The following is a 72,089-nucleotide window of genomic DNA, read 5'->3' as shown; positions in this document are numbered from 1 at the left end:
GCACGAAAAATGCATCCTACACCCCTGAAAGGTCAGAAAATGTTGGCAGCTCAAGAAAAGGCCTTAAAACACATCTTAGGCCTGCAAAAATATTGAAAACTTTGGAGACCCAAAAAAGGGGTTCACAGGCATCCTAGACCCCCTAAAGTCCAGAAAATGTTGTTGGACCAAAATCGGTGTCAGAGAGCTCTGAATGTCCCAAAAACATGTGCAACCTGAAAGGGGCATTAACCCGCATCCTAGACCACTGAAATTCCCAAAAATATTTTGGCACTAAAAATGCATCCTACACCCCTGAACGTTCATAAAATGTTGGCAGCTCAAGAAAAGGCCTTAAAATGCATGTTAGGCCTGCAAAAATGTTGAAAACTTTGGAGGCGCCAAATAGGGGTTTACAGGCATCCTAGACCTCCTAAAGTCCAGAAAATGTTGTTGGATCAAAAACGGTGTCAGAGAGCTCTGAATGTCCCAAAAACATTTGCATCCTGAAAGGGGCATTAACCCGCATCCTAGACCTCTAAAATTCCCAAAAATATTTTGTGCACGAAAAATTCATACTACACCCCTGAAAGTTCAGAATATGTTAGCAGCCCAAAAAAGGCATTAAAATGCATTTTAGGCCTGCAAAAATTTAGAAAACTTTGGAGGCCCAAAAAAGGGGTTTACAGGCATCCTAGACCCCCTAAAGTCCAGAAAATGTTGTTGGACCAAAAATGGTGTCAGAGATCTCTGAATGTCCCAAAAACATTTGCAGCCTGAAAGGGGCATTAACCCGCATCCTAGACCTCTGAAATTCCCAAAAATATTTTGTGCACGAAAAATGCATCCTTTATCCCTGAAAGCTCAGAATATGTTAGCAGCCCAAAGAAGGCCTTAAAATGCATTTTAGGCATACAAAAATGTTGAAAACTTTGGAGACCCAAAAAAGGGGTTTACAGGCATCCTAGACCCCCTAAAGTCCAGAAAATGTTGTTGGACCAAAATCGGTGTCAGAGAGCTCCGAATGTCCCAAAAACATGTGCAACCTGAAAGGGGCATTAACCCGCATCCTAGACCACTGAAATTCCCAAAAATATTTTGGCACTAAAAATGCATCCTACACCCCTGAACGTTCATAAAATGTTGGCAGCTCAAGAAAAGGCCTTAAAATGCATGTTAGGCCTGCAAAAATGTTGAAAACTTTGGAGGCGCAAAATAGGGGTTTACAGGCATCCTAGACCTCCTAAAGTCCAGAAAATGTTGTTGGATCAAAAATGGTGTCAGAGAGCTCTGAATGTCCCAAAAACATTTGCATCCTGAAAGGGGCATTAACCCGCATTCTAGACCTCTAAAATTCCCAAAAATATTTTGTGCACGAAAAATTCATACTACACCCCTGAAAGTTCAGAATATGTTAGCAGCCCAAAAAAGGCATTAAAATGCATTTTAGGCCTGCAAAAATTTAGAAAACTTTGGAGGCCCAAAAAAGGGGTTTACAGGCATCCTAGACCCCCTAAAGTCCAGAAAATGTTGTGGGACCAAAAATGGTGTCAGAGAGCTCTGAATGTCCCAAAAACATTTGCAGCCTGAAAGGGGCATTAACCGGCATCCTAGACCTCTGAAATTCCCAAAAATATTTTGTGCACGAAAAATGTATACTACCCCTAAAAGTTCAGAATATGTTAGAAGCCCAAAAAATGCATTCAAATGCATTTTAGGCCTGCAAAAATTTAGAAAACTTTGGAGGCCCAAAAAAGGGGGTTACAGGCATCCTAGACCCCCTAAAGTCCAGAAAATGTTGGTGGATCAAAAAACGGTGTCAGAGAGCTCCGAATGTCCCAAAAACATGTGCAACCTGAAAGGGGCATTAACCCGCATCCTAGACCACTAAAATTCCCAAAAATATTTTTGGCAATAAAAATGCATCCTACACCCCTGAAAGTTCAGAAAATGTTGGCAGCTCAAGAAAAGGCCTTAAAATGCATGTTAGGCCTTCAAAAATGTTGAAAACTTTGGAGGCACAAAATAGGGGTTTACAGGCATCCTAGACCTCCTAAAGTCCAGAAAATGTTGTTGGATCAAAAACGGTGTCAGAGAGCTCTGAATGTCCCAAAAACATTTGCAGCCTGAAAGGGGCATTAACCCACATCCTAGACCTCTGAAATTCCCAAAAATATTTTGTGCACGAAAAATTCATACTACACCCTTGAAAGTTCAGAATATGTTAGCAGCCCAAAAAAGGCATTAAAATGCATTTTAGGCCTGCAAAAATTTAGAAAACTTTGGATGCCCAAAAAAGGGGTTTACAGGCATCCTAGACCCCCTAAAGTCCAGAAAATGTTGTTGGACCAAAAATGGTGTAGAGAGCTCTGAATGTCCCAAAAACATTTGCAGCCTGAAAGGGGCATTAACCCGCATCCTAGACCACTGAAATTCCCAAAAATATTTTTGGCAATAAAAAATGCATCCTACACCCCTGAAAGTTCAGAAAATGTTGGCAGCTCAAGAAAAGGCCTTAAAATGCATGTTAAGCCTTCAAAAATGTTGAAAACTTTGGAGGCACAAAATCAGGGTTTACAGGCATCCTAGACCTCCTAAAGTCCAGAAAATGTTGTTGTATCAAAAACGGTGTCAGAGAGCTCTGAATGTCCCAAAAACATTTGCAGCCTGAAAGGGGCATTAACACGCATCCTAGACCACTGAAATTTCCCAAAATATTTTTGCCATGAAAAATGCATGCTACACCCCTGAAAGTTCAGAAAACACCCCAGAAATGTTGCCAGGTCAAAAAAGGCCTTGAAATGCATCTTAGGCCTGCAAAAATGTTGAAAACTTTGGAGACCCAAAAAAGGGGTTTACAGGCATCCTAGACCCCCTAAAGTCTAGAAAATGTTGTTGGACCAAAAATGGTGTCAGAGAGCTCTGAATGTCCCAAAAACATTTGCAGCCTAAAAGGGGCATTAACCCGCATCCTAGACCTCTGAAATTCCAAAAAATATTTTGTGCACGAAAAATGTATCCTATACCCCTGAAACTCAGAATATGTTAGCAGCCCAAAGAAGGCCTTAAAATGCATTTTAGGCCTACAAAAATTTAGAAAACTTTGGAGGCCCAAAAAAGGCGTTTACAGGCATCTTAGACCCCCTAAAGTCCAGAAAATGTTGTGGGACCAAAAATGGTGTCAGAGAGCTCTGAATGTCCCAAAAACATTTGCAGCCTGAAAGGGGCATTAACCGGCATCCTAGACCTCTGAAATTCCCAAAAATATTTTGTGCACGAAAAATGTATACTACCCCTAAAAGTTCAGAATATGTTAGAAGCCCAAAAAATGCATTCAAATGCATTTTAGGCCTGCAAAAATTTAGAAAACTTTGGAGGCCCAAAAAAGGGGTTTACAGGCATCCTAGACCCCCTAAAGTCCAGAAAATGTTGTTGGATCAAAAACGGTGTCAGAGAGCTCTGAATGTCCCAAAAACATTTGCAGCCTGAAAGGGGCATTAACCCGCATCCTAGACCACTGAAATTCCCAAAAATATTTTTGCCACTAAAAATGCATCCTACACCCCTGAAAGTTCAGAAAATGTTGGCAGCTCAAGAAAACGCCTTAAAATGCATGTTAGGCCTGCAAAAATTTAGAAAACTTTGGAGGCCCAAAAAAGGGGTTTACAGGCATCCTAGTCCCCGTAAGGTCCAGAAAATGTTGTTGGACCAAAAACGGTGTCAGAGAGCTCTGAATGTCCCAAAAACATGTGCAGCCTGAAAGGGGCATTAACCCGCATCCTAGACCACTGAAATTTCCCAAAATATTTTTGCCATGAAAAAAGCATGCTACACCCCTGAAAGTTCAGAAAACACCACAGAAATGTTGCCAGCTCAAAAAAGGCCTTAAAATGCATCTTAGGCCTGCAAAAATGTTGAAAACTTTGGAGACCCAAAAAAAGGGGTTTACAGGCATCCTAGACCCCCTAAAGTCCAGAAAATGTTGTTGGACCAAAATCGGTGTCAGAGAGCTCTGAAAGGGGCATTAACCCGCATCCTAGACCACGGAAATTCCCAAAAATATTTTTGGCACGGAAAATGCATCCTACACCCCTGAAAGGTCAGAAAATGTTGGCAGCTCAAGAAAAGGCCTTAAAACACATCTTAGGCCTGCAAAAATATTGAAAACTTTGGAGACCCAAAAAAGGGGTTCACAGGCATCCTAGACCCCCTAAAGTCCAGAAAATGTTGTTGGACCAAAAATGGTGTCAGAGAGCTCTGAATGTCCCAAAAACATTTGCAGCCTGAAAGGGGCATTAACCCGCATCCCAGACCTCTGAAATTCCCAAAAATATTTTGTGCACGAAAAATTCATACTACACCCCTGAAAGTTCCAAATATGTTAGCAGCCCAAAAAGGCTTTAAAATCCATTTTAGGCCTGCAAAAATTTAGAAAACTTTGGAGGCCCAAAAAAGGGGTTTACAGGCATCCTAGACCCCCTAAATTCCAGAAAATGTTGTTGGACCAAAAATGGTGTCAGAGATCTCTGAATGTCCCAAAAACATTTGCAGCCTGAAAGGGGCATTAACCCGCATCCTAGACCTCTGAAATTCCCAAAAATATTTTGTGCACGAAAAATGCATCCTTTATCCCTGAAAGCTCAGAATATGTTAGCAGCCCAAAGAAGGCCTTAAAATGCATTTTAGGGATACAAAAATGTTGAAAACTTTGGAGACCCAAAAAAGGGGTTTACAGGCATCCTAGACCCCCTAAAGTCCAGAAAATGTTGTTGGACCAAAATCGGTGTCAGAGAGCTCCGAATGTCCCAAAAACATGTGCAACCTGAAAGGGGCATTAACCCGCATCCTAGACCACTGAAATTCCCAAAAATATTTTGGCACTAAAAATGCATCCTACACCCCTGAACGTTCATAAAATGTTGGCAGCTCAAGAAAAGGCCTTAAAATGCATGTTAGGCCTTCAAAAATGTTGAAAAGTTTGGAGGCGCAAAATAGGGGTTTACAGGCATCCTAGACCTCCTAAAGTCCAGAAAATGTTGTTGGATCAAAAACGGTGTCAGAGAGCTCTGAATGTCCCAAAAACATTTGCAGCCTGAAAGGGGCATTAACCCGCATCCTAGACCTCTAAAATTCCCAAAAATATTTTGTGCACGAAAAATTCATACTACACCCCTGAAAGTTCAGAATATGTTAGCAGCCCAAAAAAGGCATTAAAATGCATTTTAGGCCTGCAAAAATTTAGAAAACTTTGGAGGCCCAAAAAAGGGGTTTACAGGCATCCTAGACCCCCTAAAGTCCAGAAAATGTTGTTGGACCAAAAATGGTGTCAGAGAGCTCTGAATGTCCCAAAAATATTTGCAGCCTGAAAGGGGCATTAACCCGCATCCTAGACCTCTGAAATTCCCAAAAATATTTTGTGCACGAAAAATTCATACTACACCCCTGAAAGTTCAGAATATGTTAGCAGCCCAAAGAAGGCCTCAAAATGCATTTTAGGCCTACAATAATTTAGAAAACTTTGGAGGCCCAAAAAAGGCGTTTACAGGCATCCTAGACCCCCTAAAGTCCAGAAAATGTTGTGGGACCAAAAATGGTGTCAGAGAGCTCTGAATGTCCCAAAAACATTTGCAGCCTGAAAGGGGCATTAACCGGCATCCTAGACCTCTGAAATTCCCAAAAATATTTTGTGCACGAAAAATGTATACTACCCCTAAAAGTTCAGAATATGTTAGAAGCCCAAAAAATGCATTCAAATGCATTTTAGGCCTGCAAAAATTTAGAAAACTTTGGAGGCCCAAAAAAGGGGTTTACAGGCATCCTAGACCCCCTAAAGTCCAGAAAATGTTGTGGGATCAAAAACGGTGTCAGAGAGCTCCGAATGTCCCAAAAACATGTGCAACCTGAAAGGGGCATTAACCCGCATCCTAGACCACTGAAATTCCCAAAAATATTTTTGGCAATAAAAATGCATCCTACACCCCTGAAAGTTCAGAAAATGTTGGCAGCTCAAGAAAAGGCCTTAAAATGCATGTTAGGCCTTCAAAAATGTTGAAAACTTTGGAGGCACAAAATAGGGGTTTACAGGCATCCTAGACCTCCTAAAGTCCAGAAAATGTTGTTGGATCAAAAACGGTGTCAGAGAGCTCTGAATGTCCCAAAAACATTTGCAGCCTGAAAGGGGCATTAACCCACATCCTAGACCTCTGAAATTCCCAAAAATATTTTGTGCACGAAAAATTCATACTACACCCTTGAAAGTTCAGAATATGTTAGCAGCCCAAAGAAGGCCTTAAAATGCATTTTAGGCCTACAAAAATTTAGAAAACTTTGGAGCCCAAAAAAGGGGTTTACAGGCATCCTAGACCTCTAAAGTCCAGAAAATGTTGTTGGACCAAAAATGGTGTCAGAGAGCTCTGAATGTCCCAAAAACATTTGCAGCCACTGAAATTCCCAAAAATATTTTTGGCACGAAAAATGCATCCTACACCCCTGAAAGTTGAGAAAATGTTGGCAGCTCAAGAAAAGGCTTTAAAAGGCATGTTAGGCCTTCAAAAATGTTGAAAACTTTGGAGGCCCAAAAAAGGGATTTACAGGCATCCTAGACAACCTGAAGTCCAGAAAATGTTGTTGGATCAAAAACGGTGTCAGAGAGCTCTGAATGTCCCAAAAACATTTGCAGCCTGAAAGGGGCATTAACCGGCATCCTAGACCTCTGAAATTCCCAAAAATATTTTGTGCACGAAAAATGTATACTACCCCTAAAAGTTCAGAATATGTTAGAAGCCCAAAAAATGCATTCAAATGCATTTTAGGCCTGCAAAAATTTAGAAAACTTTGGAGGCCCAAAAAAGGGGTTTACAGGCATCCTAGACCCCCTAAAGTCCAGAAAATGTTGGTGGATCAAAAACGGTGTCAGAGAGCTCCGAATGTCCCAAAAACATGTGCAACCTGAAAGGGGCATTAACCCGCATCCTAGACCACTGAAATTCCCAAAAATATTTTTGGCAATAAAAATGCATCCTACACCCCTGAAAGTTCAGAAAATGTTGGCAGCTCAAGAAAAGGCCTTAAAATGCATGTTAGGCCTTCAAAAATGTTGAAAACTTTGGAGGCACAAAATAGGGGTTTACAGTCATCCTAGACCTCATAAAGTCCAGAAAATGTTGTTGTATCAGAAACGGTGTCAGAGAGCTCTGAATGTCCCAAAAACATTTGCAGCCTGAAAGGGGCATTAACACGCATCCTAGACCACTGAAATTTCCCAAAATATTTTTGCCATGAAAAATGCATGCTACACCCCTGAAAGTTCAGAAAACACCCCAGAAATGTTGCCAGGTCAAAAAAGGCCTTGAAATGCATCTTAGGCCTGCAAAAATTTAGAAAACTTTGGAGGCCCATAAAAGGGGTTTACAGGCATCCTAGACCCCCTAAAGTCCAGAAAATGTTGTTGGACCAAAAATGGTGTCAGAAAGCTCTGAATGTCCCAAAAACATTTGCAGCCTGAAAGGGGCATTAACCCGCATCCTAGACCACTGAAATTTCCCAAAATATTTTTGCCATGAAAAATGCATGCTACACCCCTGAAAGTTCAGAAAACACCACAGAAATGTTGGCAGCTCAAAAAAGGCCTTAAAATGCATCTTAGGCCTACAAAAATTTAGAAAACCTTGGAGGCCCAAAAAAGGGGTTTACAGGCATCCTAGACCCCCTAAAGTCCAGAAAATGTTGTTGGACCAAAAATGGTGTCAGAGAGCTCTGAATGTCCCAAAAACATTTGCAGCCACTGAAATTCCCAAAAATATTTTTGGCACGAAAAATGCATCCTACACCCCTGAAAGTTGAGAACATTTTGGCAGCTCTAGAAAAGGCCTTAAAACGCATGTTAGGCCTTCAAAAATGTTGAAAACTTTGGAGGCCCAAAAAAGGGGTTTACAGGCATCCTAGACCCCCTAAAGTCCAGAAAATGTTGTTGGACCAAAATCGGTGTCAGAGAGCTCCGAATGTCCCAAAAACATGTGCAACCTGAAAGGGGCATTAACCCGCATCCTAGACCACTGAAATTCCCAAAAATATTTTTGGCATGAAAAATGCATCCTACACCCCTGCAAGTTCCGAAAATGTTGGTAACTCTAAAAAAGGCCTTAAAATGCATGTTAGGCCTTCAAAAATGTTGAAAACTTTGGAGGCCCAAAAAAGGGATTTACAGGCATCCTAGACCTCCTAAAGTCCAGAAAATGTTGTTGGATCAAAAACGGTGTCAGAGAGCTCTGAATGTCCCAAAAACATTTGCAGCCACTGAAATACCCAAAAATATTTTTGGCACGAAAAATGCATCCTACACCCCTGAAAGTTGAGAAAATGTTGGCAGCTCAAGAAAAGGCCTTAAAATGCATGTTAGGCCTTCAAAAATGTTGAAAACTTTGGAGGCCCAAAAAAGGGGTTTACAGGCATTCTAGACCCCGTAAGGTCCAGAAAATGTTGTTGGACCAAAAACGGTGTCAGAGACAGAGAGCTCTGAATGTCCCAAAAACATGTGCAGCCTGAAAGGGGCATTAACCCGCATCCTAGACCACTGAAATTTCCCAAAATATTTTTGCCATGAAAAATGCATGCTACACCCCTGAAAGTTCAGAAAACACCACAGAAATGTTGGCAGCTCAAAAAAGGCCTTAAAATGCATCTTAGGCCTGCAAAAATGTTGAAAACTTTGGAGACCCAAAAAAGGGGTTTACAGGCATCCTACACCCCCTAAAGTCCAGAAAATGTTGTTGGACCAAAATCGGTGTCAGAGAGCTCTGAAAGGGGCATTAACCCGCATCCTAGACCACGGAAATTCCCAAAAATATTTTTGGCACGAAAAATGCATCCTACACCCCTGAAAGGTCAGAAAATGTTGGCAGCTCAAGAAAAGGCCTTAAAACACATCTTAGGCCTGCAAAAATGTTGAAAACTTTGGAGACCCAAAAAAGGGGTTCACAGGCATCCTAGACCCCCTAAAGTCCAGAAAATGTTGTTGGACCAAAAATGGTGTCAGAGAGCTCTGAATGTCCCAAAAACATTTGCAGCCTGAAAGGGGCATTAACCTGCATCCCAGACCTCTGAAATTCCCAAAAATATTTTGTGCACGAAAAATTCATACTACACCTCTGAAAGTTCCAAATATGTTAGCAGCCCAAAAAGGCATTAAAATCCATTTTAGGCATGCAAAAATTTAGAAAACTTTGGAGGCCCAAAAAAGGGGTTTACAGGAATCCTAGACCCCCTAAAGTCCAGAAAATGTTGTTGGACCAAAAATGGTGTCAGAGATCTCTGAATGTCCCAAAAACATTTGCAGCCTGAAAGGGGCATTAACCCGCATCCTAGACCTCTGAAATTCCCAAAAATATTTTTGGCATGAAAAATGCATCCTACACCCCTGCAAGTTCCGAAAATGTTGGTAACTCTAAAAAAGGCCTTAAAATGCATGTTAGGCCTTCAAAAATGTTGAAAACTTTGGAGGCCCAAAAAAGGGATTTACAGGCATCCTAGACCTCCTAAAGTCCAGAAAATGTTGTTGGATCAAAAACGGTGTCAGAGAGCTCTGAATGTCCCAAAAACATTTGCAGCCACTGAAATACCCAAAAATATTTTTGGCACGAAAAATGCATCCTACACCCCTGAAAGTTGAGAAAATGTTGGCAGCTCAAGAAAAGGCCTTAAAATGCATGTTAGGCCTTCAAAAATGTTGAAAACTTTGGAGGCCCAAAAAAGGGGTTTACAGGCATTCTAGACCCCGTAAGGTCCAGAAAATGTTGTTGGACCAAAAACGGTGTCAGAGACAGAGAGCTCTGAATGTCCCAAAAACATGTGCAGCCTGAAAGGGGCATTAACCCGCATCCTAGACCACTGAAATTTCCCAAAATATTTTTGCCATGAAAAATGCATGCTACACCCCTGAAAGTTCAGAAAACACCACAGAAATGTTGGCAGCTCAAAAAAGGCCTTAAAATGCATCTTAGGCCTGCAAAAATGTTGAAAACTTTGGAGACCCAAAAAAGGGGTTTACAGGCATCCTACACCCCCTAAAGTCCAGAAAATGTTGTTGGACCAAAATCGGTGTCAGAGAGCTCTGAAAGGGGCATTAACCCGCATCCTAGACCACGGAAATTCCCAAAAATATTTTTGGCACGAAAAATGCATCCTACACCCCTGAAAGGTCAGAAAATGTTGGCAGCTCAAGAAAAGGCCTTAAAACACATCTTAGGCCTGCAAAAATGTTGAAAACTTTGGAGACCCAAAAAAGGGGTTCACAGGCATCCTAGACCCCCTAAAGTCCAGAAAATGTTGTTGGACCAAAAATGGTGTCAGAGAGCTCTGAATGTCCCAAAAACATTTGCAGCCTGAAAGGGGCATTAACCTGCATCCCAGACCTCTGAAATTCCCAAAAATATTTTGTGCACGAAAAATTCATACTACACCCCTGAAAGTTCCAAATATGTTAGCAGCCCAAAAAGGCATTAAAATCCATTTTAGGCATGCAAAAATTTAGAAAACTTTGGAGGCCCAAAAAAGGGGTTTACAGGAATCCTAGACCCCCTAAAGTCCAGAAAATGTTGTTGGACCAAAAATGGTGTCAGAGATCTCTGAATGTCCCAAAAACATTTGCAGCCTGAAAGGGGCATTAACCCGCATCCTAGACCTCTGAAATTCCCAAAAATATTTTGTGCACGAAAAATGCATCCTTTATCCCTGAAACTCAGAATATGTTAGCAGCCCAAAGAAGGCCTTAAAATGCATTTTAGGCATACAAAAATGTTGAAAACTTTGGAGGCCCAAAAAAGGGGTTTATAGGCATTCTAGACCCCCTAAAGTCCAGAAAATGTTGGTGGACCAAAAACTGTGTCAGGGAGCTCTGAATGTCCCAAAAACATTTGCAGCCTGAAAGGGGCATTAACTCGCATCCTAGACCACTGAAATATCCCAAAATATTTTTGGCAGGAAAAATGCATCCCATATCCCTGAAAGCTCAGAATATGTTAGCAGCCCAAAGAAGGCCTTAAAATGCATTTTAGGCATACAAAAATGTTGAAAACTTTGGAGACCCAAAAAAGGGGTTTACAGGCATCCTAGACCCCCTAAAGTCCAGAAAATGTTGTGGGACCAAAAATGGTGTCAGGGAGCTCTGAAAGGGGCATTAACCTGCATCCTAGACCACTGAAATTCCCAAAAATATTTTTGGCAATAAAAATGCATCCTACACCCCTGAAAGTTCAGAAAATGTTGGCAGCTCAAGAAAAGGCCTTAAAATGCATGTTAGGCCTTCAAAAATGTTGAAAACTTTGGAGGCACAAAATAGGGGTTTACAGGCATCCTAGACCTCCTAAAGTCCAGAAAATGTTGTTGGATCAAAAACGGTGTCAGAGAGCTCTGAATGTCCCAAAAACATTTGCAGCCTGAAAGGGGCATTAACCCACATCCTAGACCTCTGAAATTCCCAAAAATATTTTGTGCACGAAAAATTCATACTACACCCTTGAAAGTTCAGAATATGTTAGCAGCCCAAAAAAGGCATTAAAATGCATTTTAGGCCTGCAAAAATTTAGAAAACTTTGGAGGCCCAAAAAAGGGGTTTACAGGCATCCTAGACCCCTTCAGGTCCAGAAAATGTTGTTGGATCAAAAACGGTGTCAGAGAGCTCTGAATGTCCCAAAAACATTTGCAACCTGAAAGGGGCATTAACCCGCATCCTAGACCACTGAAATTTCCCAAAATATTTTTGCCATGAAAAATGCATGCTACACCCCTGAAAGTTCAGAAAACACCCCAGAAATGTTGGCAGCTCAAGTAAAGGCCTTAAAATGCATGTTAGGCCTTCAAAAATGTTGAAAACTTTGGAGGCCCAAAAAAGGGGTTTACAGGCATCCTAGACCCCCTAAAGTCCAGAAAATGTTGTTGGACCAAAATCGGTGTCAGAGAGCTCTGATTGTCCCCAAAACATTTGCAGCCTGAAAGGGGCATTAACCCGCATCCTAGACCACTGAAATTCCCAAAAATATTTTTGGCATGAAAAATGCATCCTACACCCCTGCAAGTTAAGAAAATGTTGGTAACTGTAAAAAAGGCCTTAAAATGCATGTTAGGCCTTCAAAAATGTTGAAAACTTTGGAGGCCCAAAAATAGGGTTTACAGGCATCCTAGACCTCCTAAAGTCCAGAAAATGTTGTTGGATCAAAAACGGTGTCAGAGAGCTTTGAATGTCCCAAAAACATTTGCAGCCTGAAAGGGGCATTAACCCACATCCTAGACCTCTGAAATTCCAAAAAATATTTTGTGCACGAAAAATTCATACTACACCCCTGAAAGTTCAGAATATGTTAGCAGCCCAAAAAAGACATTAAAATGCATTTTAGGCCTGCAAAAATTTGGAAAACTTTGGAGGCCCAAAAAAGGGGTTTACGGGCATCCTAGGCCCCCTAAAGTCCAGAAAATGTTGTGGGACCAAAAATGGTGTCAGAGAGCTCTGAATGTCCCAAAAACATTTGCAGCCTGAAAGGGGCATTAACCGGCATCCTAGACCTCTGAAATTCCCAAAAATATTTTGTGCAAGAAAAATGTATACTACCCATAAAAGTTCAGAATATGTTAGAAGCCCAAAAAATGCATTCAAATGCATTTTAGGCCTGCAAAAATTTAGAAAACTTTGGAGGCCCAAAAAAGGGGTTTACAGGCATCCTAGACCCCCTAAAGTCCAGAAAATGTTGGTGGACCAAAAATGGTGTCAGAGAGCTCTGAATGTCCCAAAAACATTTGCAGCCTGAAAGGGGCATTAACCCGCATCCTAGACCTCTGAAATTCCAAAAAATATTTTGTGCACGAAAAATGTATCCTATACCCCTGAAACTCAGAATATGTTAGCAGCCCAAAGAAGGCCTTAAAATGCATTTTAAGCCTACAAAAATTTAGAAAACTTTGGAGGCCCAAAAAAGGCGTTTACAGGCATCCTAGACCCCCTAAAGTCCAGAAAATGTTGTGGGACCAAAAATGGTGTCAGAGAGCTCTGAATGTCCCAAAAACATTTGCAGCCTGAAAGGGGCATTAACCGGCATCCTAGACCTCTGAAATTCCCAAAAATATTTTGTGCACGAAAAATGTATACTACCCCTAAAAGTTCAGAATATGTTAGAAGCCCAAAAAATGCATTCAAATGCATTTTAGGCCTGCAAAAATTTAGAAAACTTTGGAGGCCCAAAAAAGGGGTTTACAGGCATCCTAGACCCCCTAAAGTCCAGAAAATGTTGGTGGACCAAAAATGGTGTCAGAGAGCTCTGAATGTCCCAAAAACATGTGCAGCCTGAAAGGGGCATTAACCCGCATCCTAGACCTCTGAAATTCCAAAAAATATTTTGTGCACGAAAAATGTATCCTATACCCCTGAAACTCAGAATATGTTAGCAGCCCAAAGAAGGCCTTAAAATGCATTTTAGGCCTACAAAAATTTAGAAAACTTTGGAGGCCCAAAAAAGGCGTTTACAGGCATCCTAGACCCCCTAAAGTCCAGAAAATGTTGTGGGACCAAAAATGGTGTCAGAGAGCTCTGAATGTCCCAAAAACATTTGCAGCCTGAAAGGGGCATTAACCGGCATCCTAGACCTCTGAAATTCCCAAAAATATTTTGTGCACGAAAAATGTATACTACCCCTAAAAGTTCAGAATATGTTAGAAGCCCAAAAAATGCATTCAAATGCACTTTAGGCCTGCAAAAATTTAGAAAACTTTGGAGGCCCAAAAAAGGGGTTTACAGGCATCCTAGACCCCCTAAAGTCCAGAAAATGTTGTTGGACCAAAAATGGTGTCAGAGAGCTCTGAATGTCCCAAAAACATTTGCAGCCACTGAAATTCCCAAAAATATTTTTGGCACGAAAAATGCATCCTACACCCCTGAAAGTTGAGAAAACGTTGGCAGCTCAAGAAAAGGCCTTAAAATGCATGTTAGGCCTTCAAAAATGTTGAAAACTTTGGAGGCCCAAAAAAGGGGTTTACAGGCATTCTAGACCCCGTAAGGTCCAGAAAATGTTGTTGGACCAAAAACGGTGTCAGAGAGCTCTGAATGTCCCAAAAACATGTGCAGCCTGAAAGGGGCATTAACCCGCATCCTAGACCACTGAAATTTCCCAAAATATTTTTGCCATGAAAAAAGCATGCTACACCCCTGAAAGTTCAGAAAACACCACAGAAATGTTGCCAGCTCAAAAAAGGCCTTAAAATGCATCTTAGGCCTGCAAAAATGTTGAAAACTTTGGAGACCCAAAAAAGGGGTTTACAGGCATCCTAGACCCCCTAAAGTCCAGAAAATGTTGTTGGACCAAAATCGGTGTCAGAGAGCTCTGAAAGGGGCATTAACCCGCATCCTAGACCACGGAAATTCCCAAAAATATTTTTGGCACGAAAAATGCATCCTACACCCCTGAAAGGTCAGAAAATGTTGGCAGCTCAAGAAAAGGCCTTAAAACACATCTTAGGCCTGCAAAAATATTGAAAACTTTGGAGACCCAAAAAAGGGGTTTACAGGCATCCTAGACCCCCTAAAGTCCAGAAAATGTTGTTGGACCAAAATCGGTGTCAGAGAGCTCTGAAAGGGGCATTAACCCGCATCCTAGACCACTGAAATTCCCAAAAATATTTTGGCACTAAAAATGCATCCTACACCCCTGAACGTTCATAAAATGTTGGCAGCTCAAGAAAAGGCCTTAAAATGCATGTTAGGCCTGCAAAAATGTTGAAAACTTTGGAGGCGCCAAATAGGGGTTTACAGGCATCCTAGACCTCCTAAAGTCCAGAAAATGTTGTTGGATCAAAAACGGTGTCAGAGAGCTCTGAATGTCCCAAAAACATTTGCATCCTGAAAGGGGCATTAACCCGCATCCTAGACCTCTAAAATTCCCAAAAATATTTTGTGCACGAAAAATTCATACTACACCCCTGAAAGTTCAGAATATGTTAGCAGCCCAAAGAAGGCCTTAAAATGCATTTTAGGCCTACAAAAATTTAGAAAACTTTGGAGGCCCAAAAAAGGCGTTTACGGGCATCCTAGACCCCCTAAAGACCAGAAAATGTTGGTGGATCAAAAATGGTGTCAGAGAGCTCCGAATGTCCCAAAAACATGTGCAACCTGAAAGGGGCATTAACCCGCATCCTAGACCACTGAAATTCCCAAAAACATTTTGCCACTAAAAATGCATCCTACACCCCTGAACGTTCATAAAATGTTAGCAGCCCAAAAAAGGCATTAAAATGCATTTTAGGCCTGCAAAAATTTAGAAAACTTTTGAGGCCCAAAAAAGGCGTTTACAGGCATCCTAGACCCCCTAAAGTCCAGAAAATGTTGTGGGACTAAAAATGGTGTCAGAGAGCTCCGAATGTCCCAAAAACATGTGCAACCTGAAAGGGGCATTAACCCGCATCCTAGACCACTGAAATTCCCAAAAATATTTTGCCACTAAAAATGCATCCTACACCCCGGAACGTTCATAAAATGTTAGCAGCCCAAAAAAGGCATTAAAATGCATTTTAGGCCTGCAAAAATTTAGAAAACTTTGGAGGCCCAGAAAAGGGGTTTACAAGCATCCTAGACCCCCTAAAGACCAGAAAATGTTGGTGGATCAAAAACGGTGTCAGAGAGCTCCGAATGTCCCAAAAACATGTGCAACCTGAAAGGGGCATTAACCCACATCCTAGACCTCTGAAATTCCCAAAAATATTTTGTGCACGAAAAATTCATACTACACCCTTGAAAGTTCAGAATATGTTAGCAGCCCAAAAAAGGCATTAAAATGCATTTTAGGCCTGCAAAAATTTAGAAAACTTTGGAGGCCCAAAAAGGGGTTTACAGGCATCCTAGACCCCCTAAAGTCCAGAAAATGTTGTTGGACCAAAAATGGTGTCAGAGAGCTCTGAATGTCCCAAAAACATTTGCAGCCTGAAAGGGGCATTAACCCGCATCCTAGACCTCTGAAATTCCAAAAAATATTTTGTGCACAAAAAATGTATACTATACCCCTGAAACTCAGAATATGTTAGCAGCCCAAAGAAGGCCTTAAAATGCATTTTAGGCCTACAAAAATTTAGAAAACTTTGGAGGCCCAAAAAAGGCGTTTACAGGCATCCTAGACCCCCTAAAGTCCAGAAAATGTTGTGGGACTAAAAATGGTGTCAGAGAGCTCCGAATGTCCCAAAAACATGTGCAACCTGAAAGGGGCATTAACCCGCATCCTAGACCACTGAAATTCCCAAAAATATTTTGCCACTAAAAATGCATCCTACACCCCTGAACGTTCATAAAATGTTAGCAGCCCAAAAAAGGCATTAAAATGCATTTTAGGCCTGCAAAAATTTAGAAAACTTTGGAGGCCCAAAAAAGGGGTTTACAGGCATCCTAGACCCCCTAAAGTCCAGAAAATGTTGTTGGACCAAAAATGGTGTCAGAGAGCTCTGAATGTCCCAAAAACATCTGCAGCCTGAAAGGGGCATTAACCCGCATCCTAGACCTCTGAAATTCCTAAAAATATTTTGTGCACGAAAAATCCATCCTATACCCCTGAAACTCAGAATATGTTAGTAGCCCAAAGAAGGCCTTAAAATGCATTTTAGGCCTACAAAAATTTAGAACACTTTGGAGGCCCAAAAAAGGGGTTTACAGGCATCCTAGACCCCCTAAAGTCCAGAAAATGTTGTGGGACCAAAAATGGTGTCAGGGAGCTCTGAAAGGGGCATTAACCTGCATCCTAGACCACTGAAATTCACAAAAATATTTTTGGCACGAAAAATGCATCCTACACCCCTGAAAGTTCAGAAAATGTTGGCAGCTCAAGAAAAGGCCTTAAAATGCATGTTAGGCCTTCAAAAATGTTGAAAACTTTGGAGGCCCAAAAAAGGGGTTTACAGGCATCCTAGACCCCCTAAAGTCCAGAAAATGTTGTTGGACCAATATCGGTGTCAGAGAGCTATGAATGTCCCAAAAACATTTGCAGCCTGAAAGGGGCATTAACCCGCATCCTAGACCACTGAAATTTCCCAAAATATTTTTGGCATGAAAAATGCATGCTACACCCCTGAAAGTTCAGAAAACACCCCAGAAATGTTGCCAGCTCAAAAAAGGCCTTAAAATGCATCTTAGACCTGCAAAAATGTTGAAAACTTTGAAGACCCAAAAAAGGGGTTTACAGGCATCCTAGACCCCCTAAAGTCCAGAAAATGTTGTTGGACCAAAAATGGTGTCAGAGATCTCTGAATGTCCCAAAAACATTTGCAGCCTGAAAGGGGCATTAACCCGCATCCTAGACCTCTGAAATTCCCAAAAATATTTTGTGCACGAAAAATGCATCCTTTATCCCTGAAACTCAGAATATGTTAGCAGCCCAAAGAAGGCCTTAAAATGCATTTTAGGCATACAAAAATGTTGAAAACTTTGGAGGCCCAAAAAAGGGGTTTATAGGCATTCTAGACCCCCTAAAGTCCAGAAAATGTTGGTGGACCAAAAACTGTGTCAGGGAGCTCTGAATGTCCCAAAAACATTTGCAGCCTGAAAGGGGCATTAACTCGCATCCTAGACCACTGAAATATCCCAAAATATTTTTGGCAGGAAAAATGCATCCCATATCCCTGAAAGCTCAGAATATGTTAGCAGCCCAAAGAAGGCCTTAAAATGCATTTTAGGCATACAAAAATGTTGAAAACTTTGGAGACCCAAAAAAGGGGTTTACAGGCATCCTAGACCCCCTAAAGTCCAGAAAATGTTGTGGGACCAAAAATGGTGTCAGGGAGCTCTGAAAGGGGCATTAACCTGCATCCTAGACCACTGAAATTCCCAAAAATATTTTTGGCAATAAAAATGCATCCTACACCCCTGAAAGTTCAGAAAATGTTGGCAGCTCAAGAAAAGGCCTTAAAATGCATGTTAGGCCTTCAAAAATGTTGAAAACTTTGGAGGCACAAAATAGGGGTTTACAGGCATCCTAGACCTCCTAAAGTCCAGAAAATGTTGTTGGATCAAAAACGGTGTCAGAGAGCTCTGAATGTCCCAAAAACATTTGCAGCCTGAAAGGGGCATTAACCCACATCCTAGACCTCTGAAATTCCCAAAAATATTTTGTGCACGAAAAATTCATACTACACCCTTGAAAGTTCAGAATATGTTAGCAGCCCAAAAAAGGCATTAAAATGCATTTTAGGCCTGCAAAAATTTAGAAAACTTTGGAGGCCCAAAAAAGGGGTTTACAGGCATCCTAGACCCCTTCAGGTCCAGAAAATGTTGTTGGATCAAAAACGGTGTCAGAGAGCTCTGAATGTCCCAAAAACATTTGCAACCTGAAAGGGGCATTAACCCGCATCCTAGACCACTGAAATTTCCCAAAATATTTTTGCCATGAAAAATGCATGCTACACCCCTGAAAGTTCAGAAAACACCCCAGAAATGTTGGCAGCTCAAGTAAAGGCCTTAAAATGCATGTTAGGCCTTCAAAAATGTTGAAAACTTTGGAGGCCCAAAAAAGGGGTTTACAGGCATCCTAGACCCCCTAAAGTCCAGAAAATGTTGTTGGACCAAAATCGGTGTCAGAGAGCTCTGATTGTCCCCAAAACATTTGCAGCCTGAAAGGGGCATTAACCCGCATCCTAGACCACTGAAATTCCCAAAAATATTTTTGGCATGAAAAATGCATCCTACACCCCTGCAAGTTAAGAAAATGTTGGTAACTGTAAAAAAGGCCTTAAAATGCATGTTAGGCCTTCAAAAATGTTGAAAACTTTGGAGGCCCAAAAATAGGGTTTACAGGCATCCTAGACCTCCTAAAGTCCAGAAAATGTTGTTGGATCAAAAACGGTGTCAGAGAGCTTTGAATGTCCCAAAAACATTTGCAGCCTGAAAGGGGCATTAACCCACATCCTAGACCTCTGAAATTCCAAAAAATATTTTGTGCACGAAAAATTCATACTACACCCCTGAAAGTTCAGAATATGTTAGCAGCCCAAAAAAGACATTAAAATGCATTTTAGGCCTGCAAAAATTTGGAAAACTTTGGAGGCCCAAAAAAGGGGTTTACGGGCATCCTAGGCCCCCTAAAGTCCAGAAAATGTTGTGGGACCAAAAATGGTGTCAGAGAGCTCTGAATGTCCCAAAAACATTTGCAGCCTGAAAGGGGCATTAACCGGCATCCTAGACCTCTGAAATTCCCAAAAATATTTTGTGCAAGAAAAATGTATACTACCCATAAAAGTTCAGAATATGTTAGAAGCCCAAAAAATGCATTCAAATGCATTTTAGGCCTGCAAAAATTTAGAAAACTTTGGAGGCCCAAAAAAGGGGTTTACAGGCATCCTAGACCCCCTAAAGTCCAGAAAATGTTGGTGGACCAAAAATGGTGTCAGAGAGCTCTGAATGTCCCAAAAACATTTGCAGCCTGAAAGGGGCATTAACCCGCATCCTAGACCTCTGAAATTCCAAAAAATATTTTGTGCACGAAAAATGTATCCTATACCCCTGAAACTCAGAATATGTTAGCAGCCCAAAGAAGGCCTTAAAATGCATTTTAAGCCTACAAAAATTTAGAAAACTTTGGAGGCCCAAAAAAGGCGTTTACAGGCATCCTAGACCCCCTAAAGTCCAGAACATGTTGTGGGACCAAACATGGTGTCAGAGAGCTCTGAATGTCCCAAAAACATTTGCAGCCTGAAAGGGGAATTAACCGGCATCCTAGACCTCTGAAATTCCCAAAAATATTTTGTGCACGAAAAATGTATACTACCCCTAAAAGTTCAGAATATGTTAGAAGCCCAAAAAATGCATTCAAATGCATTTTAGGCCTGCAAAAATTTAGAAAACTTTGGAGGCCCAAAAAAGGGGTTTACAGGCATCCTAGACCCCCTAAAGTCCAGAAAATGTTGGTGGACCAAAAATGGTGTCAGAGAGCTCTGAATGTCCCAAAAACATGTGCAGCCTGAAAGGGGCATTAACCCGCATCCTAGACCTCTGAAATTCCAAAAAATATTTTGTGCACGAAAAATGTATCCTATACCCCTGAAACTCAGAATATGTTAGCAGCCCAAAGAAGGCCTTAAAATGCATTTTAGGCCTACAAAAATTTAGAAAACTTTGGAGGCCCAAAAAAGGCGTTTACAGGCATCCTAGACCCCCTAAAGTCCAGAAAATGTTGTGGGACCAAAAATGGTGTCAGAGAGCTCTGAATGTCCCAAAAACATTTGCAGCCTGAAAGGGGCATTAACCGGCATCCTAGACCTCTGAAATTCCCAAAAATATTTTGTGCACGAAAAATGTATACTACCCCTAAAAGTTCAGAATATGTTAGAAGCCCAAAAAATGCATTCAAATGCACTTTAGGCCTGCAAAAATTTAGAAAACTTTGGAGGCCCAAAAAAGGGGTTTACAGGCATCCTAGACCCCCTATAGTCCAGAAAATGTTGTTGGATCAAAAACGGTGTCAGAGAGCTCTGAATGTCCCAAAAACATTTGCAGCCTGAAAGGGGCATTAACCCGCATCCTAGACCACTGAAATTCCCAAAAATATTTTTGCCACTAAAAATGCATCCTACACCCCTGAAAGTTCAGAAAATGTTGGCAGCTCAAGAAAACGCCTTAAAATGCATGTTAGGCCTGCAAAAATTTAGAAAACTTTGGAGGCCGAAAAAAGGGGTTTACAGGCATCCTAGACCCCCTAAAGTCCAGAAAATGTTGTTGGACCAAAAATGGTGTCAGAGAGCTCTGAATGTCCCAAAAACATTTGCAGCCACTGAAATTCCCAAAAATATTTTTGGCACGAAAAATGCATCCTACACCCCTGAAAGTTGAGAAAACGTTGGCAGCTCAAGAAAAGGCCTTAAAATGCATGTTAGGCCTTCAAAAATGTTGAAAACTTTGGAGGCCCAAAAAAGGGGTTTACAGGCATTCTAGACCCCGTAAGGTCCAGAAAATGTTGTTGGACCAAAAACGGTGTCAGAGAGCTCTGAATGTCCCAAAAACATGTGCAGCCTGAAAGGGGCATTAACCCGCATCCTAGACCACTGAAATTTCCCAAAATATTTTTGCCATGAAAAAAGCATGCTACACCCCTGAAAGTTCAGAAAACACCACAGAAATGTTGCCAGCTCAAAAAAGGCCTTAAAATGCATCTTAGGCCTGCAAAAATGTTGAAAACTTTGGAGACCCAAAAAAGGGGTTTACAGGCATCCTAGACCCCCTAAAGTCCAGAAAATGTTGTTGGACCAAAATCGGTGTCAGAGAGCTCTGAAAGGGGCATTAACCCGCATCCTAGACCACGGAAATTCCCAAAAATATTTTTGGCACGAAAAATGCATCCTACACCCCTGAAAGGTCAGAAAATGTTGGCAGCTCAAGAAAAGGCCTTAAAACACATCTTAGGCCTGCAAAAATATTGAAAACTTTGGAGACCCAAAAAAGGGGTTTACAGGCATCCTAGACCCCCTAAAGTCCAGAAAATGTTGTTGGACCAAAATCGGTGTCAGAGAGCTCTGAAAGGGGCATTAACCCGCATCCTAGACCACTGAAATTCCCAAAAATATTTTGGCACTAAAAATGCATCCTACACCCCTGAACGTTCATAAAATGTTGGCAGCTCAAGAAAAGGCCTTAAAATGCATGTTAGGCCTGCAAAAATGTTGAAAACTTTGGAGGCGCCAAATAGGGGTTTACAGGCATCCTAGACCTCCTAAAGTCCAGAAAATGTTGTTGGATCAAAAACGGTGTCAGAGAGCTCTGAATGTCCCAAAAACATTTGCATCCTGAAAGGGGCATTAACCCGCATCCTAGACCTCTAAAATTCCCAAAAATATTTTGTGCACGAAAAATTCATACTACACCCCTGAAAGTTCAGAATATGTTAGCAGCCCAAAGAAGGCCTTAAAATGCATTTTAGGCCTACAAAAATTTAGAAAACTTTGGAGGCCCAAAAAAGGCGTTTACGGGCATCCTAGACCCCCTAAAGACCAGAAAATGTTGGTGGATCAAAAATGGTGTCAGAGAGCTCTGAATGTCCCAAAAACATGTGCAACCTGAAAGGGGCATTAACCCGCATCCTAGACCACTGAAATTCCCAAAAACATTTTGCCACTAAAAATGCATCCTACACCCCTGAACGTTCATAAAATGTTAGCAGCCCAAAAAAGGCATTAAAATGCATTTTAGGCCTGCAAAAATTTAGAAAACTTTTGAGGCCCAAAAAAGGCGTTTACAGGCATCCTAGACCCCCTAAAGTCCAGAAAATGTTGTGGGACTAAAAATGGTGTCAGAGAGCTCCGAATGTCCCAAAAACATGTGCAACCTGAAAGGGGCATTAACCCGCATCCTAGACCACTGAAATTCCCAAAAATATTTTGCCACTAAAAATGCATCCTACACCCCGGAACGTTCATAAAATGTTAGCAGCCCAAAAAAGGCATTAAAATGCATTTTAGGCCTGCAAAAATTTAGAAAACTTTGGAGGCCCAGAAAAGGGGTTTACAAGCATCCTAGACCCCCTAAAGACCAGAAAATGTTGGTGGATCAAAAACGGTGTCAGAGAGCTCCGAATGTCCCAAAAACATGTGCAACCTGAAAGGGGCATTAACCCACATCCTAGACCTCTGAAATTCCCAAAAATATTTTGTGCACGAAAAATTCATACTACACCCTTGAAAGTTCAGAATATGTTAGCAGCCCAAAAAAGGCATTAAAATGCATTTTAGGCCTGCAAAAATTTAGAAAACTTTGGAGGCCCAAAAAGGGGTTTACAGGCATCCTAGACCCCCTAAAGTCCAGAAAATGTTGTTGGACCAAAAATGGTGTCAGAGAGCTCTGAATGTCCCAAAAACATTTGCAGCCTGAAAGGGGCATTAACCCGCATCCTAGACCTCTGAAATTCCAAAAAATATTTTGTGCACAAAAAATGTATACTATACCCCTGAAACTCAGAATATGTTAGCAGCCCAAAGAAGGCCTTAAAATGCATTTTAGGCCTACAAAAATTTAGAAAACTTTGGAGGCCCAAAAAAGGCGTTTACAGGCATCCTAGACCCCCTAAAGTCCAGAAAATGTTGTGGGACTAAAAATGGTGTCAGAGAGCTCCGAATGTCCCAAAAACATGTGCAACCTGAAAGGGGCATTAACCCGCATCCTAGACCACTGAAATTCCCAAAAATATTTTGCCACTAAAAATGCATCCTACACCCCTGAACGTTCATAAAATGTTAGCAGCCCAAAAAAGGCATTAAAATGCATTTTAGGCCTGCAAAAATTTAGAAAACTTTGGAGGCCCAAAAAAGGGGTTTACAGGCATCCTAGACCCCCTAAAGTCCAGAAAATGTTGTTGGACCAAAAATGGTGTCAGAGAGCTCTGAATGTCCCAAAAACATCTGCAGCCTGAAAGGGGCATTAACCCGCATCCTAGACCTCTGAAATTCCTAAAAATATTTTGTGCACGAAAAATCCATCCTATACCCCTGAAACTCAGAATATGTTAGTAGCCCAAAGAAGGCCTTAAAATGCATTTTAGGCCTACAAAAATTTAGAACACTTTGGAGGCCCAAAAAAGGGGTTTACAGGCATCCTAGACCCCCTAAAGTCCAGAAAATGTTGTGGGACCAAAAATGGTGTCAGGGAGCTCTGAAAGGGGCATTAACCTGCATCCTAGACCACTGAAATTCACAAAAATATTTTTGGCACGAAAAATGCATCCTACACCCCTGAAAGTTCAGAAAATGTTGGCAGCTCAAGAAAAGGCCTTAAAATGCATGTTAGGCCTTCAAAAATGTTGAAAACTTTGGAGGCCCAAAAAAGGGGTTTACAGGCATCCTAGACCCCCTAAAGTCCAGAAAATGTTGTTGGACCAATATCGGTGTCAGAGAGCTATGAATGTCCCAAAAACATTTGCAGCCTGAAAGGGGCATTAACCCGCATCCTAGACCACTGAAATTTCCCAAAATATTTTTGGCATGAAAAATGCATGCTACACCCCTGAAAGTTCAGAAAACACCCCAGAAATGTTGCCAGCTCAAAAAAGGCCTTAAAATGCATCTTAGACCTGCAAAAATGTTGAAAACTTTGAAGACCCAAAAAAGGGGTTTACAGGCATCCTAGACCCCCTAAAGTCCAGAAAATGTTGTTGGACCAAAAATGGTGTCAGAGATCTCTGAATGTCCCAAAAACATTTGCAGCCTGAAAGGGGCATTAACCCGCATCCTAGACCTCTGAAATTCCCAAAAATATTTTGTGCACGAAAAATGCATCCTTTATCCCTGAAACTCAGAATATGTTAGCAGCCCAAAGAAGGCCTTAAAATGCATTTTAGGCATACAAAAATGTTGAAAACTTTGGAGGCCCAAAAAAGGGGTTTATAGGCATTCTAGACCCCCTAAAGTCCAGAAAATGTTGGTGGACCAAAAACTGTGTCAGGGAGCTCTGAATGTCCCAAAAACATTTGCAGCCTGAAAGGGGCATTAACTCGCATCCTAGACCACTGAAATATCCCAAAATATTTTTGGCAGGAAAAATGCATCCCATATCCCTGAAAGCTCAGAATATGTTAGCAGCCCAAAGAAGGCCTTAAAATGCATTTTAGGCATACAAAAATGTTGAAAACTTTGGAGACCCAAAAAAGGGGTTTACAGGCATCCTAGACCCCCTAAAGTCCAGAAAATGTTGTTGGACCAAAATCGGTGTCAGAGAGCTCCGAATGTCCCAAAAACATGTGCAACCTGAAAGGGGCATTAACCCGCATCCTAGACCACTGAAATTCCCAAAAATATTTTTGGCAATAAAAATGCATCCTACACCCCTGAAAGTTCAGAAAATGTTGGCAGCTCAAGAAAAGGCCTTAAAATGCATGTTAGGCCTTCAAAAATGTTGAAAACTTTGGAGGCACAAAATAGGGGTTTACAGGCATCCTAGACCTCCTAAAGTCCAGAAAATGTTGTTGGATTAAAAACGGTGTCAGAGAGCTCTGAATGTCCCAAAAACATTTGCAGCCTGAAAGGGGCATTAACCCACATCCTAGACCTCTGAAATTCCCAAAAATATTTTGTGCACGAAAAATGTATACTACCCCTTAAAGTTCAGAATATGTTAGAATCCCAAAAAATGCATTCAAATGCATTTTAGGCCTGCAAAAATTTAGAAAACTTTGGATGCCCAAAAAAGGGGTTTACAGGCATCCTAGACCCCCTAAAGTCCAGAAAATGTTGTTAGATCAAAAACGGTGTCAGAGAGCTCTGAATGTCCCAAAAACATTTGCAGCCTGAAAGGGGCATTAACCCGCATCCTAGACCTCTGAAATTCCCAAAAATATTTTGTGCACAAAGAATGCATCCTATACCCCTGAAAGCTCAAGAATATGTTAGCAGCCCAAAGAAGGCCTTAAAATGCATTTTAGGCCTACAAAAATTTAGAAAACTTTGGAGCCCAAAAAAGGGGTTTACAGGCATCCTAGACCTCCTAAAGTCCAGAAAATGTTGTTGGACCAAAAATGGTGTCAGAGAGCTCTGAATGTCCCAAAAACATTTGCAGCCACTGAAATTCCCAAAAATATTTTGGGCACGAAAAATGCATCCTACACCCCTGAAAGTTGAGAAAATGTTGGCAGCTCAAGAAAAGGCCTTAAAACGCATGTTAGGCCTTCAAAAATGTTGAAAACTTTGGAGGCCCAAAAAAGGGATTTACAGGCATCCTAGACCCCCTGAAGTCCAGAAAAAGTTGTTGGATCAAAAACGGTGTCAGAGAGCTCTGAATGTCCCAAAAACATTTGCAGCCTGAAAGGGGCATTAACCGGCATCCTAGACCTCTGAAATTCCCAAAAATATTTTGTGCACGAAAAATGTATACTACCCCTAAAAGTTCAGAATATGTTAGAAGCCCAAAAAATGCATTCAAATGCATTTTAGGCTTGCAAAAATTTAGAAAACTTTGGAGGCCCAAAAAAGGAGTTTACAGGCATCCTAGACCCCCTAAAGTCCAGAAAATGTTGGTGGATCAAAAACGGTGTCAGAGAGCTCCGAATGTCCCAAAAACATGTGCAACCTGAAAGGGGCATTAACCCGCATCCTAGACCACTGAAATTCCCAAAAATATTTTTGGCAATAAAAATGCATCCTACACCCCTGAAAGTTCAGAAAATGTTGGCAGCTCAAGAAAAGGCCTTAAAATGCATGTTAGGCCTTCAAAAATGTTGAAAACTTTGGAGGCACAAAATAGGGGTTTACAGGCATCCTAGACCTCCTAAAGTCCAGAAAATGTTGTTGTATCAAAAACGGTGTCAGAGAGCTCTGAATGTCCCAAAAACATTTGCAGCCTGAAAGGGGCATTAACACGCATCCTAGACCACTGAAATTTCCCAAAATATTTTTGCCATGAAAAATGCATGCTACACCCCTGAAAGTTCAGAAAACACCCCAGAAATGTTGCCAGGTCAAAAAAGGCCTTGAAATGCATCTTAGGCCTGCAAAAATTTAGAAAACTTTGGAGGCCCATAAAAGGGGTTTACAGGCATCCTAGACCCCCTAAAGTCCAGAAAATGTTGTTGGACCAAAAATGGTGTCAGAGAGCTCTGAATGTCCCAAAAACATTTGCAGCCTGAAAGGGGCATTAACCCGCATCCTAGACCACTGAAATTTCCCAAAATATTTTTGCCATGAAAAATGCATGCCACACCCCTGAAAGTTCAGAAAACACCCCAGAAATGTTGGCAGCTCAAAAAAGGCCTTAAAATGCATCTTAGGCCTACAAAAATTTAGAAAACCTTGGAGGCCCAAAAAAGGGGTTTACAGGCATCCTAGACCCCCTAAAGTCCAGAAAATGTTGTTGGACCAAAAATGGTGTCAGAGAGCTCTGAATGTCCCAAAAACATTTGCAGCCACTGAAATTCCCAAAAATATTTTTGGCACGAAAAATGCATCCTACACCCCTGAAAGTTGAGAACATTTTGGCAGCTCTAGAAAAGGCCTTAAAACGCATGTTAGGCCTTCAAAAATGTTGAAAACTTTGGAGGCCCAAAAAAGGGGTTTACAGGCATCCTAGACCCCCTAAAGTCCAGAAAATGTTGTTGGACCAAAATCGGTGTCAGAGAGCTCTGATTGTCCCCAAAACATTTGCAGCCTGAAAGGGGCATTAACCCGCATCCTATACCACTGAAATTCCCAAAAATATTTTTGGCATGAAAAATGCATCCTACACCCCTGAAAGTTGAGAAAATGTTGGCAGCTCAAGAAAAGGCCTTAAAATGCATGTTAGGCCTTCAAAAATGTTGAAAACTTTGGAGGCCCAAAAAAGGGGTTTACAGGCACTCTAGACCCCGTAAGGTCCAGAAAATGTTGTTGGACCAAAAACGGTGTCAGAGACAGAGAGCTCTGAATGTCCCAAAAACATGTGCAGCCTGAAAGGGGCATTAACCTGCATCCTAGACCACTGAAATTTCCCAAAATATTTTTGCCATGAAAAATGCATGCTACACCCCTGAAAGTTCAGAAAACACCACAGAAATGTTGGCAGCTCAAAAAAGGCCTTAAAATGCATCTTAGGCCTGCAAAAATGTTGAAAACTTTGGAGACCCAAAAAAGGGGTTTAGAGGCATCCTACACCCCCTAAAGTCCAGAAAATGTTGTTGGACCAAAATCGGTGTCAGAGAGCTCTGAAAGGGGCATTAACCCGCATCCTAGACCACGGAAATTCCCAAAAATATTTTTGGCACGAAAAATGCATCCTACACCCCTGAAAGGTCAGAAAATGTTGGCAGCTCAAGAAAAGGCCTTAAAACACATCTTAGGCCTGCAAAAATGTTGAAAACTTTGGAGACCCAAAAAAGGGGTTCACAGGCATCCTAGACCCCCTAAAGTCCAGAAAATGTTGTTGGACCAAAAATGGTGTCAGAGAGCTCTGAATGTCCCAAAAACATTTGCAGCCTGAAAGGGGCATTAACCTGCATCCCAGACCTCTGAAATTCCCAAAAATATTTTGTGCACGAAAAATTCATACTACACCCCTGAAAGTTCCAAATATGTTAGCAGCCCAAAAAGGCATTAAAATCCATTTTAGGCCTGCAAAAATTTAGAAAACTTTGGAGGCCCAAAAAAGGGGTTTACAGGCATCCTAGACCCCCTAAAGTCCAGAAAATGTTGTTGGACCAAAAATGGTGTCAGAGATCTCTGAATGTCCCAAAAACATTTGCAGCCTGAAAGGGGCATTAACCCGCATCCTAGACCTCTGAAATTCCCAAAAATATTTTGTGCACGAAAAATGCATCCTTTATCCATGAAACTCAGAATATGTTAGCAGCCCAAAGAAGGCCTTAAAATGCATTTTAGGCATACAAAAATGTTGAAAACTTTGGAGGCCCAAAAAAGGGGTTTATAGGCATTCTAGACCCCCTAAAGTCCAGAAAATGTTGGTGGACCAAAAACTGTGTCAGGGAGCTCTGAATGTCCCAAAAACATTTGCAGCCTGAAAGGGGCATTAACTCGCATCCTAGACCACTGAAATTTCCCAAAATATTTTTGGCAGGAAAAATGCATCCCATATCCCTGAAAGCTCAGAATATGTTAGCAGCCCAAAGAAGGCCTTAAAATGCATTTTAGGCATACAAAAATGTGGAAAACTTTGGAGACCCAAAAAAGGGGTTTACAGGCATCCTAGACCCCCTAAAGTCCAGAAAATGTTGTTGGACCAAAAATGGTGTCAGAGAGCTCTGAATGTCCCAAAAACATTTGCAGCCTGAAAGGGGCATTAACCCGCATCCTAGACCACTGAAATTTCCCAAAATATTTTTGCCATGAAAAATGCATGCCACACCCCTGAAAGTTCAGAAAACACCCCAGAAATGTTGGCAGCTCAAAAAAGGCCTTAAAATGCATCTTAGGCCTACAAAAATTTAGAAAACCTTGGAGGCCCAAAAAAGGGGTTTACAGGCATCCTAGACCCCCTAAAGTCCAGAAAATGTTGTTGGACCAAAAATGGTGTCAGAGAGCTCTGAATGTCCCAAAAACATTTGCAGCCACTGAAATTCCCAAAAATATTTTTGGCACGAAAAATGCATCCTACACCCCTGAAAGTTGAGAACATTTTGGCAGCTCTAGAAAAGGCCTTAAAACGCATGTTAGGCCTTCAAAAATGTTGAAAACTTTGGAGGCCCAAAAAAGGGGTTTACAGGCATCCTAGACCCCCTAAAGTCCAGAAAATGTTGTTGGACCAAAATCGGTGTCAGAGAGCTCTGATTGTCCCCAAAACATTTGCAGCCTGAAAGGGGCATTAACCCGCATCCTATACCACTGAAATTCCCAAAAATATTTTTGGCATGAAAAATGCATCCTACACCCCTGAAAGTTGAGAAAATGTTGGCAGCTCAAGAAAAGGCCTTAAAATGCATGTTAGGCCTTCAAAAATGTTGAAAACTTTGGAGGCCCAAAAAAGGGGTTTACAGGCACTCTAGACCCCGTAAGGTCCAGAAAATGTTGTTGGACCAAAAACGGTGTCAGAGACAGAGAGCTCTGAATGTCCCAAAAACATGTGCAGCCTGAAAGGGGCATTAACCTGCATCCTAGACCACTGAAATTTCCCAAAATATTTTTGCCATGAAAAATGCATGCTACACCCCTGAAAGTTCAGAAAACACCACAGAAATGTTGGCAGCTCAAAAAAGGCCTTAAAATGCATCTTAGGCCTGCAAAAATGTTGAAAACTTTGGAGACCCAAAAAAGGGGTTTAGAGGCATCCTACACCCCCTAAAGTCCAGAAAATGTTGTTGGACCAAAATCGGTGTCAGAGAGCTCTGAAAGGGGCATTAACCCGCATCCTAGACCACGGAAATTCCCAAAAATATTTTTGGCACGAAAAATGCATCCTACACCCCTGAAAGGTCAGAAAATGTTGGCAGCTCAAGAAAAGGCCTTAAAACACATCTTAGGCCTGCAAAAATGTTGAAAACTTTGGAGACCCAAAAAAGGGGTTCACAGGCATCCTAGACCCCCTAAAGTCCAGAAAATGTTGTTGGACCAAAAATGGTGTCAGAGAGCTCTGAATGTCCCAAAAACATTTGCAGCCTGAAAGGGGCATTAACCTGCATCCCAGACCTCTGAAATTCCCAAAAATATTTTGTGCACGAAAAATTCATACTACACCCCTGAAAGTTCCAAATATGTTAGCAGCCCAAAAAGGCATTAAAATCCATTTTAGGCCTGCAAAAATTTAGAAAACTTTGGAGGCCCAAAAAAGGGGTTTACAGGCATCCTAGACCCCCTAAAGTCCAGAAAATGTTGTTGGACCAAAAATGGTGTCAGAGATCTCTGAATGTCCCAAAAACATTTGCAGCCTGAAAGGGGCATTAACCCGCATCCTAGACCTCTGAAATTCCCAAAAATATTTTGTGCACGAAAAATGCATCCTTTATCCATGAAACTCAGAATATGTTAGCAGCCCAAAGAAGGCCTTAAAATGCATTTTAGGCATACAAAAATGTTGAAAACTTTGGAGGCCCAAAAAAGGGGTTTATAGGCATTCTAGACCCCCTAAAGTCCAGAAAATGTTGGTGGACCAAAAACTGTGTCAGGGAGCTCTGAATGTCCCAAAAACATTTGCAGCCTGAAAGGGGCATTAACTCGCATCCTAGACCACTGAAATTTCCCAAAATATTTTTGGCAGGAAAAATGCATCCCATATCCCTGAAAGCTCAGAATATGTTAGCAGCCCAAAGAAGGCCTTAAAATGCATTTTAGGCATACAAAAATGTGGAAAACTTTGGAGACCCAAAAAAGGGGTTTACAGGCATCCTAGACCCCCTAAAGTCCAGAAAATGTTGTTGGACCAAAAATGGTGTCAGAGAGCTCTGAATGTCCCAAAAACATTTGCAGCCTGAAAGGGGCATTAACCCGCATCCTAGACCACTGAAATTTCCCAAAATATTTTTGCCATGAAAAATGCATGCCACACCCCTGAAAGTTCAGAAAACACCCCAGAAATGTTGGCAGCTCAAAAAAGGCCTTAAAATGCATCTTAGGCCTACAAAAATTTAGAAAACCTTGGAGGCCCAAAAAAGGGGTTTACAGGCATCCTAGACCCCCTAAAGTCCAGAAAATGTTGTTGGACCAAAAATGGTGTCAGAGAGCTCTGAATGTCCCAAAAACATTTGCAGCCACTGAAATTCCCAAAAATATTTTTGGCACGAAAAATGCATCCTACACCCCTGAAAGTTGAGAACATTTTGGCAGCTCTAGAAAAGGCCTTAAAACGCATGTTAGGCCTTCAAAAATGTTGAAAACTTTGGAGGCCCAAAAAAGGGGTTTACAGGCATCCTAGACCCCCTAAAGTCCAGAAAATGTTGTTGGACCAAAATCGGTGTCAGAGAGCTCTGATTGTCCCCAAAACATTTGCAGCCTGAAAGGGGCATTAACCCGCATCCTATACCACTGAAATTCCCAAAAATATTTTTGGCATGAAAAATGCATCCTACACCCCTGAAAGTTGAGAAAATGTTGGCAGCTCAAGAAAAGGCCTTAAAATGCATGTTAGGCCTTCAAAAATGTTGAAAACTTTGGAGGCCCAAAAAAGGGGTTTACAGGCACTCTAGACCCCGTAAGGTCCAGAAAATGTTGTTGGACCAAAAACGGTGTCAGAGACAGAGAGCTCTGAATGTCCCAAAAACATGTGCAGCCTGAAAGGGGCATTAACCTGCATCCTAGACCACTGAAATTTCCCAAAATATTTTTGCCATGAAAAATGCATGCTACACCCCTGAAAGTTCAGAAAACACCACAGAAATGTTGGCAGCTCAAAAAAGGCCTTAAAATGCATCTTAGGCCTGCAAAAATGTTGAAAACTTTGGAGACCCAAAAAAGGGGTTTAGAGGCATCCTACACCCCCTAAAGTCCAGAAAATGTTGTTGGACCAAAATCGGTGTCAGAGAGCTCTGAAAGGGGCATTAACCCGCATCCTAGACCACGGAAATTCCCAAAAATATTTTTGGCACGAAAAATGCATCCTACACCCCTGAAAGGTCAGAAAATGTTGGCAGCTCAAGAAAAGGCCTTAAAACACATCTTAGGCCTGCAAAAATGTTGAAAACTTTGGAGACCCAAAAAAGGGGTTCACAGGCATCCTAGACCCCCTAAAGTCCAGAAAATGTTGTTGGACCAAAAATGGTGTCAGAGAGCTCTGAATGTCCCAAAAACATTTGCAGCCTGAAAGGGGCATTAACCTGCATCCCAGACCTCTGAAATTCCCAAAAATATTTTGTGCACGAAAAATTCATACTACACCCCTGAAAGTTCCAAATATGTTAGCAGCCCAAAAAGGCATTAAAATCCATTTTAGGCCTGCAAAAATTTAGAAAACTTTGGAGGCCCAAAAAAGGGGTTTACAGGCATCCTAGACCCCCTAAAGTCCAGAAAATGTTGTTGGACCAAAAATGGTGTCAGAGATCTCTGAATGTCCCAAAAACATTTGCAGCCTGAAAGGGGCATTAACCCGCATCCTAGACCTCTGAAATTCCCAAAAATATTTTGTGCACGAAAAATGCATCCTTTATCCATGAAACTCAGAATATGTTAGCAGCCCAAAGAAGGCCTTAAAATGCATTTTAGGCATACAAAAATGTTGAAAACTTTGGAGGCCCAAAAAAGGGGTTTATAGGCATTCTAGACCCCCTAAAGTCCAGAAAATGTTGGTGGACCAAAAACTGTGTCAGGGAGCTCTGAATGTCCCAAAAACATTTGCAGCCTGAAAGGGGCATTAACTCGCATCCTAGACCACTGAAATTTCCCAAAATATTTTTGGCAGGAAAAATGCATCCCATATCCCTGAAAGCTCAGAATATGTTAGCAGCCCAAAGAAGGCCTTAAAATGCATTTTAGGCATACAAAAATGTGGAAAACTTTGGAGACCCAAAAAAGGGGTTTACAGGCATCCTAGACCCCCTAAAGTCCAGAAAATGTTGTTGGACCAAAATCGGTGTCAGAGAGCTCCGAATGTCCCAAAAACATGTGCAACCTGAAAGGGGCATTAACCCGCATCCTAGACCACTGAAATTCCCAAAAATATTTTTGGCAATAAAAATGCATCCTACACCCCTGAAAGTTCAGAAAATGTTGGCAGCTCAAGAAAAGGCCTTAAAATGCATGTTAGGCCTTCAAAAATGTTGAAAACTTTGGAGGCACAAAATAGGGGTTTACAGGCATCCTAGACCTCCTAAAGTCCAGAAAATGTTGTTGGATTAAAAACGGTGTCAGAGAGCTCTGAATGTCCCAAAAACATTTGCAGCCTGAAAGGGGCATTAACCCACATCCTAGACCTCTGAAATTCCCAAAAATATTTTGTGCACGAAAAATTCATACTACACCCTTGAAAGTTCAGAATATGTTAGCATCCCAAAAAAGGCATTAAAATGCATTTTAGGCCTGCAAAAATTTAGAAAACTTTGGATGCCCAAAAAAGGGGTTTACAGGCATCCTAGACCCCCTAAAGTCCAGAAAATGTTGTTGGACCAAAAATGGTGTCAGAGAGCTCTGAATGTCCCAAAAACATTTGCAGCCTGAAAGGGGCATTAACCCGCATCCTAGACCTCTGAAATTCCCAAAAATATTTTGTGCACAAAAAATGCATCCTATACCCCTGAAAGCTCAAGAATATGTTAGCAGCCCAAAGAAGGCCTTAAAATGCATTTTAGGCCTACAAAATTTAGAAAACTTTGGAGCCCAAAAAAGGGGTTTACAGGCATCCTAGACCCCCTAAAGTCCAGAAAATGTTGTTGGACCAAAAATGGTGTCAGAGAGCTCTGAATGTCCCAAAAACATTTGCAGCCTGAAAGGGGCATTAACCGGCATCCTAGACCTCTGAAATTCCCAAAAATATTTTGTGCACGAAAAATGTATACTACCCCTAAAATTTCAGAATATGTAAGAATCCCAAAAAATGCATTCAAATGCATTTTAGGCCTGCAAAAATTTAGAAAACTTTGGAGGCCCAAAAAAGGGGTTTACAGGCATCCTAGACCCCCTAAAGTCCAGAAAATGTTGTTAGATCAAAAACGGTGTCAGAGAGCTCTGAATGTCCCAAAAACATTTGCAGCCACTGAAATTCCCAAAAATATTTTTGGCACGAAAAATGCATCCTACACCCCTGAAAGTTGAGAAAATGTTGGCAGCTCAAGAAAAGGCCTTAAACGCATGTTAGGCCTTCAAAAATGTTGAAAACTTTGGAGGCCCAAAAAAGGGATTTACAGGCATCCTAGACCCCCTGAAGTCCAGAAAATGTTGTTGGATCAAAAACGGTGTCAGAGAGCTCTGAATGTCCCAAAAACATTTGCAGCCTGAAAGGGGCATTAACCGGCATCCTAGACCTCTGAAATTCCCAAAAATATTTTGTGCACGAAAAATGTATACTACCCCTAAAAGTTCAGAATATGTTAGAAGCCCAAAAAATGCATTCAAATGCATTTTAGGCTTGCAAAAATTTAGAAAACTTTGGAGGACCAAAAAAGGGGTTTACAGGCATCCTAGACCCCCTAAAGTCCAGAAAATGTTGGTGGATCAAAAACGGTGTCAGAGAGCTCCGAATGTCCCAAAAACATGTGCAACCTGAAAGGGGCATTAACCCGCATCCTAGACCACTGAAATTCCCAAAAATATTTTTGGCAATAAAAATGCATCCTACACCCCTGAAAGTTGAGAAAATGTTGGCAGCTCAAGAAAAGGCCTTAAACGCATGTTAGGCCTTCAAAAATGTTGAAAACTTTGGAGGCCCAAAAAAGGGATTTACAGGCATCCTAGACCCCCTGAAGTCCAGAAAATGTTGTTGGATCAAAAACGGTGTCAGAGAGCTCTGAATGTCCCAAAAACATTTGCAGCCTGAAAGGGGCATTAACCGGCATCCTAGACCTCTGAAATTCCCAAAAATATTTTGTGCACGAAAAATGTATACTACCCCTAAAAGTTCAGAATATGTTAGAAGCCCAAAAAATGCATTCAAATGCATTTTAGGCTTGCAAAAATTTAGAAAACTTTGGAGGACCAAAAAAGGGGTTTACAGGCATCCTAGACCCCCTAAAGTCCAGAAAATGTTGGTGGATCAAAAACGGTGTCAGAGAGCTCCGAATGTCCCAAAAACATGTGCAACCTGAAAGGGGCATTAACCCGCATCCTAGACCACTGAAATTCCCAAAAATATTTTTGGCAATAAAAATGCATCCTACACCCCTGAAAGTTCAGAAAATGTTGGCAGCTCAAGAAAAGGCCTTAAAATGCATGTTAGGCCTTCAAAAATGTTGAAAACTTTGGAGGCACAAAATAGGGGTTACAGGCATCCTAGACCTCCTAAAGTCCAGAAAATGTTGGTGGATCAAAAACGGTGTCAGAGAGCTCTGAATGTCCCAAAAACATTTGCAGCCTGAAAGGGGCATTAACACGCATCCTAGACCACTGAAATTTCCCAAAATATTTTTGCCATGAAAAATGCATGCTACACCCCTGAAAGTTCAGAAAACACCCCAGAAATGTTGCCAGGTCAAAAAAGGCCTTGAAATGCATCTTAGGCCTGCAAAAATTTAGAAAACTTTGGAGGCCCATAAAAGGGGTTTACAGGCATCCAAGACCCCCTAAAGTCCAGAAAATGTTGTTGGACCAAAAATGGTGTCAGAGAGCTCTGAATGTCCCAAAAACATTTGCAGCCTGAAAGGGGCATTAACCCGCATCCTAGACCACTGAAATTTCCCAAAATATTTTTGCCATGAAAAATGCATGCTACACCCCTGAAAGTTCAGAAAACACCACAGAAATGTTGGCAGCTCAAAAAAGGCCTTAAAATGCATCTTAGGCCTACAAAAATTTAGAAAACCTTGGAAGGCCCAAAAAAGGGGTTTACAGGCATCCTAGACCCCCTAAAGTCCAGAAAATGTTGTTGGACCAAAAATGGTGTCAGAGAGCTCTGAATGTCCCAAAAACATTTGCAGCCACTGAAATTCCCAAAAATATTTTTGGCACGAAAAATGCATCCTACACCCCTGAAAGTTGAGAACATTTTGGCAGCTCTAGAAAAGGCCTTAAAACGCATGTTAGGCCTTCAAAAATGTTGAAAACTTTGGAGGCCCAAAAAAGGGGTTTACAGGCATCCTAGACCCCCTAAAGTCCAGAAAATGTTGTTGGACCAAAATCGGTGTCAGAGAGCTCTGATTGTCCCCAAAACATTTGCAGCCTGAAAGGGGCATTAACCCGCATCCTAGACCACTGAAATTCCCAAAAATATTTTTGGCATGAAAAATGCATCCTACACCCCTGCAAGTTCAGAAAATGTTGGTAACTCTAAATAAGGCCTTAAAATGCATGTTAGGCCTTCAAAAATGTTGAAAACTTTGGAGGCCCAAAAAAGGGATTTACAGGCATCCTAGACCTCCTAAAGTCCAGAAAATGTTGTTGGATCAAAAACGGTGTCAGAGAGCTCTGAATGTCCCAAAAACATTTGCAGCCTGAAAGGGGCATTAACCTACATCCTAGACCTCTGAAATTCCAAAAAATATTTTGTGCACGAAAAATTCATACTACACCCCTGAAAGTTCCGAATATGTTAGCAGCCCAAAAAAGGCATTACAATGCATTTTAGGCCTGCAAAAATTTAGAAAACTTTGGAGGCCCAAAAAAGGGGTTTACAGGCATCCTAGACCCCCTAAAGTCCAGAAAATGTTGTTAGATCAAAAACGGTGTCAGAGAGCTCTGAATGTCCCAAAAACATTTGCAGCCTGAAAGGGGCATTAACCCGCATCCTAGACCTCTGAAATTCCCAAAAATATTTTGTGCACAAAGAATGCATCCTATACCCCTGAAAGCTCAAGAATATGTTAGCAGCCCAAAGAAGGCATTAAAATGCATTTTAGGCCTACAAAAATTTAGAAAACTTTGGAGCCCAAAAAAGGGGTTTACAGGCATCCTAGACCCCCTAAAGTCCAGAAAATGTTGTTGGACCAAAAATGGTGTCAGAGAGCTCTGAATGTCCCAAAAACATTTGCAGCCACTGAAATTCCCAAAAATATTTTGGGCACGAAAAATGCATCCTACACCCCTGAAAGTTGAGAAAATGTTGGCAGCTCAAGAAAAGGCCTTAAAACGCATGTTAGGCCTTCAAAAATGTTGAAAACTTTGGAGGCCCAAAAAAGGGATTTACAGGCATCCTAGACCCCCTGAAGTCCAGAAAATGTTGTTGGATCAAAAACGGTGTCAGAGAGCTCTGAATGTCCCAAAAACATTTGCAGCCTGAAAGGGGCATTAACCGGCATCCTAGACCTCTGAAATTCCCAAAAATATTTTGTGCACGAAAAATGTATACTACCCCTAAAAGTTCAGAATATGTTAGAAGCCCAAAAAATGCATTCAAATGCATTTTAGGCTTGCAAAAATTTAGAAAACTTTGGAGGCCCAAAAAAGGAGTTTACAGGCATCCTAGACCCCCTAAAGTCCAGAAAATGTTGGTGGATCAAAAACGGTGTCAGAGAGCTCCGAATGTCCCAAAAACATGTGCAACCTGAAAGGGGCATTAACCCGCATCCTAGACCACTGAAATTCCCAAAAATATTTTTGGCAATAAAAATGCATCCTACACCCCTGAAAGTTCAGAAAATGTTGGCAGCTCAAGAAAAGGCCTTAAAATGCATGTTAGGCCTTCAAAAATGTTGAAAACTTTGGAGGCACAAAATAGGGGTTTACAGGCATCCTAGACCTCCTAAAGTCCAGAAAATGTTGTTGTATCAAAAACGGTGTCAGAGAGCTCTGAATGTCCCAAAAACATTTGCAGCCTGAAAGGGGCATTAACACGCATCCTAGACCACTGAAATTTCCCAAAATATTTTTGCCATGAAAAATGCATGCTACACCCCTGAAAGTTCAGAAAACACCCCAGAAATGTTGCCAGGTCAAAAAAGGCCTTGAAATGCATCTTAGGCCTGCAAAAATTTAGAAAACTTTGGAGGCCCATAAAAGGGGTTTACAGGCATCCTAGACCCCCTAAAGTCCAGAAAATGTTGTTGGACCAAAAATGGTGTCAGAGAGCTCTGAATGTCCCAAAAACATTTGCAGCCTGAAAGGGGCATTAACCCGCATCCTAGACCACTGAAATTTCCCAAAATATTTTTGCCATGAAAAATGCATGCCACACCCCTGAAAGTTCAGAAAACACCACAGAAATGTTGGCAGCTCAAAAAAGGCCTTAAAATGCATCTTAGGCCTACAAAAATTTAGAAAACCTTGGAGGCCCAAAAAAGGGGTTTACAGGCATCCTAGACCCCCTAAAGTCCAGAAAATGTTGTTGGACCAAAAATGGTGTCAGAGAGCTCTGAATGTCCCAAAAACATTTGCAGCCACTGAAATTCCCAAAAATATTTTTGGCACGAAAAATGCATCCTACACCCCTGAAAGTTGAGAACATTTTGGCAGCTCTAGAAAAGGCCTTAAAACGCATGTTAGGCCTTCAAAAATGTTGAAAACTTTGGAGGCCCAAAAAAGGGGTTTACAGGCATCCTAGACCCCCTAAAGTCCAGAAAATGTTGTTGGACCAAAATCGGTGTCAGAGAGCTCTGATTGTCCCCAAAACATTTGCAGCCTGAAAGGGGCATTAACCCGCATCCTATACCACTGAAATTCCCAAAAATATTTTTGGCATGAAAAATGCATCCTACACCCCTGAAAGTTGAGAAAATGTTGGCAGCTCAAGAAAAGGCCTTAAAATGCATGTTAGGCCTTCAAAAATGTTGAAAACTTTGGAGGCCCAAAAAAGGCGTTTACAGGCATCCTAGACCCCCTAAAGTCCAGAAAATGTTGTTGGACCAAAAATGGTGTCAGAGAGCTCTGAATGTCCCAAAAACATTTGCAGCCACTGAAATTCCCAAAAATATTTTTGGCACGAAAAATGCATCCTACACCCCTGAAAGTTCAGAAAATGTTGGCAGCTCAAGAAAAGGCCTTAAAATGCATGTTAGGCCTTCAAAAATATTGAAAACTTTGGAGGCCCAAAAAAGGGGTTACAGGCACTCTAGACCCCGTAAGGTCCAGAAAATGTTGTTGGACCAAAAACGGTGTCAGAGACAGAGAGCTCTGAATGTCCCAAAAACATGTGCAGCCTGAAAGGGGCATTAACCCGCATCCTAGACCACTGAAATTTCCCAAAATATTTTTGCCATGAAAAATGCATGCTACACCCCTGAAAGTTCAGAAAACACCACAGAAATGTTGGCAGCTCAAAAAAGGCCTTAAAATGCATCTTAGGCCTGCAAAAATGTTGAAAACTTTGGAGACCCAAAAAAGGGGTTTACAGGCATCCTACACCCCCTAAAGTCCAGAAAATGTTGTTGGACCAAAATCGGTGTCAGAGAGCTCTGAAAGGGGCATTAACCCGCATCCTAGACCACGGAAATTCCCAAAAATATTTTTGGCACGAAAAATGCATCCTACACCCCTGAAAGGTCAGAAAATGTTGGCAGCTCAAGAAAAGGCCTTAAAACACATCTTAGGCCTGCAAAAATGTTGAAAACTTTGGAGACCCAAAAAAGGGGTTCACAGGCATCCTAGACCCCCTAAAGTCCAGAAAATGTTGTTGGACCAAAAATGGTGTCAGAGAGCTCTGAATGTCCCAAAAACATTTGCAGCCTGAAAGGGGCATTAACCTGCATCCCAGACCTCTGAAATTCCCAAAAATATTTTGTGCACGAAAAATTCATACTACACCCCTGAAAGTTCCAAATATGTTAGCAGCCCAAAAAGGCATTAAAATCCATTTTAGGCCTGCAAAAATTTAGAAAACTTTGGAGGCCCAAAAAAGGGGTTTACAGGCATCCTAGACCCCCTAAAGTCCAGAAAATGTTGTTGGACCAAAAATGGTGTCAGAGATCTCTGAATGTCCCAAAAACATTTGCAGCCTGAAAGGGGCATTAACCCGCATCCTAGACCTCTGAAATTCCCAAAAATATTTTGTGCACGAAAAATGCATCCTTTATCCATGAAACTCAGAATATGTTAGCAGCCCAAAGAAGGCCTTAAAATGCATTTTAGGCATACAAAAATGTTGAAAACTTTGGAGGCCCAAAAAAGGGGTTTATAGGCATTCTAGACCCCCTAAAGTCCAGAAAATGTTGGTGGACCAAAAACTGTGTCAGGGAGCTCTGAATGTCCCAAAAACATTTGCAGCCTGAAAGGGGCATTAACTCGCATCCTAGACCACTGAAATTTCCCAAAATATTTTTGGCAGGAAAAATGCATCCCATATCCCTGAAAGCTCAGAATATGTTAGCAGCCCAAAGAAGGCCTTAAAATGCATTTTAGGCATACAAAAATGTTGAAAACTTTGGAGACCCAAAAAAGGGGTTTACAGGCATCCTAGACCCCCTAAAGTCCAGAAAATGTTGTTGGACCAAAATCGGTGTCAGAGAGCTCCGAATGTCCCAAAAACATGTGCAACCTGAAAGGGGCATTAACCCGCATCCTAGACCACTGAAATTCCCAAAAATATTTTTGGCAATAAAAATGCATCCTACACCCCTGAAAGTTCAGAAAATGTTGGCAGCTCAAGAAAAGGCCTTAAAATGCATGTTAGGCCTTCAAAAATGTTGAAAACTTTGGAGGCACAAAATAGGGGTTTACAGGCATCCTAGACCTCCTAAAGTCCAGAAAATGTTGTTGGATTAAAAACGGTGTCAGAGAGCTCTGAATGTCCCAAAAACATTTGCAGCCTGAAAGGGGCATTAACCCACATCCTAGACCTCTGAAATTCCCAAAAATATTTTGTGCACGAAAAATTCATACTACACCCTTGAAAGTTCAGAATATGTTAGCATCCCAAAAAAGGCATTAAAATGCATTTTAGGCCTGCAAAAATTTAGAAAACTTTGGATGCCCAAAAAAGGGGTTTACAGGCATCCTAGACCCCCTAAAGTCCAGAAAATGTTGTTGGACCAAAAATGGTGTCAGAGAGCTCTGAATGTCCCAAAAACATTTGCAGCCTGAAAGGGGCATTAACCCGCATCCTAGACCTCTGAAATTCCCAAAAATATTTTGTGCACAAAAAATGCATCCTATACCCCTGAAAGCTCAAGAATATGTTAGCAGCCCAAAGAAGGCCTTAAAATGCATTTTAGGCCTACAAAATTTAGAAAACTTTGGAGCCCAAAAAAGGGGATTACAGGCATCCTAGACCCCCTAAAGTCCAGAAAATGTTGTTGGACCAAAAATGGTGTCAGAGAGCTCTGAATGTCCCAAAAACATTTGCAGCCTGAAAGGGGCATTAACCGGCATCCTAGACCTCTGAAATTCCCAAAAATATTTTGTGAACGAAAAATGTATACTACCCCTAAAAGTTCAGAATATGTTAGAATCCCAAAAAATGCATTCAAATGCATTTTAGGCCTGCAAAAATTTAGAAAACTTTGGAGGCCCAAAAAAGGGGTTTACAGGCATCCTAGACCCCCTAAAGTCCAGAAAATGTTGTTAGATCAAAAACGGTGTCAGAGAGCTCTGAATGTCCCAAAAACATTTGCAGCCACTGAAATTCCCAAAAATATTTTTGGCACGAAAAATGCATCCTACACCCCTGAAAGTTGAGAAAATGTTGGCAGCTCAAGAAAAGGCCTTAAACGCATGTTAGGCCTTCAAAAATGTTGAAAACTTTGGAGGCCCAAAAAAGGGATTTACAGGCATCCTAGACCCCCTGAAGTCCAGAAAATGTTGTTGGATCAAAAACGGTGTCAGAGAGCTCTGAATGTCCCAAAAACATTTGCAGCCTGAAAGGGGCATTAACCGGCATCCTAGACCTCTGAAATTCCCAAAAATATTTTGTGCACGAAAAATTCATACTACACCCTTGAAAGTTCAGAATATGTTAGCAGCCCAAAAAAGGCATTAAAATGCATTTTAGGCCTGCAAAAATTTAGAAAACTTTGGATGCCCAAAAAAGGGGTTTACAGGCATCCTAGAACCCCTAAAGTCCAGAAAATGTTGTTGGACCAAAAATGGTGTCAGAGAGCTCTGAATGTCCCAAAAACATTTGCAGCCTGAAAGGGGCATTAACCCGCATCCTAGACCACTGAAATTTCCCAAAATATTTTTGCCATGAAAAATGCATGCCACACCCCTGAAAGTTCAGAAAACACCACAGAAATGTTGGCAGCTCAAAAAAGGCCTTAAAATGCATCTTAGGCCTACAAAAATTTAGAAAACCTTGGAGGCCCAAAAAAGGGGTTTACAGGCATCCTAGACCCCCTAAAGTCCAGAAAATGTTGTTGGACCAAAAATGGTGTCAGAGAGCTCTGAATGTCCCAAAAACATTTGCAGCCACTGAAATTCCCAAAAATATTTTTGGCACGAAAAATGCATCCTACACCCCTGAAAGTTGAGAACATTTTGGCAGCTCTAGAAAAGGCCTTAAAACGCATGTTAGGCCTTCAAAAATGTTGAAAACTTTGGAGGCCCAAAAAAGGGGTTTACAGGCATCCTAGACCCCCTAAAGTCCAGAAAATGTTGTTGGACCAAAATCGGTGTCAGAGAGCTCTGATTGTCCCCAAAACATTTGCAGCCTGAAAGGGGCATTAACCCGCATCCTATACCACTGAAATTCCCAAAAATATTTTTGGCATGAAAAATGCATCCTACACCCCTGAAAGTTGAGAAAATGTTGGCAGCTCAAGAAAAGGCCTTAAAATGCATGTTAGGCCTTCAAAAATGTTGAAAACTTTGGAGGCCCAAAAAAGGGGTTTACAGGCACTCTAGACCCCGTAAGGTCCAGAAAATGTTGTTGGACCAAAAACGGTGTCAGAGACAGAGAGCTCTGAATGTCCCAAAAACATGTGCAGCCTGAAAGGGGCATTAACCCGCATCCTAGACCACTGAAATTTCCCAAAATATTTTTGCCATGAAAAATGCATGCTACACCCCTGAAAGTTCAGAAAACACCACAGAAATGTTGGCAGCTCAAAAAAGGCCTTAAAATGCATCTTAGGCCTGCAAAAATGTTGAAAACTTTGGAGACCCAAAAAAGGGGTTTACAGGCATCCTACACCCCCTAAAGTCCAGAAAATGTTGTTGGACCAAAATCGGTGTCAGAGAGCTCTGAAAGGGGCATTAACCCGCATCCTAGACCACGGAAATTCCCAAAAATATTTTTGGCACGAAAAATGCATCCTACACCCCTGAAAGGTCAGAAAATGTTGGCAGCTTAAGAAAAGGCCTTAAAACACATCTTAGGCCTGCAAAAATGTTGAAAACTTTGGAGACCCAAAAAAGGGGTTCACAGGCATCCTAGACCCCCTAAAGTCCAGAAAATGTTGTTGGACCAAAAATGGTGTCAGAGAGCTCTGAATGTCCCAAAAACATTTGCAGCCTGAAAGGGGCATTAACCTGCATCCCAGACCTCTGAAATTCCCAAAAATATTTTGTGCACGAAAAATTCATACTACACCCCTGAAAGTTCCAAATATGTTAGCAGCCCAAAAAGGCATTAAAATCCATTTTAGGCCTGCAAAAATTTAGAAAACTTTGGAGGCCCAAAAAAGGGGTTTACAGGCATCCTAGACCCCCTAAAGTCCAGAAAATGTTGTTGGACCAAAAATGGTGTCAGAGATCTCTGAATGTCCCAAAAACATTTGCAGCCTGAAAGGGGCATTAACCCGCATCCTAGACCTCGGAAATTCCCAAAAATATTTTGTGCACGAAAAATGCATCCTTTATCCATGAAACTCAGAATATGTTAGCAGCCCAAAGAAGGCCTTAAAATGCATTTTAGGCATACAAAAATGTTGAAAACTTTGGAGGCCCAAAAAAGGGGTTTATAGGCATTCTAGACCCCCTAAAGTCCAGAAAATGTTGGTGGACCAAAAACTGTGTCAGGGAGCTCTGAATGTCCCAAAAACATTTGCAGCCTGAAAGGGGCATTAACTCGCATCCTAGACCACTGAAATTTCCCAAAATATTTTTGGCAGGAAAAATGCATCCCATATCCCTGAAAGCTCAGAATATGTTAGCAGCCCAAAGAAGGCCTTAAAATGCATTTTAGGCATACAAAAATGTTGAAAACTTTGGAGACCCAAAAAAGGGGTTTACAGGCATCCTAGACCCCCTAAAGTCCAGAAAATGTTGTTGGACCAGAATCGGTGTCAGAGAGCTCTGAATGTCCCAAAAACATGTGCAACCTGAAAGGGGCATTAACCCGCATCCTAGACCACTGAAATTCCCAAAAATATTTTTGGCAATAAAAATGCATCCTACACCCCTGAAAGTTCAGAAAATGTTGGCAGCTCAAGAAAAGGCCTTAAAATGCATGTTAGGCCTTCAAAAATGTTGAAAACTTTGGAGGCACAAAATAGGGGTTTACAGGCATCCTAGACCTCCTAAAGTCCAGAAAATGTTGTTGGATCAAAAACGGTGTCAGAGAGCTCTGAATGTCCCAAAAACATTTGCAGCCTGAAAGGGGCATTAACCTACATCCTAGACCTCTGAAATTCCAAAAAATATTTTGTGCACGAAAAATTCATACTACACCCCTGAAAGTTCCGAATATGTTAGCAGCCCAAAAAAGGCATTACAATGCATTTTAGGCCTGCAAAAATTTAGAAAACTTTGGAGGCCCAAAAAAGGGGTTTACAGGCATCCTAGACCCCCTAAAGTCCAGAAAATGTTGTTGGACCAAAAATGGTGTCAGAGAGCTCTGAATGTCCCAAAAACATTTGCAGCCTGAAAGGGGCATTAACACGCATCCTAGACCACTGAAATTTCCCAAAATATTTTTGCCATGAAAAATGCATGCCACACCCCTGAAAGTTCAGAAAACACCCCAGAAATGTTGCCAGGTCAAAAAAGGCCTTGAAATGCATCTTAGGCCTGCAAAAATGTTGAAAACTTTGGAGACCCAAAAAAGGGGTTTACAGGCATCCTAGACCCCCTAAAGTCCAGAAAATGTTGTTGGACCAAAATCGGTGTCAGAGAGCTCTGAAAGGGGCATTAACCCGCATCCTAGACCACGGAAATTCCCAAAAATATTTTTGGCATGAAAAATGCATCCTACACCCCTGCAAGTTCAGAAAATGTTGGTAACTCTAAAAAAGGCCTTAAAATGCATGTTAGGCCTTCAAAAATGTTGAAAACTTTGGAGGCCCAAAAAAGGGATTTACAGGCATTCTAGACCCCCTAAGGTCCAGAAAATGTTGTTGGACCAAAAACGGTGTCAGAGAGCTCTGAATGTCCCAAAAACATTTGCAGTCTGAAAGGGGCATTAACCTGCATCCTAGACCTCTGAAATTCCCAAAAATATTTTTGCCATGAAAAATGCATCCTACACCCCTGCAAGTTCAGAAAACACCCCAGAAATGTTGTCAGCTCAAAAAAGGCCTTAAAATGCATCTTAGGCCTGCAAAAATGTTGAAAACTTTGGAGGCCCAAAAAAGGGATTTATAGGCATTCTAGACCCCCTAAAGTCCAGAAAATGTTGTGGGACCAAAAATGGTGTCAGAGAGCTCTGAATGTCCCAAAAACATTTGCAGCCACTGAAATTCCCAAAAATATTTTTGGCACGAAAAATGCATCCTACACCCCTGAAAGTTGAGAAAATGTTGGCAGCTCAAGAAAAGGCCTTAAAATGCATGTTAGGCCTTCAAAAATGTTGAACACTTTGGAGGCCCAAAAAAGGGGTTCACAGGCATTCTAGACCCCCTAAGTTCCAGAAAATGTTGTTGGACCAAAATCGGTGTCAGAGAGCTCTGATTGTCCCCAAAACATTTGCAGCCTGAAAGGGGCATTAACCCGCATCCTAGACCACTGAAATTCCCAAAAATATTTTTGGCATGAAAAATGCATCCTACACCCCTGCAAGTTCAGAAAATGTTGGTAACTCTAAAAAAGGCCTTAAAATGCATGTTAGGCCTTCAAAAATGTTGAAAACTTTGGAGGCCCAAAAAAGGGATTTACAGGCATCCTAGACCTCCTAAAGTCCAGAAAATGTTGTTGGATCAAAAACGGTGTCAGAGAGCTCTGAATGTCCCAAAAACATTTGCAGCCTGAAAGGGGCATTAACCTACATCCTAGACCTCTGAAATTCCAAAAAATATTTTGTGCACGAAAAATTCATACTACACCCCTGAAAGTTCCGAATATGTTAGCAGCCCAAAAAAGGCATTACAATGCATTTTAGGCCTGCAAAAATTTAGAAAACTTTGGAGGCCCAAAAAAGGGGTTTACAGGCATCCTAGACCCCCTAAAGTCCAGAAAATGTTGTTGGACCAAAAATGGTGTCAGAGAGCTCTGAATGTCCCAAAAACATTTGCAGCCTGAAAGGGGCATTAACACGCATCCTAGACCACTGAAATTTCCCAAAATATTTTTGCCATGAAAAATGCATGCCACACCCCTGAAAGTTCAGAAAACACCCCAGAAATGTTGCCAGGTCAAAAAAGGCCTTGAAATGCATGTTAGGCCTTCAAAAATGTTGAAAACTTTGGAGGCCCAAAAAAGGGATTTACAGGCATTCTAGACCCCCTAAGTTCCAGAAAATGTTGTTGGACCAAAATCGGTGTCAGAGAGCTCTGATTGTCCCCAAAACATTTGCAGCCTGAAAGGGGCATTAACCCGCATCCTAGACCACTGAAATTCCCAAAAATATTTTTGGCATGAAAAATGCATCCTACACCCCTGCAAGTTCAGAAAATGTTGGTAACTCTAAAAAAGGCCTTAAAATGCATGTTAGGCCTTCAAAAATGTTGAAAACTTTGGAGGCCCAAAAAAGGGATTTACAGGCATCCTAGACCTCCTAAAGTCCAGAAAATGTTGTTGGATCAAAAACTGTGTCAGAGAGCTCTGAATGTCCCAAAAACATTTGCAGCCTGAAAGGGGCATTAACCTACATCCTAGACCTCTGAAATTCCCAAAAATATTTTGTGCACGAAAAATTCATACTACACCCCTGAAAGTTCCGAATATGTTAGCAGCCCAAAAAAGGCATTACAATGCATTTTAGGCCTGCAAAAATTTAGAAAACTTTGGAGGCCCAAAAAAGGGGTTTACAGGCATCCTAGACCCCCTAAAGTCCAGAAAATGTTGTTGGACCAAAAATGGTGTCAGAGAGCTCTGAATGTCCCAAAAACATTTGCAGCCTGAAAGGGGCATTAACACGCATCCTAGACCACTGAAATTTCCCAAAATATTTTTGCCATGAAAAATGCATGCCACACCCCTGAAAGTTCAGAAAACACCCCAGAAATGTTGCCAGGTCAAAAAAGGCCTTGAAATGCATCTTAGGCCTGCAAAAATGTTGAAAACTTTGGAGACCCAAAAAAGGGGTTTACAGGCATCCTAGACCCCCTAAAGTCCAGAAAATGTTGTTGGACCAAAATCGGTGTCAGAGAGCTCTGAAAGGGGCATTAACCCGCATCCTAGACCACGGAAATTCCCAAAAATATTTTTGGCATGAAAAATGCATCCTACACCCCTGCAAGTTCAGAAAATGTTGGTAACTCTAAAAAAGGCCTTAAAATGCATGTTAGGCCTTCAAAAATGTTGAAAACTTTGGAGGCCCAAAAAAGGGATTTACAGGCATTGTAGACCCCCTAAGGTCCAGAAAATGTTGTTGGACCAAAAACGGTGTCAGAGAGCTCTGAATGTCCCAAAAACATTTGCAGTCTGAAAGGGGCATTAACCTGCATCCTAGACCTCTGAAATTCCCAAAAATATTTTTGCCATGAAAAATGCCTGCTACACCCCTGAAAGTTCAGAAAACACCCCAGAAATGTTGCCAGCTCAAAAAAGGCCTTAAAATGCATCTTAGGCCTGCAAAAATGTTGAAAACTTTGGAGGCCCAAAAAAGGGATTTACAGGCATTCTAGACCCCCTAAAGTCCAGAAAATGTTGTGGGACCAAAAATGGTGTCAGAGAGCTCTGAATGTCCCAAAAACATTTGCAGCCACTGAAATTCCCAAAAATATTTTTGGCACGAAAAATGCATCCTACAACCCTGAAAGTTGAGAAAATGTTGGCAGCTCAAGAAAAGGCCTTAAAATGCATGTTAGGCCTTCAAAAATGTTGAACACTTTGGAGGCCCAAAAAAGGAGTTCACAGGCATTCTAGACCCCCTAAGGTCCAGAAAATGTTGTTGGACCAAAAACGGTGTCAGAGAGCTCTGAATGTCCCAAAAACATTTGCAGTCTGAAAGGAGCATTAACCTGCATCCTAGACCTCTGAAATTCCCAAAAATATTTTGTGCACGAAAAATGCATCCTATACCCCTGAAACTCAGAATATGTTAGCAGCCCAAAGAAGGCCTTAAAATGCATTTTAGGCCTACAAAAATTTAGAAAACTTTGGAGGCCCAAAAAAGGGGTTTACAGGCATCCTAGACCCCCTAAAGTCCAGAAAATTTTCTGGGACCAAAAATGGTGTCAGAGAGCTCTGAATGTCCCAAAAACATTTGCAGCCACTGAAATTCCCAAAAATATTTTTGGCACGAAAAATGCATCCTACACCCCTGAAAGTTGAGAAAATGTTGGCAGCTCAAGTAAAGGCCTTAAAATGCATGTTAGGCCTTCAAAAATGTTGAAAACTTTGGAGGCCTAAAAAAGGGGTTTACAGGCATCCTAGACCCCCTAAAGTCCAGAAAATGTTGTTGGACCAAAATCGGTGTCAGAGAGCTCTGATTGTCCCCAAAACATTTGCAGCCTGAAAGGGGCATTAACCCGCATCCTAGACCACTGAAATTCCCAAAAATATTTTTGGCATGAAAAATGCATCCTACACCCCTGCAAGTTCAGAAAATGTTGGTAACTCTAAAAAAGGCCTTAAAATGCATGTTAGGCCTTCAAAAATGTTGAAAACTTTGGAGGCCCAAAAAAGGGATTTACAGGCATCCTAGACCTCCTAAAGTCCAGAAAATGTTGTTGGATCAAAAACGGTGTCAGAGAGCTCTGAATGTCCCAAAAACATTTGCAGCCTGAAAGGGGCATTAACCCACATCCTAGACCTCTGAAATTCCAAAAAATATTTTGTGCACGAAAAATTCATACTACACCCCTGAAAGGTCAGAATATGTTAGCAGCCCAAAAAAGGCATTAAAATGCATTTAAGGCCTGCAAAAATTTAGAAAACTTTGGAGGCCCAAAAAAGGGGTTTACAGGCATCCTAGACCCCCTAAAGTCCAGAAAATGTTGTTGGACCAAAATCGGTGTCAGAGAGCTCCGAATGTCCCAAAAACATGTGCAACCTGAAAGGGGCATTAACCCGCATCCTAGACCACTGAAATTCCCAAAAATATTTTGGCACTAAAAATGCATCCTACACCCCTGAACGTTCATAAAATGTTGGCAGCTCAAGAAAAGGCCTTAAAATGCATGTTAGGCCTTCAAAAATGTTGAACACTTTGGAGGCGCAAAATAGGGGTTTACAGGCATCCTAGACCTCCTAAAGTCCAGAAAATGTTGTTGGATCAAAAACGGTGTCAGAGAGCTCTGAATGTCCCAAAAACATTTGCAGCCTGAAAGGGGCATTAACCGGCATCCTAGACCTCTGAAATTCCCAAAAATATTTTGTGCACGAAAAATGTATACTACCCCTAAAAGTTCAGAATATGTTAGAAGCCCAAAAAATGCATTCAAATGCATTTTATGCCTGCAAAACTTTAGAAAACTTTGGAGGCCCAAAAAAGGGGTTTACAGGCATCCTAGACCCCCTAAAGTCCAGAAAATGTTGGTGGATCAAAAACGGTGTCAGAGAGCTCCGAATGTCCCAAAAACATGTGCAACTTGAAAGGGGCATTAACCCGCATCCTAGACCACTGAAATTCCCAAAAATATTTTTGGCAATAAAAATGCATCCTACACCCCTGAAAGTTCAGAAAATGTTGGCAGCTCAAGAAAAGGCCTTAAAATGCATGTTAGGCCTTCAAAAATGTTGAAAACTTTGGAGGCCCAAAAAAGGGATTTACAGGCATCCTAGACCCCCTAAAGTCCAGAAAATGTTGGTGGATCAAAAACGGTGTCAGAGAGCTCCGAATGTCCCAAAAACATGTGCAACCTGAAAGGGGCATTAACCCACATCCTAGACCTCTGAAATTCCCAAAAATATTTTGTGCACGAAAAATTCATACTACACCCTTGAAAATTCAGAATATGTTAGCAGCCCAAAAAAGGCATTAAAATGCATTTTAGGCCTGCAAAAATTTAGAAAACTTTGGAGGCCCAAAAAAGGGGTTTACAGGCATCCTAGACCCCCTAAAGTCCAGAAAATGTTGTTGGACCAACAATGGTGTCAGAGAGCTCTGAATGTCCCAAAAACATTTGCAGCCTGAAAGGGGCATTAACCCGCATCCTAGACCTCTGAAATTCCCAAAAATATTTTGTGCACAAAAAATGCATCCTATACCCCTGAAAGCTCAAGAATATGTTAGCAGCCCAAAGAAGGCCTTAAAATGCATCTTAGGCATACAAAAATTTAGAAAACTTTGGAGGCCCAAAAAAGGGGTTTACAGGCATCCTAGACCCCCTAAAGTCCAGAAAATGTTGTTGGACCAAAAATGGTGTCAGAGAGCTCTGAATGTCCCAAAAACATTTGCAGCCACTGAAATTCCCAAAAATATTTTTGGCACGAAAAATGCATCCTACACCCCTGCAAGTTGAGAAAATGTTGGTAACTCTAAAAAAGGCCTTAAAATGCATGTTAGGCCTTCAAAAATGTTGAAAACTTTGGAGGCCCAAAAAAGGGATTTACAGGCATCCTAGACCTCCTAAAGTCCAGAAAATGTTGTTGGATCAAAAACGGTGTCAGAGAGCTCTGAATGTCCCAAAAACATTTGCAGCCTGAAAGGGGCATTAACCCACATCCTAGACCTCTGAAATTCCCAAAAATATTTTGTGCACAAAAAATTCATACTACACCCCTGAAAGTTCAGAATATGTTATCAGCCCAAAAAAGGCATTAAAATGCATTTTAGGCCTGCAAAAATTTAGAAAACTTTGGAGGCCCAAAAAAGGGGTTTACAGGCATCCTAGACCCCCTAAAGTCCAGAAAATGTTGTGGGACCAAAAATAGTGTCAGAGAGCTCTGAATGTCCCAAAAACATTTGCAGCCTGAAAGGGGCATTAACCCGCATCCTAGACTTCTGAAATTCCCAAAAATATTTTGTGCACGAAAAATGTATCCTATACCCCTGAAACTCAGAATATGTTAGCAGCCCAAAGAAGGCCTTAAAATGCATTTTATGCCTACAAAAATTTAGAAAACTTTGGAGGCCCAAAAAAAGGCGTTTACAGGCATCCTAGACCCCCTAAAGTCCAGAAAATGTTGTTGGACCAAAAATGGTGTCAGAGAGCTCCGAATGTCCCAAAAACATGTGCAACCTGAAAGGGGCATTAACCCACATCCTAGACCACTGAAATTCCCAGAAATATTTTTGGCAATAAAAATGCATCCTACACCCCTGAAAGTTCAGAAAATGTTGGCAGCTCAAGAAAAGGCCTTAAAATGCATGTTAGGCCTTCAAAAATGTTGAAAACTTTGGAGGCGCAAAATAGGGGTTTACAGGCATCCTAGACCTCCTAAAGTCCAGAAAATGTTGTTGGATCAAAAACGGTGTCAGAAAGCTCTGAATGTCCCAAAAACATGTGCAGCCTGAAAGGGGCATTAACCCGCATCCTAGACCTCTGAAATTCCCAAAAATATTTTGTGCACGAAAAATGCATCCTATACCCCTGAAACTCAGAATATGTTAGCAGCCCAAAGAAGGCCTTAAAATGCATTTTAGGCCTACAAAAATTTAGAAAACTTTGGAGGCCCAAAAAAGGGGTTTACAGGCATCCTAGACCCCCTAAAGTCCAGAAAATGTTGTGGGACCAAAAATGGTGTCAGAGAGCTCTGAATGTCCCAAAAACATTTGCAGCCACTGAAATTCCCAAAAATATTTTTGGCACGAAAAATGCATCCTACACCCCTGAAAGTTGAGAAAATGTTGGCAGCTCAAGAAAAGGCCTTAAAACGCATGTTAGGCCTTCAAAAATGTTGAAAACTTTGGAGGCCCAAAAAAGGGGTTTACAGGCATCCTAGACCCCCTAAAGTCCAGAAAATGTTGTTGGACCAAAATCGGTGTCAGAGAGCTCTGATTGTCCCCAAAACATTTGCAGCCTGAAAGGGGCATTAACCCGCATCCTAGACCACTGAAATTCCCAAAAATATTTTTGGCATGAAAAATGCATCCTACACCCCTGCAAGTTCAGAAAATGTTGGCAGCTCAAGAAAAGGCCTTAAAATGCATTTTAGGCCTATAAAAATTTAGAAAACTTTGGAGGCCCAAAAAAGGGGTTTACAGGCATCCTAGACCCCCTAAAGTCCAGAAAATATTGCTGTAACAAAAATGGTGTCAGAGAGCTCTGAATGTCCCAAAAACATTTGCAGCCTGAAAGGGGCATTAACCCGCATCCTAGACCTCTGAAATTCCCAAAAATATTTTTGGCACGAAAAATGCATCCTACACCCCTGAAAGTTGAGAAAATGTTGGCAGCTCAAGTAAAGGCCTTAAAATGCATGTTAGGCCTTCAAAAATGTTGAAAACTTTGGAGGCCCAAAAAAGGGGTTTACAGGCATCCTAGACCCCCTAAAGTCCAGAAAATGTTGTTGGATCAAAATCGGTGTCAGAGAGCTCTGATTGTCCCCAAAACATTTGCAGCCTGAAAGGGGCATTAACCCGCATCCTAGACCACTGAAATTCCCAAAAATATTTTTGGCATGAAAAATGCATCCTACACCCCTGCAAGTTCAGAAAATGTTGGCAGCTCAAGAAAAGGCCTTAAAATGCATGTTAGGCCTTCAAAAATGTTGAAAACTTTGGAGGCACAAAATAGGGGTTTACAGGCATCCTAGACCTCCTAAAGTCCAGAAAATGTTGTTGGATCAAAAACGGTGTCAGAGAGCTCTGAATGTCCCAAAAACATTTGCAGCCTGAAAGGGGCATTAACCCACATCTAGACCTCTGAAATTCCAAAAAATATTTTGTGCACGAAAAATTCATACTACACCCCTGAAAGTTCAGAATATGTTAGCAGCCCAAAAAAGGCATTAAAATGCATTTTAGGCCTGCAAAAATTTAGAAAACTTTGGAGGCCCAAAAAAGGGCTTTACAGGCATCCTAGACCCCCTAAAGTCCAGAAAATATTGTTGTAACAAAAATGGTGTCAGAGACCTCTGAATGTCCCAAAAACATTTGCAGCCTGAAAGGGGCATTAACCCGCATCCTAGAACTCTGAAATTCCCAAAAATATTTTTGGCACGAAAAATGCATCCTACACCCCTGAAAGTTGAGAAAATGTTGGCAGCTCAAGTAAAGGCCTTAAAATGCATTTTAGGCCTGCAAAAATTTAGAAAACTTTGGAGGCGCAAAATAGGGGTTTACAGGCATCCTAGACCCCCTAAAGTCCAGAAAATGTTGTTGGACCAAAAATGGTGTCAGAGAGCTTTGAATGTCCCAAAATCATTTGCAGCCTGAAAGGGGCATTAACCCGCATCCTATACCTCTGAAATTCCCAAAAAAAAATATTTTTTGCACGAAAAATTCATACTACACCCCTGAAAGTTCAGAATATGTTAGCAGCCCAAAGAAGGCCTTAAAATGCATTTTAGACCTACAAAAATTTAGAAAACTTTGGAGGCCAAAAAAAGGCGTTTACAGGCATCCTAGACCCCCTAAAGTCCAGAAAATGTTGTGGGACCAAAAATGGTGTCAGAGAGCTCTGAATGTCCCAAAAACATTTGCAGCCTGAAAGGGGCATTACCCACATCCTAGACCTCTGAAATTCCCAAAAATATTTTGTGCACGAAAAATTCATACTACACCCCTGAAAGTTCAGAATATGTTAGCAGCCCAAAAAAGGCATTAAAATGCATTTTAGGCCTGCAAAAATTTAGAAAACTTTGGAGGCCCAAAAAAGGGGTTTACAGGCATCCTAGACCCCCTAAAGTCCAGAAAATGTTGTTGGACCAAAAATGGTGTCAGAGAGCTCTGAATGTCCCAAAAACATTTGCAGCCTGAAAGGGGCATTAACACGCATCCTAGACCACTGAAATTTCCCAAAATATTTTTGCCATGAAAAATGCATGCTACACCCCTGAAAGTTCAGAAAACACCCCAGAAATGTTGCCAGGTCAAAAAAGGCCTTGAAATGCATCTTAGGCCTGCAAAAATGTTGATAACTTTGGAGACCCAAAAAAGGGGTTTACAGGCATCCTAGACCCCCTAAAGTCCAGAAAATGTTGTTGGACCAAAATCGGTGTCAGAGAGCTCCGAATGTCCCAAAAACATGTGCAACCTGAAAGGGGCATTAACCCGCATCCTAGACCACTGAAATTCCCAAAAATATTTTGGCACTAAAAATGCATCCTACACCCCTGAAAGTTCAGAATATGTTAGCAGCTCAAGAAAAGGCCTTAAAATGCATGTTAGGCCTTCAAAAATGTTGAAAACTTTGGAGGCGCAAAATAGGGGTTTACAGGCATCCTAGACCTCCTAAAGTCCAGAAAATGTTGTTGGATCAAAAACGGTGTCAGAGAGCTCTGAATGTCCCAAAAACATTTGCAGCCTGAAAGGGGCATTAACCCGCATCCTAGACCTCTGAAATTCCCAAAAATATTTTGTGCACGAAAAATTCATACTACACCCCTGAAAGTTCAGAATATGTTAGCAGCCCAAAAAAGGCATTAAAATGCATTTTAGGTCTGCAAAAATTTAGAAAACTTTGGAGGCCCAAAAAAGGGGTTTACAGGCATCCTAGACCCCCTAAAGTCCAGAAAATGTTGTTGGACCAAAAATGGTGTCAGAGAGCTCTGAATGTCCCAAAAACATTTGCAGCCTGAAAGGGGCATTAACCCGCATCCTAGACCACTGACATTTCCCAAAATATTTTTGGCATGAAAAATGCATGCTACACCCCTGAAAGTTCAGAAAACACCCCAGAAATGTTGCAAGCTCATAAAAGGCCTTAACATGCATCTTAGGTCTGCAAAAATGTTGAAAACTTTGGAGACCCAAAAAAGGGTTTTACAGGCATCCCAGACCCCCTAAAGTCCAGAAAATGTTGTTGGACCAAAAATGGTGTCAGAGAGCTCTGAATGTCCCAAAAACATTTGCAGCCTGAAAGGGGCATTAACCCGCATCCTAGACCTCGGAAATTCCCAAAAATATTTTGTGCACGAAAAATGCATCCTATACCCCTGAAAGCTCAGAAAATGATGGCAGCTCAAGAAAAGGCCTTAAAATGCATGTTAGGCCTTCAAAAATGTTGAAAACTTTGGAGGCCCAAAAAAGGGGTTTACATGCATCCTAGACCCCCTAAAGTCCAGAAACTTTTGTTGGACCAAAATCGGTGTCAGAGAGCTCTGAATGTCCCAAAAACATTTGCAGCCTGAAAGGGGCATTAACCTGCATCCCAGACCTCTGAAATTCCCAAAAATATTTTTGGCACGAAAAATGCATCCTACACCCCTGAAAGGTCAGAAAATGTTGGCAGCTCAAGAAAAGGCCTTAAAACACATCTTAGGCCTGCAAAAATGTTGAAAACTTTGGAGACCCAAAAAAGGGGTTCACAGGCATCCTAGACCCCCTAAAGTCCAGAAAATGTTGTTGGACCAAAAATGGTGTCAGAGAGCTCTGAATGTCCCAAAAACATTTGCAGCCTGAAAGGGGCATTAACCTGCATCCCAGACCTCTGAAATTCCCAAAAATATTTTGTGCACGAAAAATTCATACTACACCCCTGAAAGTTCCAAATATGTTAGCAGCCCAAAAAGGCATTAAAATCCATTTTAGGCCTGCAAAAATTTAGAAAACTTTGGAGGCCCAAAAAAGGGGTTTACAGGCATCCTAGACCCCCTAAAGTCCAGAAAATGTTGTTGGACCAAAAATGGTGTTAGAGATCTCTGAATGTCCCAAAAACATTTGCAGCCTGAAAGGGGCATTAACCCGCATCCTAGACCTCTGAAATTCCCAAAAATATTTTGTGCACGAAAAATGCATCCTTTATCCATGAAACTCAGAATATGTTAGCAGCCCAAAGAAGGCCTTAAAATGCATTTTAGGCATACAAAAATGTTGAAAACTTTGGAGGCCCAAAAAAGGGGTTTATAGGCATTCTAGACCCCCTAAAGTCCAGAAAATGTTGGTGGACCAAAAACTGTGTCAGGGAGCTCTGAATGTCCCAAAAACATTTGCAGCCTGAAAGGGGCATTAACTCGCATCCTAGACCACTGAAATTTCCCAAAATATTTTTGGCAGGAAAAATGCATCCCATATCCCTGAAAGCTCAGAATATGTTAGCAGCCCAAAGAAGGCCTTAAAATGCATTTTAGGCATACAAAAATGTTGAAAACTTTGGAGACCCAAAAAAGGGGTTTACAGGCATCCTAGACCCCCTAAAGTCCAGAAAATGTTGTTGGACCAAAATCGGTGTCAGAGAGCTCTGAATGTCCCAAAAACATGTGCAACCTGAAAGGGGCATTAACCCGCATCCTAGACCACTGAAATTCCCAAAAATATTTTTGGCAATAAAAATGCATCCTACACCCCTGAAAGTTCAGAAAATGTTGGCAGCTCAAGAAAAGGCCTTAAAATGCATGTTAGGCCTTCAAAAATGTTGAAAACTTTGGAGGCACAAAATAGGGGTTTACAGGCATCCTAGACCTCCTAAAGTCCAGAAAATGTTGTTGGATTAAAAACGGTGTCAGAGAGCTCTGAATGTCCCAAAAACATTTGCAGCCTGAAAGGGGCATTAACCCACATCCTAGACCTCTGAAATTCCCAAAAATATTTTGTGCACGAAAAATTCATACTACACCCTTGAAAGTTCAGAATATGTTAGCATCCCAAAAAAGGCATTAAAATGCATTTTAGGCCTGCAAAAATTTAGAAAACTTTGGATGCCCAAAAAAGGGGTTTACAGGCATCCTAGACCCCCTAAAGTCCAGAAAATGTTGTTGGACCAAAAATGGTGTCAGAGAGCTCTGAATGTCCCAAAAACATTTGCAGCCTGAAAGGGGCATTAACCCGCATCCTAGACCTCTGAAATTCCCAAAAATATTTTGTGCACAAAAAATGCATCCTATACCCCTGAAAGCTCAAGAATATGTTAGCAGCCCAAAGAAGGCCTTAAAATGCATTTTAGGCCTACAAAATTTAGAAAACTTTGGAGCCCAAAAAAGGGGTTTACAGGCATCCTAGACCCCCTAAAGTCCAGAAAATGTTGTTGGACCAAAAATGGTGTCAGAGAGCTCTGAATGTCCCAAAAACATTTGCAGCCTGAAAGGGGCATTAACCGGCATCCTAGACCTCTGAAATTCCCAAAAATATTTTGTGCACGAAAAATGTATACTACCCCTAAAAGTTCAGAATATGTTAGAATCCCAAAAAATGCATTCAAATGCATTTTAGGCCTGCAAAAATTTAGAAAACTTTGGAGGCCCAAAAAAGGGGTTTACAGGCATCCTAGACCCCCTAAAGTCCAGAAAATGTTGTTAGATCAAAAACGGTGTCAGAGAGCTCTGAATGTCCCAAAAACATTTGCAGCCACTGAAATTCCCAAAAATATTTTTGGCACGAAAAATGCATCCTACACCCCTGAAAGTTGAGAAAATGTTGGCAGCTCAAGAAAAGGCCTTAAACGCATGTTAGGCCTTCAAAAATGTTGAAAACTTTGGAGGCCCAAAAAAGGGATTTACAGGCATCCTAGACCCCCTGAAGTCCAGAAAATGTTGTTGGATCAAAAACGGTGTCAGAGAGCTCTGAATGTCCCAAAAACATTTGCAGCCTGAAAGGGGCATTAACCGGCATCCTAGACCTCTGAAATTCCCAAAAATATTTTGTGCACGAAAAATGTATACTACCCCTAAAAGTTCAGAATATGTTAGAAGCCCAAAAAATGCATTCAAATGCATTTTAGGCTTGCAAAAATTTAGAAAACTTTGGAGGACCAAAAAAGGGGTTTACAGGCATCCTAGACCCCCTAAAGTCCAGAAAATGTTGGTGGATCAAAAACGGTGTCAGAGAGCTCCGAATGTCCCAAAAACATGTGCAACCTGAAAGGGGCATTAACCCGCATCCTAGACCACGGAAATTCCCAAAAATATTTTTGGCACGAAAAATGCATCCTACACCCCTGAAAGGTCAGAAAATGTTGGCAGCTCAAGAAAAGGCCTTAAAACACATCTTAGGCCTGCAAAAATGTTGAAAACTTTGGAGACCCAAAAAAGGGGTTCACAGGCATCCTAGACCCCCTAAAGTCCAGAAAATGTTGTTGGACCAAAAATGGTGTCAGAGAGCTCTGAATGTCCCAAAAACATTTGCAGCCTGAAAGGGGCATTAACCTGCATCCCAGACCTCTGAAATTCCCAAAAATATTTTGTGCACGAAAAATTCATACTACACCCCTGAAAGTTCCAAATATGTTAGCAGCCCAAAAAGGCATTAAAATCCATTTTAGGCCTGCAAAAATTTAGAAAACTTTGGAGGCCCAAAAAAGGGGTTTACAGGCATCCTAGACCCCCTAAAGTCCAGAAAATGTTGTTGGACCAAAAATGGTGTCAGAGATCTCTGAATGTCCCAAAAACATTTGCAGCCTGAAAGGGGCATTAACCCGCATCCTAGACCTCGGAAATTCCCAAAAATATTTTGTGCACGAAAAATGCATCCTTTATCCATGAAACTCAGAATATGTTAGCAGCCCAAAGAAGGCCTTAAAATGCATTTTAGGCATACAAAAATGTTGAAAACTTTGGAGGCCCAAAAAAGGGGTTTATAGGCATTCTAGACCCCCTAAAGTCCAGAAAATGTTGGTGGACCAAAAACTGTGTCAGGGAGCTCTGAATGTCCCAAAAACATTTGCAGCCTGAAAGGGGCATTAACTCGCATCCTAGACCACTGAAATTTCCCAAAATATTTTTGGCAGGAAAAATGCATCCCATATCCCTGAAAGCTCAGAATATGTTAGCAGCCCAAAGAAGGCCTTAAAATGCATTTTAGGCATACAAAAATGTTGAAAACTTTGGAGACCCAAAAAAGGGGTTTACAGGCATCCTAGACCCCCTAAAGTCCAGAAAATGTTGTTGGACCAGAATCGGTGTCAGAGAGCTCTGAATGTCCCAAAAACATGTGCAACCTGAAAGGGGCATTAACCCGCATCCTAGACCACTGAAATTCCCAAAAATATTTTTGGCAATAAAAATGCATCCTACACCCCTGAAAGTTCAGAAAATGTTGGCAGCTCAAGAAAAGGCCTTAAAATGCATGTTAGGCCTTCAAAAATGTTGAAAACTTTGGAGGCACAAAATAGGGGTTTACAGGCATCCTAGACCTCCTAAAGTCCAGAAAATGTTGTTGGATCAAAAACGGTGTCAGAGAGCTCTGAATGTCCCAAAAACATTTGCAGCCTGAAAGGGGCATTAACACGCATCCTAGACCTCTGAAATTCCAAAAAATATTTTGTGCACGAAAAATTCATACTACACCCCTGAAAGTTCCGAATATGTTAGCAGCCCAAAAAAGGCATTACAATGCATTTTAGGCCTGCAAAAATTTAGAAAACTTTGGAGGCCCAAAAAAGGGGTTTACAGGCATCCTAGACCCCCTAAAGTCCAGAAAATGTTGTTGGACCAAAAATGGTGTCAGAGAGCTCTGAATGTCCCAAAAACATTTGCAGCCTGAAAGGGGCATTAACACGCATCCTAGACCACTGAAATTTCCCAAAATATTTTTGCCATGAAAAATGCATGCCACACCCCTGAAAGTTCAGAAAACACCCCAGAAATGTTGCCAGGTCAAAAAAGGCCTTGAAATGCATCTTAGGCCTGCAAAAATGTTGAAAACTTTGGAGACCCAAAAAAGGGGTTTACAGGCATCCTAGACCCCCTAAAGTCCAGAAAATGTTGTTGGACCAAAATCGGTGTCAGAGAGCTCTGAAAGGGGCATTAACCCGCATCCTAGACCACGGAAATTCCCAAAAATATTTTTGGCATGAAAAATGCATCCTACACCCCTGCAAGTTCAGAAAATGTTGGTAACTCTAAAAAAGGCCTTAAAATGCATGTTAGGCCTTCAAAAATGTTGAAAACTTTGGAGGCCCAAAAAAGGGATTTACAGGCATTCTAGACCCCCTAAGGTCCAGAAAATGTTGTTGGACCAAAAACGGTGTCAGAGAGCTCTGAATGTCCCAAAAACATTTGCAGTCTGAAAGGGGCATTAACCTGCATCCTAGACCTCTGAAATTCCCAAAAATATTTTTGCCATGAAAAATGCATCCTACACCCCTGCAAGTTCAGAAAACACCCCAGAAATGTTGTCAGCTCAAAAAAGGCCTTAAAATGCATCTTAGGCCTGCAAAAATGTTGAAAACTTTGGAGGCCCAAAAAAGGGATTTATAGGCATTCTAGACCCCCTAAAGTCCAGAAAATGTTGTGGGACCAAAAATGGTGTCAGAGAGCTCTGAATGTCCCAAAAACATTTGCAGCCACTGAAATTCCCAAAAATATTTTTGGCACGAAAAATGCATCCTACACCCCTGAAAGTTGAGAAAATGTTGGCAGCTCAAGAAAAGGCCTTAAAATGCATGTTAGGCCTTCAAAAATGTTGAACACTTTGGAGGCCCAAAAAAGGGGTTCACAGGCATTCTAGACCCCCTAAGTTCCAGAAAATGTTGTTGGACCAAAATCGGTGTCAGAGAGCTCTGATTGTCCCCAAAACATTTGCAGCCTGAAAGGGGCATTAACCCGCATCCTAGACCACTGAAATTCCCAAAAATATTTTTGGCATGAAAAATGCATCCTACACCCCTGCAAGTTCAGAAAATGTTGGTAACTCTAAAAAAGGCCTTAAAATGCATGTTAGGCCTTCAAAAATGTTGAAAACTTTGGAGGCCCAAAAAAGGGATTTACAGGCATCCTAGACCTCCTAAAGTCCAGAAAATGTTGTTGGATCAAAAACGGTGTCAGAGGGCTCTGAATGTCCCAAAAACATTTGCAGCCTGAAAGGGGCATTAACCTACATCCTAGACCTCTGAAATTCCAAAAAATATTTTGTGCACGAAAAATTCATACTACACCCCTGAAAGTTCCGAATATGTTAGCAGCCCAAAAAAGGCATTACAATGCATTTTAGGCCTGCAAAAATTTAGAAAACTTTGGAGGCCCAAAAAAGGGGTTTACAGGCATCCTAGACCCCCTAAAGTCCAGAAAATGTTGTTGGACCAAAAATGGTGTCAGAGAGCTCTGAATGTCCCAAAAACATTTGCAGCCTGAAAGGGGCATTAACACGCATCCTAGACCACTGAAATTTCCCAAAATATTTTTGCCATGAAAAATGCATGCCACACCCCTGAAAGTTCAGAAAACACCCCAGAAATGTTGCCAGGTCAAAAAAGGCCTTGAAATGCATGTTAGGCCTTCAAAAATGTTGAAAACTTTGGAGGCCCAAAAAAGGGATTTACAGGCATTCTAGACCCCCTAAGTTCCAGAAAATGTTGTTGGACCAAAATCGGTGTCAGAGAGCTCTGATTGTCCCCAAAACATTTGCAGCCTGAAAGGGGCATTAACCCGCATCCTAGACCACTGAAATTCCCAAAAATATTTTTGGCATGAAAAATGCATCCTACACCCCTGCAAGTTCAGAAAATGTTGGTAACTCTAAAAAAGGCCTTAAAATGCATGTTAGGCCTTCAAAAATGTTGAAAACTTTGGAGGCCCAAAAAAGGGATTTACAGGCATCCTAGACCTCCTAAAGTCCAGAAAATGTTGTTGGATCAAAAACTGTGTCAGAGAGCTCTGAATGTCCCAAAAACATTTGCAGCCTGAAAGGGGCATTAACCTACATCCTAGACCTCTGAAATTCCCAAAAATATTTTGTGCACGAAAAATTCATACTACACCCCTGAAAGTTCCGAATATGTTAGCAGCCCAAAAAAGGCATTACAATGCATTTTAGGCCTGCAAAAATTTGAAAACTTTGGAGGCCCAAAAAAGGGGTTTACAGGCATCCTAGACCCCCTAAAGTCCAGAAAATGTTGTTGGACCAAAAATGGTGTCAGAGAGCTCTGAATGTCCCAAAAACATTTGCAGCCTGAAAGGGGCATTAACACGCATCCTAGACCACTGAAATTTCCCAAAATATTTTTGCCATGAAAAATGCATGCCACACCCCTGAAAGTTCAGAAAACACCCCAGAAATGTTGCCAGGTCAAAAAAGGCCTTGAAATGCATCTTAGGCCTGCAAAAATGTTGAAAACTTTGGAGACCCAAAAAAGGGGTTTACAGGCATCCTAGACCCCCTAAAGTCCAGAAAATGTTGTTGGACCAAAATCGGTGTCAGAGAGCTCTGAAAGGGGCATTAACCCGCATCCTAGACCACGGAAATTCCCAAAAATATTTTTGGCATGAAAAATGCATCCTACACCCCTGCAAGTTCAGAAAATGTTGGTAACTCTAAAAAAGGCCTTAAAATGCATGTTAGGCCTTCAAAAATGTTGAACACTTTGGAGGCCCAAAAAAGGAGTTCACAGGCATTCTAGACCCCCTAAGGTCCAGAAAATGTTGTTGGACCAAAAACGGTGTCAGAGAGCTCTGAATGTCCCAAAAACATTTGCAGTCTGAAAGGAGCATTAACCTGCATCCTAGACCTCTGAAATTCCCAAAAATATTTTGTGCACGAAAAATGCATCCTATACCCCTGAAACTCAGAATATGTTAGCAGCCCAAAGAAGGCCTTAAAATGCATTTTAGGCCTACAAAAATTTAGAAAACTTTGGAGGCCCAAAAAAGGGGTTTACAGGCATCCTAGACCCCCTAAAGTCCAGAAAATTTTCTGGGACCAAAAATGGTGTCAGAGAGCTCTGAATGTCCCAAAAACATTTGCAGCCACTGAAATTCCCAAAAATATTTTTGGCACGAAAAATGCATCCTACACCCCTGAAAGTTGAGAAAATGTTGGCAGCTCAAGTAAAGGCCTTAAAATGCATGTTAGGCCTTCAAAAATGTTGAAAACTTTGGAGGCCTAAAAAAGGGGTTTACAGGCATCCTAGACCCCCTAAAGTCCAGAAAATGTTGTTGGACCAAAATCGGTGTCAGAGAGCTCTGATTGTCCCCAAAACATTTGCAGCCTGAAAGGGGCATTAACCCGCATCCTAGACCACTGAAATTCCCAAAAATATTTTTGGCATGAAAAATGCATCCTACACCCCTGCAAGTTCAGAAAATGTTGGTAACTCTAAAAAAGGCCTTAAAATGCATGTTAGGCCTTCAAAAATGTTGAAAACTTTGGAGGCCCAAAAAAGGGATTTACAGGCATCCTAGACCTCCTAAAGTCCAGAAAATGTTGTTGGATCAAAAACGGTGTCAGAGAGCTCTGAATGTCCCAAAAACATTTGCAGCCTGAAAGGGGCATTAACCCACATCCTAGACCTCTGAAATTCCAAAAAATATTTTGTGCACGAAAAATTCATACTACACCCCTGAAAGGTCAGAATATGTTAGCAGCCCAAAAAAGGCATTAAAATGCATTTAAGGCCTGCAAAAATTTAGAAAACTTTGGAGGCCCAAAAAAGGGGTTTACAGGCATCCTAGACCCCCTAAAGTCCAGAAAATGTTGTTGGACCAAAATCGGTGTCAGAGAGCTCCGAATGTCCCAAAAACATGTGCAACCTGAAAGGGGCATTAACCCGCATCCTAGACCACTGAAATTCCCAAAAATATTTTGGCACTAAAAATGCATCCTACACCCCTGAACGTTCATAAAATGTTGGCAGCTCAAGAAAAGGCCTTAAAATGCATGTTAGGCCTTCAAAAATGTTGAACACTTTGGAGGCGCAAAATAGGGGTTTACAGGCATCCTAGACCTCCTAAAGTCCAGAAAATGTTGTTGGATCAAAAACGGTGTCAGAGAGCTCTGAATGTCCCAAAAACATTTGCAGCCTGAAAGGGGCATTAACCGGCATCCTAGACCTCTGAAATTCCCAAAAATATTTTGTGCACGAAAAATGTATACTACCCCTAAAAGTTCAGAATATGTTAGAAGCCCAAAAAATGCATTCAAATGCATTTTATGCCTGCAAAACTTTAGAAAACTTTGGAGGCCCAAAAAAGGGGTTTACAGGCATCCTAGACCCCCTAAAGTCCAGAAAATGTTGGTGGATCAAAAACGGTGTCAGAGAGCTCCGAATGTCCCAAAAACATGTGCAACTTGAAAGGGGCATTAACCCGCATCCTAGACCACTGAAATTCCCAAAAATATTTTTGGCAATAAAAATGCATCCTACACCCCTGAAAGTTCAGAAAATGTTGGCAGCTCAAGAAAAGGCCTTAAAATGCATGTTAGGCCTTCAAAAATGTTGAAAACTTTGGAGGCCCAAAAAAGGGATTTACAGGCATCCTAGACCCCCTAAAGTCCAGAAAATGTTGGTGGATCAAAAACGGTGTCAGAGAGCTCCGAATGTCCCAAAAACATGTGCAACCTGAAAGGGGCATTAACCCACATCCTAGACCTCTGAAATTCCCAAAAATATTTTGTGCACGAAAAATTCATACTACACCCTTGAAAGTTCAGAATATGTTAGCAGCCCAAAAAAGGCATTAAAATGCATTTTAGGCCTGCAAAAATTTAGAAAACTTTGGAGGCCCAAAAAAGGGGTTTACAGGCATCCTAGACCCCCTAAAGTCCAGAAAATGTTGTTGGACCAACAATGGTGTCAGAGAGCTCTGAATGTCCCAAAAACATTTGCAGCCTGAAAGGGGCATTAACCCGCATCCTAGACCTCTGAAATTCCCAAAAATATTTTGTGCACAAAAAATGCATCCTATACCCCTGAAAGCTCAAGAATATGTTAGCAGCCCAAAGAAGGCCTTAAAATGCATCTTAGGCATACAAAAATTTAGAAAACTTTGGAGGCCCAAAAAAGGGGTTTACAGGCATCCTAGACCCCCTAAAGTCCAGAAAATGTTGTTGGACCAAAAATGGTGTCAGAGAGCTCTGAATGTCCCAAAAACATTTGCAGCCACTGAAATTCCCAAAAATATTTTTGGCACGAAAAATGCATCCTACACCCCTGCAAGTTGAGAAAATGTTGGTAACTCTAAAAAAGGCCTTAAAATGCATGTTAGGCCTTCAAAAATGTTGAAAACTTTGGAGGCCCAAAAAAGGGATTTACAGGCATCCTAGACCTCCTAAAGTCCAGAAAATGTTGTTGGATCAAAAACGGTGTCAGAGAGCTCTGAATGTCCCAAAAACATTTGCAGCCTGAAAGGGGCATTAACCCACATCCTAGACCTCTGAAATTCCCAAAAATATTTTGTGCACAAAAAATTCATACTACACCCCTGAAAGTTCAGAATATGTTATCAGCCCAAAAAAGGCATTAAAATGCATTTTAGGCCTGCAAAAATTTAGAAAACTTTGGAGGCCCAAAAAAGGGGTTTACAGGCATCCTAGACCCCCTAAAGTCCAGAAAATGTTGTGGGACCAAAAATAGTGTCAGAGAGCTCTGAATGTCCCAAAAACATTTGCAGCCTGAAAGGGGCATTAACCCGCATCCTAGACTTCTGAAATTCCCAAAAATATTTTGTGCACGAAAAATGTATCCTATACCCCTGAAACTCAGAATATGTTAGCAGCCCAAAGAAGGCCTTAAAATGCATTTTATGCCTACAAAAATTTAGAAAACTTTGGAGGCCCAAAAAAAGGCGTTTACAGGCATCCTAGACCCCCTAAAGTCCAGAAAATGTTGTTGGACCAAAAATGGTGTCAGAGAGCTCCGAATGTCCCAAAAACATGTGCAACCTGAAAGGGGCATTAACCCACATCCTAGACCACTGAAATTCCCAGAAATATTTTTGGCAATAAAAATGCATCCTACACCCCTGAAAGTTCAGAAAATGTTGGCAGCTCAAGAAAAGGCCTTAAAATGCATGTTAGGCCTTCAAAAATGTTGAAAACTTTGGAGGCGCAAAATAGGGGTTTACAGGCATCCTAGACCTCCTAAAGTCCAGAAAATGTTGTTGGATCAAAAACGGTGTCAGAAAGCTCTGAATGTCCCAAAAACATGTGCAGCCTGAAAGGGGCATTAACCCGCATCCTAGACCTCTGAAATTCCCAAAAATATTTTGTGCACGAAAAATGCATCCTATACCCCTGAAACTCAGAATATGTTAGCAGCCCAAAGAAGGCCTTAAAATGCATTTTAGGCCTACAAAAATTTAGAAAACTTTGGAGGCCCAAAAAAGGGGTTTACAGGCATCCTAGACCCCCTAAAGTCCAGAAAATGTTGTGGGACCAAAAATGGTGTCAGAGAGCTCTGAATGTCCCAAAAACATTTGCAGCCACTGAAATTCCCAAAAATATTTTTGGCACGAAAAATGCATCCTACACCCCTGAAAGTTGAGAAAATGTTGGCAGCTCAAGAAAAGGCCTTAAAACGCATGTTAGGCCTTCAAAAATGTTGAAAACTTTGGAGGCCCAAAAAAGGGGTTTACAGGCATCCTAGACCCCCTAAAGTCCAGAAAATGTTGTTGGACCAAAATCGGTGTCAGAGAGCTCTGATTGTCCCCAAAACATTTGCAGCCTGAAAGGGGCATTAACCCGCATCCTAGACCACTGAAATTCCCAAAAATATTTTTGGCATGAAAAATGCATCCTACACCCCTGCAAGTTCAGAAAATGTTGGCAGCTCAAGAAAAGGCCTTAAAATGCATTTTAGGCCTATAAAAATTTAGAAAACTTTGGAGGCCCAAAAAAGGGGTTTACAGGCATCCTAGACCCCCTAAAGTCCAGAAAATATTGCTGTAACAAAAATGGTGTCAGAGAGCTCTGAATGTCCCAAAAACATTTGCAGCCTGAAAGGGGCATTAACCCGCATCCTAGACCTCTGAAATTCCCAAAAATATTTTTGGCACGAAAAATGCATCCTACACCCCTGAAAGTTGAGAAAATGTTGGCAGCTCAAGTAAAGGCCTTAAAATGCATGTTAGGCCTTCAAAAATGTTGAAAACTTTGGAGGCCCAAAAAAGGGGTTTACAGGCATCCTAGACCCCCTAAAGTCCAGAAAATGTTGTTGGATCAAAATCGGTGTCAGAGAGCTCTGATTGTCCCCAAAACATTTGCAGCCTGAAAGGGGCATTAACCCGCATCCTAGACCACTGAAATTCCCAAAAATATTTTTGGCATGAAAAATGCATCCTACACCCCTGCAAGTTCAGAAAATGTTGGCAGCTCAAGAAAAGGCCTTAAAATGCATGTTAGGCCTTCAAAAATGTTGAAAACTTTGGAGGCACAAAATAGGGGTTTACAGGCATCCTAGACCTCCTAAAGTCCAGAAAATGTTGTTGGATCAAAAACGGTGTCAGAGAGCTCTGAATGTCCCAAAAACATTTGCAGCCTGAAAGGGGCATTAACCCACATCTAGACCTCTGAAATTCCAAAAAATATTTTGTGCACGAAAAATTCATACTACACCCCTGAAAGTTCAGAATATGTTAGCAGCCCAAAAAAGGCATTAAAATGCATTTTAGGCCTGCAAAAATTTAGAAAACTTTGGAGGCCCAAAAAAGGGCTTTACAGGCATCCTAGACCCCCTAAAGTCCAGAAAATATTGTTGTAACAAAAATGGTGTCAGAGACCTCTGAATGTCCCAAAAACATTTGCAGCCTGAAAGGGGCATTAACCCGCATCCTAGAACTCTGAAATTCCCAAAAATATTTTTGGCACGAAAAATGCATCCTACACCCCTGAAAGTTGAGAAAATGTTGGCAGCTCAAGTAAAGGCCTTAAAATGCATGTTAGGCCTTCAAAAATGTTGAAAACTTTGGAGGCGCAAAATAGGGGTTTACAGGCATCCTAGACCCCCTAAAGTCCAGAAAATGTTGTTGGACCAAAAATGGTGTCAGAGAGCTTTGAATGTCCCAAAATCATTTGCAGCCTGAAAGGGGCATTAACCCGCATCCTATACCTCTGAAATTCCCAAAAAAAAATATTTTTTGCACGAAAAATTCATACTACACCCCTGAAAGTTCAGAATATGTTAGCAGCCCAAAGAAGGCCTTAAAATGCATTTTAGACCTACAAAAATTTAGAAAACTTTGGAGGCCAAAAAAAGGCGTTTACAGGCATCCTAGACCCCCTAAAGTCCAGAAAATGTTGTGGGACCAAAAATGGTGTCAGAGAGCTCTGAATGTCCCAAAAACATTTGCAGCCTGAAAGGGGCATTACCCACATCCTAGACCTCTGAAATTCCCAAAAATATTTTGTGCACGAAAAATTCATACTACACCCCTGAAAGTTCAGAATATGTTAGCAGCCCAAAAAAGGCATTAAAATGCATTTTAGGCCTGCAAAAATTTAGAAAACTTTGGAGGCCCAAAAAAGGGGTTTACAGGCATCCTAGACCCCCTAAAGTCCAGAAAATGTTGTTGGACCAAAAATGGTGTCAGAGAGCTCTGAATGTCCCAAAAACATTTGCAGCCTGAAAGGGGCATTAACACGCATCCTAGACCACTGAAATTTCCCAAAATATTTTTGCCATGAAAAATGCATGCTACACCCCTGAAAGTTCAGAAAACACCCCAGAAATGTTGCCAGGTCAAAAAAGGCCTTGAAATGCATCTTAGGCCTGCAAAAATGTTGATAACTTTGGAGACCCAAAAAAGGGGTTTACAGGCATCCTAGACCCCCTAAAGTCCAGAAAATGTTGTTGGACCAAAATCGGTGTCAGAGAGCTCCGAATGTCCCAAAAACATGTGCAACCTGAAAGGGGCATTAACCCGCATCCTAGACCACTGAAATTCCCAAAAATATTTTGGCACTAAAAATGCATCCTACACCCCTGAAAGTTCAGAATATGTTAGCAGCTCAAGAAAAGGCCTTAAAATGCATGTTAGGCCTTCAAAAATGTTGAAAACTTTGGAGGCGCAAAATAGGGGTTTACAGGCATCCTAGACCTCCTAAAGTCCAGAAAATGTTGTTGGATCAAAAACGGTGTCAGAGAGCTCTGAATGTCCCAAAAACATTTGCAGCCTGAAAGGGGCATTAACCCGCATCCTAGACCTCTGAAATTCCCAAAAATATTTTGTGCACGAAAAATTCATACTACACCCCTGAAAGTTCAGAATATGTTAGCAGCCCAAAAAAGGCATTAAAATGCATTTTAGGTCTGCAAAAATTTAGAAAACTTTGGAGGCCCAAAAAAGGGGTTTACAGGCATCCTAGACCCCCTAAAGTCCAGAAAATGTTGTTGGACCAAAAATGGTGTCAGAGAGCTCTGAATGTCCCAAAAACATTTGCAGCCTGAAAGGGGCATTAACCCGCATCCTAGACCACTGACATTTCCCAAAATATTTTTGGCATGAAAAATGCATGCTACACCCCTGAAAGTTCAGAAAACACCCCAGAAATGTTGCAAGCTCATAAAAGGCCTTAACATGCATCTTAGGTCTGCAAAAATGTTGAAAACTTTGGAGACCCAAAAAAGGGTTTTACAGGCATCCCAGACCCCCTAAAGTCCAGAAAATGTTGTTGGACCAAAAATGGTGTCAGAGAGCTCTGAATGTCCCAAAAACATTTGCAGCCTGAAAGGGGCATTAACCCGCATCCTAGACCTCGGAAATTCCCAAAAATATTTTGTGCACGAAAAATGCATCCTATACCCCTGAAAGCTCAGAAAATGATGGCAGCTCAAGAAAAGGCCTTAAAATGCATGTTAGGCCTTCAAAAATGTTGAAAACTTTGGAGGCCCAAAAAAGGGGTTTACATGCATCCTAGACCCCCTAAAGTCCAGAAACTTTTGTTGGACCAAAATCGGTGTCAGAGAGCTCTGAATGTCCCAAAAACATTTGCAGCCTGAAAGGGGCATTAACCTGCATCCCAGACCTCTGAAATTCCCAAAAATATTTTTGGCACGAAAAATGCATCCTACACCCCTGAAAGTTCAGAAAATGTTGGCAGCTCAAGAAAAGGCCTTAAAATGCATGTTAGGCCTTCAAAAATGTTGAAAACTTTGGAGGCCCAAAAAAGGGATTTACAGGCATCCTAGACCCCCTAAAGTCCAGAAAATGTTGGTGGATCAAAAACGGTGTCAGAGAGCTCCGAATGTCCCAAAAACATGTGCAACCTGAAAGGGGCATTAACCCACATCCTAGACCTCTGAAATTCCCAAAAATATTTTGTGCACGAAAAATTCATACTACACCCTTGAAAGTTCAGAATATGTTAGCAGCCCAAAAAAGGCATTAAAATGCATTTTAGGCCTGCAAAAATTTAGAAAACTTTGGAGGCCCAAAAAAGGGGTTTACAGGCATCCTAGACCCCCTAAAGTCCAGAAAATGTTGTTGGACCAACAATGGTGTCAGAGAGCTCTGAATGTCCCAAAAACATTTGCAGCCTGAAAGGGGCATTAACCCGCATCCTAGACCTCTGAAATTCCCAAAAATATTTTGTGCACAAAAAATGCATCCTATACCCCTGAAAGCTCAAGAATATGTTAGCAGCCCAAAGAAGGCCTTAAAATGCATCTTAGGCATACAAAAATTTAGAAAACTTTGGAGGCCCAAAAAAGGGGTTTACAGGCATCCTAGACCCCCTAAAGTCCAGAAAATGTTGTTGGACCAAAAATGGTGTCAGAGAGCTCTGAATGTCCCAAAAACATTTGCAGCCACTGAAATTCCCAAAAATATTTTTGGCACGAAAAATGCATCCTACACCCCTGCAAGTTGAGAAAATGTTGGTAACTCTAAAAAAGGCCTTAAAATGCATGTTAGGCCTTCAAAAATGTTGAAAACTTTGGAGGCCCAAAAAAGGGATTTACAGGCATCCTAGACCTCCTAAAGTCCAGAAAATGTTGTTGGATCAAAAACGGTGTCAGAGAGCTCTGAATGTCCCAAAAACATTTGCAGCCTGAAAGGGGCATTAACCCACATCCTAGACCTCTGAAATTCCCAAAAATATTTTGTGCACAAAAAATTCATACTACACCCCTGAAAGTTCAGAATATGTTATCAGCCCAAAAAAGGCATTAAAATGCATTTTAGGCCTGCAAAAATTTAGAAAACTTTGGAGGCCCAAAAAAGGGGTTTACAGGCATCCTAGACCCCCTAAAGTCCAGAAAATGTTGTGGGACCAAAAATAGTGTCAGAGAGCTCTGAATGTCCCAAAAACATTTGCAGCCTGAAAGGGGCATTAACCCGCATCCTAGACTTCTGAAATTCCCAAAAATATTTTGTGCACGAAAAATGTATCCTATACCCCTGAAACTCAGAATATGTTAGCAGCCCAAAGAAGGCCTTAAAATGCATTTTATGCCTACAAAAATTTAGAAAACTTTGGAGGCCCAAAAAAAGGCGTTTACAGGCATCCTAGACCCCCTAAAGTCCAGAAAATGTTGTTGGACCAAAAATGGTGTCAGAGAGCTCCGAATGTCCCAAAAACATGTGCAACCTGAAAGGGGCATTAACCCACATCCTAGACCACTGAAATTCCCAGAAATATTTTTGGCAATAAAAATGCATCCTACACCCCTGAAAGTTCAGAAAATGTTGGCAGCTCAAGAAAAGGCCTTAAAATGCATGTTAGGCCTTCAAAAATGTTGAAAACTTTGGAGGCGCAAAATAGGGGTTTACAGGCATCCTAGACCTCCTAAAGTCCAGAAAATGTTGTTGGATCAAAAACGGTGTCAGAAAGCTCTGAATGTCCCAAAAACATGTGCAGCCTGAAAGGGGCATTAACCCGCATCCTAGACCTCTGAAATTCCCAAAAATATTTTGTGCACGAAAAATGCATCCTATACCCCTGAAACTCAGAATATGTTAGCAGCCCAAAGAAGGCCTTAAAATGCATTTTAGGCCTACAAAAATTTAGAAAACTTTGGAGGCCCAAAAAAGGGGTTTACAGGCATCCTAGACCCCCTAAAGTCCAGAAAATGTTGTGGGACCAAAAATGGTGTCAGAGAGCTCTGAATGTCCCAAAAACATTTGCAGCCACTGAAATTCCCAAAAATATTTTTGGCACGAAAAATGCATCCTACACCCCTGAAAGTTGAGAAAATGTTGGCAGCTCAAGAAAAGGCCTTAAAACGCATGTTAGGCCTTCAAAAATGTTG

Source organism: Ambystoma mexicanum, chromosome 9 (genome assembly GCF_040938575.1).
Source record: "Ambystoma mexicanum isolate Mex_15411 chromosome 9, UKY_AmexF1_1, whole genome shotgun sequence".
In the NCBI taxonomy this organism is placed as follows: domain Eukaryota; kingdom Metazoa; phylum Chordata; class Amphibia; order Caudata; family Ambystomatidae; genus Ambystoma; species Ambystoma mexicanum.
Note: the sequence above shows the minus strand (reverse complement) of the source record.